At 30.6% G+C, this 69,038-nt stretch overlaps 4 protein-coding genes across 7 annotated transcripts; all 4 read left to right on the top strand.

The window, feature by feature from the left end:
* The first annotated feature begins 11,369 nt into the window (after positions 1 to 11,369).
* On the top strand, positions 11,370 to 19,659 carry LOC113869159 (WD40 repeat-containing protein HOS15-like). 3 transcript variants are annotated; one of them, XM_027505340.1, is made up of 14 exons: positions 11,370 to 11,566; positions 12,788 to 12,933; positions 13,054 to 13,387; positions 14,013 to 14,101; positions 14,214 to 14,260; positions 15,491 to 15,641; positions 16,112 to 16,175; positions 16,962 to 17,120; positions 17,239 to 17,360; positions 17,734 to 17,808; positions 17,993 to 18,046; positions 18,154 to 18,227; positions 18,738 to 18,812; positions 19,148 to 19,659. In XM_027505340.1, the coding sequence occupies exons 1-14, from the start codon at positions 11,506 to 11,508 to the stop codon at positions 19,365 to 19,367; spliced, it is 1,671 nt and encodes a 556-aa protein (XP_027361141.1). In that variant the 5' UTR covers positions 11,370 to 11,505; the 3' UTR covers positions 19,368 to 19,659. The 3 variants fall into 3 exon arrangements, with proteins under 3 accessions (XP_027361141.1, XP_027361140.1, XP_027361139.1); XM_027505339.1 differs by having other exon boundaries at positions 11,422 to 11,566; positions 14,007 to 14,101; positions 19,148 to 19,595; XM_027505338.1 differs by having other exon boundaries at positions 11,422 to 11,566; positions 13,054 to 13,412; positions 14,005 to 14,101; positions 19,148 to 19,595.
* A 1,816-nt stretch (positions 19,660 to 21,475) lies between these two features.
* Positions 21,476 to 23,210, top strand: LOC113869670. The gene is made up of 3 exons (XM_027506116.1): positions 21,476 to 21,774; positions 21,847 to 21,965; positions 22,186 to 23,210. The coding sequence occupies exons 1-3, from the start codon at positions 21,620 to 21,622 to the stop codon at positions 22,191 to 22,193; spliced, it is 282 nt and encodes a 93-aa protein (XP_027361917.1). The 5' UTR covers positions 21,476 to 21,619; the 3' UTR covers positions 22,194 to 23,210.
* A 12,329-nt stretch (positions 23,211 to 35,539) lies between these two features.
* On the top strand, positions 35,540 to 37,889 carry LOC113869311 (probable indole-3-acetic acid-amido synthetase GH3.1). Its single transcript, XM_027505576.1, has 3 exons — positions 35,540 to 35,895; positions 35,998 to 36,099; positions 36,185 to 37,889. Exons 1-3 carry the CDS (start codon positions 35,585 to 35,587, stop codon positions 37,560 to 37,562), a joined length of 1,791 nt encoding a protein of 596 aa, XP_027361377.1. The 5' UTR covers positions 35,540 to 35,584; the 3' UTR covers positions 37,563 to 37,889.
* A 26,309-nt stretch (positions 37,890 to 64,198) lies between these two features.
* On the top strand, positions 64,199 to 68,559 carry LOC113868552 (metal transporter Nramp3). Of its 2 annotated transcripts, XM_027504227.1 has the most exons (4): positions 64,199 to 65,075; positions 65,290 to 65,426; positions 65,547 to 66,199; positions 67,218 to 68,559. In XM_027504227.1, the coding sequence occupies exons 1-4, from the start codon at positions 64,543 to 64,545 to the stop codon at positions 67,437 to 67,439; spliced, it is 1,545 nt and encodes a 514-aa protein (XP_027360028.1). In that variant the 5' UTR covers positions 64,199 to 64,542; the 3' UTR covers positions 67,440 to 68,559. The 2 variants fall into 2 exon arrangements, with proteins under 2 accessions (XP_027360028.1, XP_027360029.1); XM_027504228.1 differs by lacking the exon at positions 65,290 to 65,426 and having other exon boundaries at positions 64,351 to 65,075; positions 65,659 to 66,199; positions 67,218 to 67,940.
* Positions 68,560 to 69,038: the final 479 nt, after the last annotated feature.

Here is a 69,038-nt window from a genome sequence, read left to right as displayed (position 1 = left end):
TGAAACAGAGTTTCTATTTGAAGAAGCAATTAATCCTTCCCCAACATCACTTGTGCCCTTCATTGATCCATGTACGGATGAGGAATGTATTGTTGAAAATGACCATGATAATGACACAAATGTTGATTTCAGGGGGGTGCTAATGAAGCAAGTAATGAATCCCAAAGGTTTGCTCCACCACCCGAAAAACAAAATTACAGAGATGCAGTATAGTGTAGTAGTGAATCCCAAAGGTCTGCACCACCACCTGAAAAATAGAATTGCACAGATGCAGTACAGTGTAGTAGTGAAGAACCAGAAACAAGAAGCGATATTACTCCCACCTCTCCACACGGGAAAGGTCATCGAGTAAAGCGACCATCTATGAAGTTAGCTGATTATGTGACCAACACTATGATCAAGTTGAGCCCATGTACCCGTTCTCTTGCTACATCACACGATTCAGGTGCGCGTTATCCTATAGCTCACTATGTAAATTGTGATCGATGTTCATATCAGCATCGTCAGTTTCTTGCAGCAGTAAGTGTAGATCAAGAACCAATGCATTTTTTGAAGGTCATACAAGATGTACGCTGGCAAGAAGCCATGGCAAATAAAATTGAGGCACTACAAAATAATGATACATGGACCATTACTACCCTGCCTCCAAGAAAGAGAGCTCTTGGTTGCAAGTGGATTTATAAAATCAAGTATCACTCAGACGGAACCATTGAGAGATCAAAGTAAGGCTAGTCATATTGGGAAATCACCAAGTCGAAGAGCTCGACTACACTGAAACTTTTGCCCCGGTGGCAAAAATGGTTATTGTATCTATAGTGTTGGCTGTGGCGGCTGCTAAAGCATGGAAACTTCACCAAATGGATGTTCACAACGCTTTCTTGCATGGTGACCTTCAAGAAGATGTGTACATGAAACTACCTCCCAGTTTCATGACAGAACACAAAGGAATGGTATGCAAACTTCGTAAATCACTCTATGGTTTGAGGCAAGCTCCACAGTGCTGGTTTGCTAAACTTTCGACTACTTTGAAGAATTATGGCTTCCATCAATCTTGCTCTGACTATTCTTTATTCACTTTACAGACTGCAACTGTACATCTTGTGGTGCTAGTTTATGTAGATGATCTTATTATTTCAGGTATTGATTCTGAAGCTGTTCAGCGGTTTAAGCTTTACCTTCATAGATGTTTTCATATGAAGGATTTGGGAAGATTAAAGTATTTTCTTAGAGTGAAAGTTGCTTACTTACCCAAAGGAATTTACTTGTGTCAAAGAAAATACGCCTTAGATATTATTCTTGAGTCTGGGATACTTGGAGCCAAACCAACGTCTCTTCCTCTTGAAGAAAATCATCAATTAGCAGTGGCTGAGGGTCCTTTGTTCTCCGAGCCCGCTCGCTATCGATGACTTGTTGGGTGCCTTATTTACCTGTGTTTCACTAGACCTGAACTCTCTTACAATGTCCATACTCTATCTCAATTTATGCAACAACCTCGTGAAGAACATTGGCATGCTACTTTAAGTATGATCGTTACTTGAAAGGGAACCCCGACCAAGGTATTCTCTTGCGCAGCGACAGTGATCTGAACTTGTATGGGTGGTGTGACTCAAATTGGGCAGGTTGTCCACTCACTCGCAGATCACTTATAGGATGGCACATCTCTCTTGGTCACTCGCCTATTTCGTGGAAAACCAAGAAGCAACACACGGTCTCCCGATCCTCTGCCGAAGCGGAATACCACTCCATGGCTAACACCAAATATGAATTGACGTGGCTGAAAGCTATCTTATTTAGTCTTGGTGTGCTTCACCCTCAACCAATCCAACTCTATTGCGATAGCCAAGGAGCTCTTCACATTGCTAAGAACCCAATTTTTCACGAACGAATAAAGCACATTGAGGTTGATTGTTACTTTGTTCGAGACGTGGTTCTTAAGAATACTATTCAGCCCTCTTATGTTCCTAGCTGTATTCAGCTTGCCGATATATTCACCAAAGCTCTTGGGACAAAGCAATTTTTGTTCTTGTTAAGCAAGTTGGGCATCCAAAACTTAATACACAGACAAATATAGCAACAATATATACACTAGAGCATATCCTCATATTACCTCACCTCAAGATAAGACATCCAAAACTTGCATGCTCCAACTTGAGGTGGGGTAATATGAGGATACGCTCTAGTATATATATTCTTACTATATTTATCTGTGTAGTATCCAATCATATCAACAAAGATTGAGATGTGATTTGGAAGTTATTTTAGGAAGGTTGTTTAGATGATTTGTAGATTAAGAAATAGGTGCTGTGATAGCGTGATTCTAAGAGAATTACGCAGGACTCCTTGTATATATATTGTATACAATAGTCTAATACAGGGTGACGAATTCAATATTTTGGCAAATTGATTTTTGTGTAAAAAAATATTAAAAATTTGAACAAAAGTCGATTACAATTGACTCTAATGTAAGCTCAAAATATGAAGAGTAGTCAATTTAAATTGACTTTTTTGTTAGCACAAATTTTTAAATGACAGATTCAAATCAATTTCTAGTTAAAATTTATGCAAAAGTTTAAAAAAGTTAGTAAAAGCAACTTTTATTATAATAAAATTAAAGATAAGAATAAAATGTAATATATTCAAACTTTGTAATATAAATTTTAAATTCTTTTATTTATATAAAAAATTCTCAATTTATAGTTGATAATTAAAAATTAATATTTTAAAATGTAAAAATTAAAGTAAATTCTATTTTTTAATATTTTGTACACATATAATCAATTTATTAATAGTAATACGAGTAAAAGATCAGGAAAACATATGGGCCTTTATTTTCTAAAGACTCATTCTTGGAGAAAAAGGGGCATCACAAAGCTTTATTAAGGTTCCTTCCCATCAAGCTCCAGCGTGTAGGCGCTGATCACGAAAACGTCATTAAGCCAAGCGCAGAGGCTTCTCGCTCAAGAAGCCTATATATCCAGTAGCTCCAAAAGGATGGAGCACTTTGAGGTGGAGAAGAGATCCATCGAGGAGCAAGATCAGGTGGATCGAAGCACGAAGAAAATACGGATTAAAGCGAAGGATGCATTGGAGGACAATTTTGTGGACATACGGGAAGATTTTCTTTTCGCTAGCCCTACAAAACAGGTGTTTTCTAAGAATAGCTCTCATTCTATTTCGTATAGGGATAAGGTGTTAGAAGCTAGGGACTTTTATATGTTTCTTGGCGATGATGACATTGTTAAAACTGTAATGGAAGAACTAAACATTCTCCCCCTTGAAACTAATGAACAAGAGGCAAACCCTAATGATAACCAGATATTGTGTCCATATATTAGAGTTCAATTAGATGACTATGAACAATAGTGCTCTTTATAGAAATTCATCTTAATAGTTAAACTGTTAGATAGATCTGTTAATTTTAATTACCTTAACAAAAAATTAACAAATATATGGGCGTAAGAATGGGTCTTTAAAGATTCTGGACCTGAATAATAAATTTTTTATAGTTCAATTTGAAAATAGTGAAGATTATAAATTGGCTCTCTTTAATGGACCTTGGCTCGTTTTAGACCATTATCTCTTAGTCCAGAGATGGAGGCCTCTGTTTAGGCCTCAGGATTAGGGTCTTAAGAAAATAGCAGCTTGGGTGAGAATCCCAGATCTTCCCCTTGAATTATATAATGAGAAATTTTTATGGCAAGTAGGAACTTGTCTGGGATCTATGCTTATGTTTAAGATAGATTCCCACACATCCTTACTGTCTAGGGGTAGATTTGCTAGGCTATGTGTAGAACTAGATTTGAGGAAAAAACTTATACCCTCCTTTAGGGTGTTAGGACAAGAATTTAAGGTGGAATATGAGGGACTGCACCTTATTTGCTTTTTGTGTGAAAAATATGGTCATAAGCAATAGCAATGTGTGACTAACATTCAACCTAGCTGGAGAAATACTGAATCTATGGAGGAATGTGAGGCTTCTGCTTCTCAATCCACTGAATATGTAGCTAATGGGGAGGATCCTTTAATAGCTAACATAAAGGAAAGTCAGAATAAATTTGGGTCATGGATGTTGGCCAAAAAATCTATGAGAAAGAATCTAGGACAACCTAAAATATTTAATAATACAAAATCTATGGAGAAAGGCAGGGAGGTTATTTTAGGGTCAACATTTGATGTCTTAGGTAGTAAGGAATCTCAGCTAGGGTTGGATAATGAAACTGACCTTAATCATAAGAGCAACAGGGGGTCCATACCTGAGAATCCCCTTCTTAATAATGATCAGAATAGAACTAATAATAAAAATTCAGTTAAGTCAAGTAGTCATCCCAAAAAGACTTTTAAGCCTAAAATAGTTCCAAAATAGGATAATATAGAAAGGGATAAAGTTTCTAAGTCTTAACCTGAGGCTAAAATTGAATGTGACTTTGGTAGGAAATCTAAGATAAAGCCTGATGACAAAGAAATTTTATTTTTAATGCATCACTTTCAGCAGGAAATAGCAAAGAACCAAGAAGGGAAGAGCTCTATTCAAGCTCTTCTTGGTACCAACCTTGGTCAACATTGGCAAACCTTAGGAAGAGATAATTCTAGTAAAGATCCCCCAGATATTGATAAAATTACTGGTTTAGATAGTTCTCAGGATGAAGGTTATAGCAAGCTTGTTAATTGTCAATCTATATAATGCATGCCTAGGTTATAGCATCTTTCATATGCTAATTAAATCTTAGACTGTTTCCTTATGAACTGCTTATTTTGGAATTGCAGAGGAGCTGGAGGAAGGTCTTTTTCTAGACTTATAAATGATCTTATGTCTATCTATAACCTGGATTTTATAGCCCTCTTTGAACCTAGAGTTAGTAAGGATAGAGTTGACAACATAATTAATAATATGAAATTAGATGGATCTACTAGGGTTGAGGCTATTGGTTTCTTAGGGGAAATTCGGTGTGTCTGGAATACTAGGAAGGTTAGTATCTCTGTTTTACACAAAACTAAATTCATCATTCATTTGAAAGTTAGGATACAAGGGCATGAGGATTGGGTGTTTTCCTCTATCTATGTCAGCCCTCAGGAAAATATGAGATCTGAGTGCTGGAAAGAACTAGTTGATTTTAGCCTAAACATTCAGTCTCCCTGGTGTATGTATGACTGAGGATTTCAATTCTGTATTATATGATAATGAAAAAAATAGGAGGAAGACCTGCTAACTCTAGCTTTACTAGAAAATTTGCTGAATGTCTTGATGAATGTATGTTACATGATTTGAGTTTTAAAGGAGCCTTTTTTACTTGGCAGAGAGGCCAACTTAAGGAGAGATTAGATAGGGCTGTTGCTAATGATAGTTGGCATACCATCTTTTATAATAGCTCTGTTCTTCATATCCTCATCCCTAAGTCTGACCATATGGGTCTTTGGATGAAAATTAGGAGAGAAAATACCTCCTCCAATAAGAATAAAAGTTTTAAATTCCTGGCTCCTTGGTTATCCCATAGTGACTTTCCCAATCAAGTCACGAAGTCGTGGATCAATTCTAGTTCTTAGACTGATAATGTATCCAGATTTAGGGATAATATTTTTTAGTGGAATCAGAATGTTTTTGGGAACATTTTTAAAAGAAAAAAACATATTTTCAGTAGGATAGAAGGTATATCTCGTAAGTTGGCCATTGGGGAGAATCCTTATTTGACCAATCTTAAGGTGTCCCTTTGTAAGGAATACCATTTGATATTAGATCAAGAAGAGCTGAGCCATCTAAGGTCTGTCTTCCCTACCATATCAGGTTTTCCCAGACGCGAGTCGAGTCATTCATCTTCTTCATCAGGCTTCCTTCTCGCAGTCGAAGCGGTAGCGGTACTGGAACGAGTTCCCTATTCGATATGGTTTCATTCCACCAGTCCCCTAACATAGATAGCACTGGGTCAAAGGGCCCCCTGGGATAAATAGAGTAATCCACCCCTCGTACCCTGTAAGCCTACTTTGTATCAATCTTGTGTTTTGTACCCTGCCTGCAAGTAAGCTAAGTGATGACGAACCGGTGCGTCAGTCTTTTTTCCATCTAGAGCTAGAGATTGTAAGTTGGAAGTGCGAGATGTTGAAAAGGCCATCAGTCTATCCCTGCCAGCAATGAGTAAGGAAGTTCAAAGTGCTAGATCTAGAGGGTGATTCAATGCCCTGCTATCCTCTTGTTGTAGGAGAACCAGTGTACCGGGATATTATGATATTCTATTGAATTAGAAGGTACGGAAGTGAAAGCAGACTAAGAATCCGGTTAGAAAGAGAAAGGTTCTAGAGCAAGGATATAAGACCAGTGATAGAGCTCTTTTAAGTAATTCTCCGGCGCTGTATGAGTAGGAGTCAGTCAATCCCAGGTTATATTTGTTAAAGTCCCCTGGGTAAAGAAGGATTTAGAGAATAAGGTGGGGATAGAATAGTGATAGTAAGCGCGCTCAGTCCACTCTTGTAGTAGTAAGCCTTGGAGCTGGTGATAGCGCTATAGTTAGCCTTTTGCCAACCCCTTATTCACTGATGACGAACGCGAAAACGAACTAGGGTTCAAACTAAAAGTCTTCCATTCCATTAACGTATCCCCTATGAGACATAATAAAGGTCTGGACTCAGAAATGTATGTGAGTCTGCCGAGCTTATCACTCTTCATCCATCATTCTTTCCCGCGGTTATAGTAACAAACCTTCTTGCTTGAACTGCTGGGTAGGTAGCTCAACTAGCGAACGATATTAGACTGTCAGCACAAAGACTGCTTATTTTATTCCGCTAAAACAGAAAAGAGACAGGACCTCTTATGCCGGAAAAGTCAGAAAGTCAAGTGCTAACGAGGTAGCTGCAGTGCAAGAACAAGGTCTTTTTTTAGGCCTAGGCTTACTTGTATATGATGATTGGTTTAGGTAGGGCGGCCGGCCTACTACGGGCACCTGTAGGGATTAGTGCGTGAGACCGCGATCCACAAAAGCATGGGACTCACCCTTTACTTGGGAATGAGGAGGGGAAAGATAGCATGTCACAAGAGCGAGGCGAGGTTTGGAACCCTACTGCGAGAGGGACGCCTCGCGAGCCGGGCTTCTAGAGATGAGGCCTTTTGGCGAAGCCAAGTAAATTTCGGGCCACCAAACCCTGCAACTGATGAGAAGGCCTATGGAGTGGAGTAAAGGGAAGCGTGTACGTTGTCACACTCCCTGCCTTCAAAAGGTGCCTAGAGGACGGGCCACGCAAGCGACGACCCGGGAGCGGATTCCCCACCGGCTGGGGGACAGGAGACGGCCATCTCGAGGCACATCACGACCTACAGGCAAGACCGGCGAGACCTGGGAAGGCTACCCGATTGGGAGTCAGAGGATCCATAGTACCTGCAGCCCCGCGGACTTCATCTTCATCATTTTTGAAAGCGAGGGGAAGGGATCTCCTTTCTGCAACGGAAAAAAACGGAGCTGATTTGACTCGGCACAACCTAACGGTGCATCCTGCACCTCTGCAATATCTGGCCCCATATTCTGGGTGTGCCATGGGGGAATATTTCCGCGATAATGGAATGCACGCATTAATAATCTATGATGATCTTAGTAAACAGGCCGTGGCATATCGACAAATGTCATTATTGTTACGCCGACCACCAGGCCGTGAGGCTTTCCCAGGCGATGTTTTCTATTTACATTCCCGTCTCTTAGAAAGAAACACTAAATTCCATCATAAAGCTGCCATGATCCGTAAACATAGAAATATTATAAAAGCTCTAAAAGAGAGTAATCATAGGTGGGAATATGATACTATTAAGCTTGGAACTCTAGTTACTCAACACTTTTAAATCCTTTACCATGATCCCATTCCATCTGATTTTATCTTGTCTAGTTCATCTTGCTTTCCTCCTCTTAGGGATATTGATAAAGATAGACTTCAGGCCCCTGTGACTATTAATAAAGTTAAAACAACCCTGTTTAGCATAGGAAATTTTAAGTCTCCAAGTCCTGATGGATTGCATGCTCTATTCTTTAAAAATCAATGGACTTTTCTAGCCAAGTTCATTTTTCTATTTGTGCTGGATATTTTTAATAATCCTAAAAATATTGCTAGTGTTAATCAAACTGCTATCACCCTGATTCATAAGATGCCCAACCTTGAAAATGCATCACATTTTAGACCAATTTTCCTTTGTAATGTTAGTTATAAAATCATTACTAAGTTAATTGCTAATAGAATTAGGGATTCCTTACTTACTCTGATTTCTGAAAACTAGACTAGTTTTATCCCTGGAAGGCAAGGAATTGATAACTCCCTTATTCTTCAAGAGCTTATTCATTTTTTCCATAAAATTAAGAGTAAATCAATCTTTATGATTATTAAAATAGATTTAGAGAAAGCTTATGATAAACTAAGATGGAAGTTTATCCTAGATTCCCTTTTAAAGGCTGGTATATATCCTTATCTCTCTAACCTTATCTATGAATGTATTTCATCTCTCTCCATGTTTCTGAACTAGAATAATAGTCCCTCAAAAACTTTCTGGCCCACTAAAGGATTCATCAAGGAGACCCCATTTCTCCATACTTGTTTGTTTTGTGTTTAGAGAGGTTTGCTCATTTAATTCAAGATAAAATTCTTAGTGGAGACTGAATTCCTTTCTCTTTCAGTAACTTTAGCCCTAAGTTGTCCCTTTTTTTTTTTGCTGATGATATTATCCTAGTTGCTAGAGCTAACTTACAACAAGCAAATATCATTAAATCAATTCTTTCATCTTTTTGTTCAGCATCTGGACTTGAAATTAATTTTAGTAAGTCTTCTATATATTTTTCCAAAAACACTAACTCTATCCTTTGTCAGTCTATTAGTGAAAATCTTAATATTAAAACCTTTGCTCAGTTTGGGAATTACCTTGGTATTCCTATCAGTCACCTTAAACTTAATAGATAGGATTTTAACCATATTGTTGATAAGATTAAGAAAAGATTAGCTACCTGGAAAATGAATAATCTTTCTATGGCTGTAAGGGTCTCTCTTGCTCAATCCTGCCTGTTGAGTATACCTGCCTACTCTATGCAATCTCTACTCCTCCCTACTTCTGTCTGTGATGATATTAACAAAATATGTAGAAACTTTATATGAGGATCTTTAGGAAAGAGAAAGTGTCATCTTATAGGTTGAGATACAATTTATAAATCCAAAAGTGATGGAGGTTTAGGTTTTAAGGATATTAAAGTCTTCAATAAAGCATATCTCCTAAAGCTCTATTGGAGATTGATTAACTCTCCTAATAATTTATGGACTCAGATTCTAAAGAACAAATATAAATTTATTTTGGGCCACACTCCTTCTATATATAATTATCCTAAGGTTTCTCACATGTGGAAAGGTTTTGTCTCAATTTGGCCTATTTTCTCTAAAGGTCTAGGCTAGGTTCTGGGGATGGTGCCACTATAAAATTCTAGATTGATTGCTGGCTCCCCCACACTCAATCTCTTTCTAGTCTTTCCTATTTTCCCTCTCTGGAATTTGATATGGATAAACTTGTGGCCTTATACTCTTCTCAAGGAGCCTAGCAGTTAGATGATACTGTTTCCTTACTCCCTAGTCAGCTTTGTGATTTAATAAAAGAGCTGCCCCCACCTTCTGGTTTTGGTGATCAGGATCTGTTCTATTGGAAGTTAACAAATAATGATAAATTTTCACTTAAATCTGCTTATGTTATGCTATCTAAATCTTTGTTGGATCCTTCCCCCTCTATTGAAATTTTCAAACTGATATGGAAATGGAGAGGTTTACCCAAAATTAGTTTATTTATGTGGAAAGTTGGGCATGGTAGACTGTTAACTAACTTGGAGAGATATAATAGGGGTATGACTGATATATCCACTTGTCCTACGTGTGGGGCCAATTGTGAATCTATAATTCATGTTCTTCGTGATGGTTTTTATGCACAAGATGTTTGGAAACATTTCATATTTTCTAATAACTGGTTTATTTTTTTTAGTTGCAATGTTGATAATTGGATGAAATTTAATCTGTCTAGAAAACATCATAACAAGTTCCTGTGTGGAATAGGCTATTTGGCTTTATTATCTAGTTCATTTGGAATGATAGAAATTTCTTTATTTTCCAGAATACCTCTATTTCTCCTGACCAGTTAGTTGGAAGGATTATGCATGAATTTAACTTCTTTAATTGCTAGTTTAATCATTCTTCTCACTCTGTTTCTGATTTACTAGTCCAACAGGCTCAAGTTAAATGGAACCCTCCTAGCCATGGGCATCTTAAACTTAATGTGGATGGATCAATCCAGCCTGATAAACAAATTGTTGGGTATAGCAGTCTTATTAGGGATGACCAGGGAAGTTTTATTGCTGGTTTCCATGGTAGCACCCACTATTGCCCTCCCTTAATTGCAGAGTTTATGGGCCCTTTATTGGGGTCTACATCTGGTCATACAAATGCAATTTCAATGCATCTAGATTGAAAGGGACTCTAAATCTGCTCTTCAACTTGTTTTGAATGTTCCATCTACCTATCATCCTCTCTTTTCCTTGCTTTCTGATATCATATTTTTATTGGGGATATTCAATTTGTTAGATTTAATTTTGTTTGTATGGAAGCCAATCAATTGGCTTGCTAAGTATGGAGCTGAGAGTTGTGCTCCTTGTGCTTGTATTAATTACCATCCTTTTCCTCTTTTTCCTTTTCTCTGTCTGGATACATCTTGCTCCAGAAATATTAAGCTTTAGGTTATTTGTTTTGTTGAGCGTTTAACCTCTTGTAATAGCAAAAAAAAAAAAAAAGATAAAAAAAATGTTGCCGACACAAAATCTACTCACACGAATCTATGACGATTTATTTTATATATAAAAGCTTTAAAACATTAAATAATAAAAATTAATATTTAATTAAAATAAATTAAAAAAGAAGAAGAAAGCAAATCTGCATAAACGGAAAGAAATGAAACACTTCTACATATAGGAGTTACATTTACCAAATACTAACGATTCTTCTCATAAGTCTCTTCCGATTTTTCCTACTAAAGTTAGAGTATGATTCGAAAGAAATTTTTGAAAAAAAAATAAAAAATAAAATAAAATATATATAATTTTAAATTTAAAAAATTATTTATTATTTATAATAGTTTTGTTAATTTTAATTTTAAAATTAAGTTTAAATATTTAAAAATATAATAAATATTTTTATTTTTAATAAAATTTCACTATTATTAATTATTTATTTTTTATAGTTGAAATTAATAAAATCCTATTTATAATAATAAATATATTATTAATATATTAAATTTTTATTAATATATTAATTTATATTTTCTTATTTTAAAAAGTATTAATTTTAAATATAAATATATGTCTCCTCCCTCTCCTCCAAAATCATCTTTTCAAACAATTCCTAAAATCTGCCCCACCCTTCACCGTCGCCGCAGTGGCTCTGCCTCTTTCTCACACGCGCGCATGCTGTTTGCAGAACCATTCCTTCTTGGAGGCCTCCAAAGCCATTTGCTCCCTCAACATGACTTTAATCACTTCTCTCGAGCTCAACTATCTCGTGTTTCGCTACTTTCAGGAATCAGGTTTCTTTCATTTTCTTCATCCTACTTTTTGTCTATTACCAAATTCCTTCCTATGCTTTTCGTCTTGCGCGCTTTCTCTTTTCTTGCGCTTTAGTGGTCTATGAAATATCAGGGGTTTAGGGTTTGGCCAATTTCGAGTTTCCGAATGCTGGCGGTTTTCAGCTGGTTTGACCCAGCGTTGAGAATATTGTTGCTACTAAATTAGGGTTATGGAAACTTACTTAACAGAGGATAATTTCTATGCTGCATTTGTCGTTCCGAAATTAGGTGTTTCAGTTTTTTGGCTGAAGGTAGAAGGAAGAGCGAAAGTTGTTAGATCTGTTTTAAAAGATGGGCGTTGGTGTCGAGAGTTTACTCAATGATATACATTAAGTTCGCAACTATTTGTTGTGATGTGCTTGATTTATTTTAATAGTGAATAATAGCGTATATTGTCAAAATTTTTGCTCAATTTGAAGGAGATTAAGAAAAGTTTATAAACTAACGATTCAAAGAATCCTAAAGCTAAACTGAACATATAATATATGCAGCAATGTTAACTAAACTTTCTGCAGAATTGTGTATTATTTTTTAAGTTAATTATGTGATGAATTGTGCCAATGTAGCGTACATGCCAACAGCTCAAGATTATACTTATTAGGTGTTTAATAGTTTCTTATTTGCTTTTAGGTGATTGCTTTTGAAATATGATTTTCGTTGTATTGACTATTAATGTAAGTTAGTAATTGTACTTAAAAACAACTAAAGTAATACTAATATTAATTGAAAGGAAAAGTAGATGAAAGGAAAATTGGGCTGGATCTCAGGCAACAGATGAAATGACCCTTAGCTGGTTTTAAGTGTAAAAACTTTACTTGTATTGTTAACATTTAAACATATTATTTAAATTGTAAAACTCATTAGAAGATTTGTCCTTTATATATGACTTTTTACATTTATATTCTTTTCACGAAAAAATGCCAATGCAAATTTCTCATTTATAAAATTGAATTTCTTAAACGATTTTGAAAAGATAACTATGAAGAATACTACATTGTTGTTGTTTTGTCAGCAGAATAGACTTGGGCATCCATTAATGTGAGAAAAGCTTCTTGATAGTGATTTTATAATTATATATATTTTTACTTAACAAGAAAAAGTGTGGCTTTCCATATTTATGAGAATGTCTGGATGTGCAAAACAACTGAATCCGTTTTTGCTTTACTGATGTTGTGACTGCAGGTTTCACGCATGCTGCTTTTGCATTTGGAAATGAGGCTGGTATTAACAAATGCCCCATTGATGGAAATTTGGTACCACCGGGTGCTCTTATTAAACTTGTTCAGAAGGGGCTACAGTACTTGGAGATGGAAGCCAACTTGAGCAATGTTAGCATTCTTTATATTTTGTACTCTAGTGTCTATTTTTTTTATAGCATCCATCTGTTTGAGTAGATTATTTAACCTTTTGTACCCTAGGGTTCATGTTGATCAATGTTAGCCTGCCAGTGTGATGCAGAAGTAGATGAAGATTTTTCGTTCTTACAACCTTTGGATCTTATCACAAAGGATGTGCATGGTCTTAGGAAAATGGTAAATGAAAGAAGGAAAAAACTATACAAGGATAGAAATAAGGAATCTGAAAAGGAGCATGAAGGTGGGCGAGGATGGGTAAGAGAAAAAGAAAGACATGAAAGGGAGAAAGATTGTGAAAAGGATGGAGAGAAGGTTGAAAATCATAAAGAGCAAGAACAGCAACATGAAAATCCGACTGGTAGAGAAATGGTCACAGATGAAGAAGATTGGGTGACTGTAGACCACGAAGAGAATGAAGCATTTAGAGGTAATCATCTGTTCAATGGAATTGGTTTACAATGTCTTTTATCAAAATGTTCTCTGTTGCATGTTTGACATTATTTTTGTTAATTATTTCCCTTAAATATCAATCTCTTATAATCCTACATTCCTCGGTTTTTAACCATTTTCTGTTTATGCATACAATTTTTTGCTTGTGTTAACTCCTTGTAAAATTTATAATATATTTTCTTGCATGTTGTGATTAATCAATTGCTTGATGAATGAGAGTGAGCCTTGGATCAACAGCTATCTTGCTGCTTTATGACCTGAAGGCAACAGCTTAAAAACTTAAAATCCTAGAAACTGCCCATCTGCTTGTGGGGCAGGGTTAATGCTGCATATATTTACCCTTGTTAGACCCCACATAGTGGGGAGCATCATGCTTTGAGAAGCTTTTTTTGTGATTAGTTGATGAATGGTGTAATGACTGATGAATACAATGACTCCCTGATATTGGGGATAGCTAATAAATCTGAGTTTATTTTCATTAAGTACTTGTTGTTTTCATCTGTTTTCTATCAAGAATTCATGATACTTGTAAAAATATTTCTTATTTGGCTTGCTTAATCAGTATGAATTCACTAAAATTTCATTAATTTTTATACGCCCAGAACCCATGGACATCTGTACCACATCCACATCCCAGCCATGTGAAATTCCTGGGTCAGATGTGACAGTTTTGGAAGGGCATACTTCAGAGGTAAAGTATTTCATCAATGTGTTTTTTGTTTGTAAACTTCCTTAGTTTTGCTTTCATCTACTGTTTCTTCTGTAAAACCCTTTATTAATGGGCCTCTTTACTGTTTACTTAGGTGTGTGCTTGCGCATGGAGTCCTACAGGATCTCTTCTAGCATCAGGGTAGGTATATTCTTCATGATTGATTTAATTTTTGCATTTTATACATATTCCTGTGCGTATTTTTATAGTTCTACACTATAATGTTCATTTTGCATTTCCACTTGCTATCCTTCCTTTTTGATGAAGAGGTGCTACCTGTATTCAAGATTTTGTGCTTGTTCATGTTTGATGATTTTGGCAAGAGTGATTGCTATTGGTCTAGTCAAAATTCCTTCACTCTTTAATTTGGCTTTGGCATTAGTTATATCACTGCTTATACTTTTGGGTATTAAGGACTACTATATTCTCTCAAAAGCAGGTTATACGGTTTTAAAAAATAAATAAAAATGTTTGAAAACATGTTCCTGGTTTTAAGTTTCTGCACATCAACTTGGATTTTTGTTTATAGAATTAGAGTTAAAACAAATTTAAAATGTTTCAGAATCTGAGGTTGTATGAGGAACTGATTTTGAAGTGCCATTATGGCGATTATACCATTAATAGCAATTTCATAGATAATATCCACAGACAATTTTTCTTCCTCATTTGCTGGACTTTGTTGAAGAACCTTTGAATGATTTGGGCTTTAATGATATCCAACATGTTTCAGCCATCTTCACTGGCATCTGAATTCCATGTTTCCATGGAGTTTAAAGTTTAAACTAACGAAGTTCTCCATCTTTCCACAATTTCTCATCTCTCTCTCTCACACACACACACATACACAAATTACAGATAGGTTATGTGTGGTATATATTGGATATGGTTGAGGAGTTAGTTGAATCATGACTCTTGGGTTTCCTGGGTAACATTAAGTATGCAATTTATTTTGTGATGGAACACTAATGTAAACTTACAAGAGACAGAGGCACATTGTTTTTTCCCCCTTTCTTGAATTCATTGCTTTATGATAATATAATGATATGCTTTTCACTTTACTGAGCTAATTGTGCCCCTCCATTTCTAAAACACTCAAAAATAATTTTATTCTCAAGATTTTTGTTTTGAAATATTGTTTGTTACTACCGTAATTAAAAACTGTTTTATTAAAACAAATGAACTAGAATGGGATCAAGAGGCCTTAAATTTTGTTGGCAAAAAATTTCTAAAGACGTGGTATTAGGAGCACATGACAGTTATCTTTATGACATTGAATTCTAATTCTACATATCCTTGTTATCTATTTCTTGTTTAGAAAATGACTAGGGAATATTTACATATGACATTAATCTTTTTCCTTTGTAACTTTAGGTCTGGGGATTCAACAGCTCGTATTTGGACAATAGCAGAAGGGAGATGCAAATCTGGTTCGCAGGATGGCCCTTTGAATGTATTGGTGTTGAAGCATGTTAGGGGTAAAACAAATGAAAAAAGTAATGATGTCACTACACTTGATTGGAATGTGAGTTTGATTTCATATTGTGATTTGAATCTAAGATGATTATTGATAGTGACTTCACCCTCCCTGCTGTTTTCTGATTTTCCACATACATCTCTATCTTTTTCAAACATATGCCAAGTTGCCAACCTCACTTAAGCAGGGGAAGTTTGTGACAAGGAAATTTTACATGGCTTTTAGTGCATATTTTATATTTTCCATTTTGAAGGGAGGTTTGTGTAGGTCTATTATGTGATAATCAAGAAAATTGATGGGAGGTTTCAGGTTTATCATTTTCTTCTCAAAAATACTTTTTCCGCCTGAACTTTTGACTTAAATCATTTAAGTATGATTCTCTCTCTGTCTGCATACCTGGGTATTATTTGTGTGACTAAAATATGTAAAATCATGGTTATTGTTTGTAGTATTGAATACGTTCATCATAAATATTTTTTCATATTTTGTAAACTTTATCTCTAGCTGCTGTTGTGCAGGGGGAGGGGACTCTACTTGCAACTGGTTCATATGATGGGCAAGCAAGAATTTGGACCACTAATGGTAGGCCCTTTTTTATATACCGACTTTTCAGTATTGGCTTTTGGAGTTATATGTAATTAGATGAAAGAGATCAAAGATGCTATGACCTGTGATCTTACTTTTTGGTATGATATTTCTGTTTGCTAGCTATGTTAGACTTCATTCTTGATAATGAGGTTGTCTGCTATTGTACTTTGTTCTCTTTATATATTTTTTAAATTTAATTTCTAACTTTTATATAACTTTAAAAATGTGTGTATTATACTGAAAAGTGAAAACTAGCTATTATGTTAAAGTTTGTCTATTTTTTGCCTCTCCTGAATTTTATTTCTGGATCTGTACCTCGATACTTCCTCAACTATTTTGGCTATAAAAAAGCGTAGTTGTTTCTGTAGCTTGTTAATCTGATAATAGGTTAGCCATATAACAGCCTGTGCAGACAACTGTGATTTCTTCAAACGAAAGAAGTTGTATAATTACTCTAATATAATGATTTTCTTCCATTAGAAACTTGATATGACGAGTCTCCAATTAATTGATTTGGGTAATAGAGAATATTATACTTAAACAATTTGCGTCACTTGAATGTTTGTGTCTGTCTGTCTGTCCATCTAATTTCTGTGAATACCCTCATTGTTTATCTTAATGTTTGATATTGTTAGTTACATTCATGCTATATGTAAAGTCTTAAGTGTATATTCTTGATTTCCTTTTTCGGTAATATGTGTATTTTGATTTTCTCTTGTGACTTCAATCAAATTCATTATTTTGATATTATCTTGATCATGAGCTGGTGTGTTTGATCAGGTAACTTGAGGAGTACATTAAGTAGACACAAGGGACCCATTTTCTCTCTGAAGTGGAATAAGAAAGGTGATTATCTTCTCACTGGAAGTTGTGATCAAACTGCAATTGTATGGGATGTGAAAGCTGAGGAATGGAAACAACAATTTGAATTTCATTCAGGTAAAATTTTGAATACGCTTTTCTTAGCAAGGAAAAGTTGTATAATATATAAAGCGCTCTTGGTGCGAGTAAACCATGTTTATGGATTATTTTTAAATTTTGGGCTTGACATGTTTAGGTCCAACACTTGATGTTGACTGGCGTAACAATGTGTCATTTGCAACAAGCTCCACTGACACCATGATACATGTTTGCAAGATCGGTGAAGACCACCCCATAAAAACTTTTGCTGGTCACCGGGTTTGTACACCTGACCTTGTTTTAAAGATTATGATATGCACTGTTACAATTCTGAGATTACACCTTTGTGTGTTTGGGGGTGGGGGGAAGAGAAATTAAAAATGATGGTTCTCTGAGGATGAGTCCATCCCCTACTTTAATGAAAACTAGTAAAAAATAGCAAGTTTGGTTACAACTCTTGGATTGTACTTTGAAGAGAAATCCTGACCAAGTTTTCTGATTACTTAGGTGGATTTATTATAATTGGATAGAAAAATCAGTAGTTAGCAACCTGCTTAACTACTTTATAGGTTCTGCATTAAACAAACATATTTCATTAAAAATGCAATATAGTGCTTGGACAGTCTTTACTGTGAACTTTCTGCAATTTCAGAATGAAGTTAATTGTATCAAATGGGATCCCACTGGTTCATTACTGGCCTCGTGTTCTGATGATAGCACTGCAAAGGTAATATTACTGACTGATCTGATTTAATTTATCATTCCATAATAGTTTTTTTTTTTTCTGTTGGTACTGGATTTTGCAATCAAACACTTATTTTATGAAATATTTTGTATCAAATGTCTCTTTTTGCTGAACTGCTTGTAAAACTGATCTGTTTGTACTATGTATGTTGTTTCTTGTTTTGTAGATATGGAGTATGAAGCAAGATAAATGTCTCCATGATTTTAGGGAGCATTCCAAGGTACTAATTTTGGATATTTCTCAATGTCAGATTTTCTATTTATGTTTTGTTTAGAATTTTGTACTTTTTATGCAGAGAGATGGAAGAACTAAATAATTGTTTTGTAGGACATATATACTATCAGATGGAGCCCAACTGGTCCTGGTACAAGTAATCCTAATAAAAAATTAGTGTTGGCTAGGTATGTAAATGTTAGTTGCTTGAAGTTAGATTCATTTCTCTTGATTTACTTTCATCCATTTATTAACGATGTCTTATGTTTTAGAATTAGTTTTCTCAGTGTATTTGTGACATCCAAATCTTAATTGCTAAATGACCACTGCATTTGTTCAACTGAAATTGGCAGTACTCTAAATGGCATTGCTTGGTGCTAACTATAGAATCATGTGCCACCTTTGCCATGTTACAGATTCCAGTTGATGCCTACATGTTTGTAGGAATTAGACTTCTTGATTGATTGCCCCTCTAGCTCTTAATTATTTTTCACATACTGTATATGCCTGAGTTTTCTATTAAATTAATGCTATTTACATTTTCTAAAATGCTGTTTCTTTTAGTTCAATTATGATGATGACCAATGCCCCTGTATGCAATTATACTAGCATTTTTATTTGTTTTATTTTATTTTTCCTAATACTACACAAAAAGCGTGTTTCATTTTTAAAGCTACCTAGTCATCTTTTTTGTGCAGTGCATCATTTGACTCAACGATAAAGCTATGGGACGTGGAACTTGGGAAACTTATCTACAGCTTGAATGGACACAGGTATATTTGCCTTTCTAGCTCTATTTATGTATGGAATGGAATGAAGCATAAAATTTGGGGTCCCAGCCTTTCCTTTTTGTTTCAAAGTGGTTGACATTGTAATAAAGGGGCTCGTCAACATGAAGCTTGTAATTTTTGTGTGTATTTCAGAGCTTTATTGAATTTTTTTATGTTCCAAACTTCTACTTTATGTGGTAATAATTATACCCCTGGTCCTATAAAATGTATTATTTTCGTTGAAAACATTTCAGACGTAGTAAAGCAGAATAATAGTTGGTTGTTTCTTTAAATATAGCCATTTCCTTTGATTGCAACTCTGTTATTTGGTCCTGCAGAGATCGTGTATATTCTGTTGCATTCAGTCCGAATGGTGAGTACTTAGCCAGTGGATCTCCTGACAAATCGATTCACATATGGTCCTTGAAGGAAGGCAAGATCATTAAAAACTACACTGGTGATGGAGGCATTTTTGAGGTCTGTTGGAATAAGGAGGGTGACAAGATTGCTGCCTGTTTTGCAAATAATACAGTTCGTGTTTTGGATTTCAGATTGTAATATCCTGAGAAGCACTAAGATATTTTGGTTAGTTAATTTATTCCCCTCTCCTTGCTTTTGATGAGATCGGTGGAACTGTAATACCCCTATTTTGGGTGGGTAGTTTCCCCTGTCAATCATAGTTGTAGGGCATAACTGATGGTTCTTGGATCCTTATGTGCCTTGCTATAAATCATAGTTGTAGGATTGCATTCTTGTCATTCTTGATTAGAAATTGTAAACATTTAGTTGGACTAAATCATGCATTTTCGTTTTACCCGCGTTTACGTAATTAAAACCCTGCTATTTGTAGCATCCCATTCAGCTGCCATATTGCCCCTGGGTATTCTCTTTAACCTTGGGTAGGATGTTTCCAAGAACTTTTTACATGTTGACCAAATAAAAAATAACTTTTACATTGATTTTTGAATTTATCTTATTATTTAAGTATTTAATTTGAAATTTGAAATTTAAAATTATTAGTTAAACTTGTGAAGGGAATTTATGACTTTCATATTAGCCCTTCTTGAAATAAATTTAATGGTAAAATTTATCAAAATAAACTTATAGGATTAACTTTTGACATAATTTCTTGTCTAGTAAGATCTTGTAAAACATATGCTTAATTAAGCTGTTTAACCAAGCACTTCCCCTCATTTTGTAATGCGGTCTCAGGCAAAACATACTGTTGGTTTAGTTTCACATCTGGCATTAGAGTAGCCAAGATCCTATTATACACGGCAGCTTCTAGGGTGCATCATGCCCTCATGAGTTTGGGTGTACTGGTACACAGATGAATTACCTGCTACAGTAGGAGTTACCGGTTATATATATTTATATAAAATTGCTAGAAGATCCTTTGATATTGTAGTAATGGCAACAAATTAAATGCAATGTGATTAGTTTCGTAATTAAATTTGAAAATAGAATAAAAATATAACAATTTTAAAAAAAAAATGTTCCTTATCAATTAAATTATTGGATTGAGAATTTACATAAAATAAATCAAATCTTCAAAATTTTATATAATTTATTTACTAATTTGTTTTAATGTATAATATGATGTAAAATATAATTATCTACAAGAAAATGGATCAAATTATACGTGTAAGTTAAACTTAATCTTACATTGTTTAATAATTTTTTTATCGATAATTTAATATAAAACTAACTGTTATATTAAAAGTTTCAATAGATTATGTTTGCAAAATTATAAATGAATCTAAAATCATTTGATACTTTATTCTTATACATTAAATTTATATACATTTGAAATATATAAAAATAAAGATCTTTTAATTGCATTTTCATAGTTCAATTTGAATAAATTTGACATAGATAATTAAGATAACATATAGCTATAATTCAATAATTGGTTCAATAAAAATCATATTTTATATAAAATTATTGACGGGGTAAGAGTCTTTTTGTTTAGTGTGGTGTAATTTGATTCCTCTTTTATTTATATATTATCTACATAATCATCAAAATAATAATGACATGATTAAGCATTTAGATTTGTTAATCTTATACTTTATACATCATTAAGTGGGGTAAGTATGTAATACTTACATTCAGCATCTATCAAACTTAATTTTCTTTTCAGTAACTCACGCGTTGTACCATCTAAACCAAGCTTAGACCTCGCTGCAACTTAATCACTAGTACAGGTTTCATGACTCATCCAAGCTCAAAACTTGAGTTGTATATCATTTGGATCGAGCTCCCCTCATCTTGGTATAAATTGCCACCGTTGTTTTAAAAAAAAGACATTGTGGACAAAAGGGTGTGTCTAAAATTGACCCTTAATTGCATGGGAGAGGAAGTTTAATCTGTGATTTCACTAAGACAGATAATGATAAACTTGGATCCACATGTAGCAAAGTTAATACTAATCGACATGGAGTCTACAATTCATGACACAAACACTTTTTATTATTAATTCTTTTATGTGAATTTCAATATACAATTTGAATTGACTCTTTGTTCAATTTTCTAACAATATCTACATAATTTTTATCTAATGATAAGAAAATACATTCCCAACATTTCTCTGATTGTAACTATTTTTGTCAACTAAGTTTGTCCTCTTAAATGAAAACTGTTCCCTCGTGTTCGATGCGGGCTAGGCTGCACTATCTCTTTGGGCCATAGTCCAGCCCAATATTGGCTTGGTTCACCCAAAGTCTGGGAACCACACTAGGGTTTAGCTTCTTGCCTAAACCCCTAATCGTGTCGTGGGTTCAAGTTGCGCAGTGAGCAAAGGCAAAGCAATGGCTTGGCGCTGTGGATCTCTCTCTCGGTCGTTGCTCTCCGCCGCGAGAACGGTGCCAAATCGTTCCTCTATCTCTCGCCTTCACCACCCTTCCTCTTCTTCCCTTCGTTCTCATCTTCTCCACTCTCGCCGCCCCCTCATTATAGTCCCTAGGTAAGGTAATTTTGCTTATTTCATTTCTTACCTATTTTTCATATTTTTCCAATTCAAATTTTATTTTACAAGGGCTATGGGATTTCTCGGGTGCACGCAATCGCTGATGCCACTGCACAGCGCTGACGCCGCCGCTCGTCTCACTTCTCACATTTCCGTCGAATCTCGCGCTTGCTGCGAATTGTCCCAGGGTACTTGTTCCTTCCTATTTCGCATTTCTTAAATTACCTTGTGCCATTGCATACCTGTTCTTCACAATATTATTAATTACGCTCTTATCTCATGTGTCATGATTTCTGTGTAACGTTTCTTCAAATTCTTCAGTTGGCTCATTTTTACTTGATATGTTTGAGTTACATTTATTTAAATTCTGCATTGTTTTCAATGTATATGCCTTCGTGCTTTCAACAGGTACTTGAATAGACTTTACAAACAGCACCAGTTGTGGTTATATGTATGACTCGACGTAAAATTGGTGGCTAATGCTGTGAAGCAGGAAGCCTGTTGATGTCTTGATGTCTCTTTTCAATACTTTTTGTGCCCTTGGTGGAGATTCGGGTAGTATATTCGAAAAACATTTCAAGTTTTCATTCTTATGAAAAATAAATAAGTATATCTATTCTTCTTTTAGAAACTTCTCAAGCTAATTGAAGAGCATCAACATTGTTTTTCTTTGTATCAGATAATAATAGCATGGTCTAAGATTCAAGTTATATTGAAATTAAGTTCATGTATAGATATTAGTTGGCCTTGTGGATGCTCGTTATTATGTGAGCAGTTGCTATGGTTTTCTTTTGCTCTTGCACAAAATCAAAAGGTTTTATAATGTTGGTTGAATCAGAGTTGCTGTTTGATATTATCAGGCCGTCGCCTACTTACAAGTCCTTTCTATCTATCTATATACAGTACATACCGTGTATCTTTGTCACACTATGCAGTATGCATGGCTAGTGGAGGTCGAACCTGTACTGTAACTCACTTGGCTTATCCAAGCAGGGGTTAATGCAATGTATATTAAACTAGTACAGTTTTATGCAAATGCCATTATTAAGAACTTGCTCAGCCTTCTTCCTTGACCTGGCTTCAGCCTCCGAGCAAGCCTCTAATTAGTTTTGCCTCCTTTTCTTCAAAACCTAGTTAAGGTGATGATGGGACTAATCTCAATTTGTACGTTGAGCAGTTACAAAGCAGATAGGCATTCTTTTATTTTGGGCAATTTGGATGCTTTCTTTAAATGATTGCATTTTTGAGTCACTTTGGGTTTAGGTGACTCCGTGCGTTAGCTATGCTTCCTCAACTTAGTTGAGTCTTGTGACACATCGTCAATTTGGTGTTGCCTCTTATTGAAGTTGATTGTGGTCATGAGTAACATTGATTGAATAATAGTGATGTTGATAATGCGTAGTTCATGAGAAATAAGTAGTGCTATTAGACTGGGTGGGTGTAACAACAGTACTTAATGTAATTCACTTAAGCTTGTCAAATACTTCTTCCGGTCCTTACGTCCATTTTATGAGTCACATTCTAGAAGCTTTTGGTGGTCTTTTTTATAAGACACTAGTTTTTATAAAGCATTTACTGTTTTTTCCTGTTACCCTTAATAAATAGAGTTGGTGGGAACCTAAATTGAAACTAAGAAGGGTGAATATTGATGATAATGGAGTTAGGTTTAAGAGTTCTAAACGAAGGTAAAATTGTTATAGTAATTTTAAGAAAATTAATTAACTTTTACTACTTTTATTGGCCTGTATAATTTAATTAAAAAGGGCCTTATAAAAAAGACCAACGGGAGTATATTTGACGACTAGTAGTAGGACTTACAATGCTTGTTTCTCTATACTACTTACCGAAGAAAACGGTGCACTTGCATATATTGTTCTTATGACTTATTGAAGTTGAATATATTATATAATATCAAAATAATTAGTTTAATTACTTTTGAATTAACAAAGTGCATCTTAGTTCAATGAATTGTGTGCTTTAATTAAAAGAATGGTGGGGCATATCGTAATATGGAATGCACGAGGATACCGTATATTCCTATAGTTTTTCTTTTCCCTTTTCACCTTTTTTATTTTCGTTATTCTAAAGTTTCAATGGTCTAAATCAAACGGACAGAAGCAAACCCTGGCCCACTTTGGAGATTCCTCATTACCTATTCAATACCCGTAATTGTTGCTCGCTTGCACATATTAGCTAACAGTTAGTCCTGACAACCTATTAGGTTGGCCGACAGTTTTGAATCTTTTAAGTTTGAACAAAATATAGAATAGCATGTTAATTTTGTTCGTTTGGAATCTTAAAAACATGGTTCGATCAAAATTTAACAGTAAACTAGCCTCAAACCATGAACTTTCCAAAATGAAAATCAATTAATCACACCCGATGGAAGATGTAGGGCTTTTTGACTTTGTATCAATCAATTAAAATTCTCACGCTTTCCCAAATGCTGTCCTCTTAACATTTCGATTGTGTCTAAATTGCTATACAGCAGCAGATTATATTTTAAAAGTAAATTTGCGTTTATTTACTTTTCAACTAATTTAATGATAAGTATATTTTTGGCTCATTAAAATATAATAATAAATATATTTTTACTACTCTAAAGATATTTTTTTTTCAAATAATTTTTCCATTTTATGAAATGTAGACAAACAAAAGGACGTGTTAAAAAATCTTTGGTATGCGCTTTTTAGTAGTTCTCCATTTATTTTTAGTAGTCAAGAAACTGAAGCCTGCGTAGGCGTTGGCATCTTGCCTCCATACTTCTTCAGCTTCTTTGGGTACTTGCCCAAAAAGAACATAATAATACCACCTGTAGCACAACGTGATGTGGTGCTCGAGGAATGTTAAAAATATGTATTTTTTAAATTCATATGAAACTTGGTAAATTGGTAGCAGAGCCTTATTAATTAGAGTATTTCACATGAATTTCAACTAACAGTGAAAAACATGTTTTCAAGTATTTAAGAGAAAGTATTGCTCGAATATATTTTTGGTACATCGCCATTCGTCTCATCTCACTGTTCTTTGGGCCCTATCACAATGTAAATTGCTCTTGATCTTAGGAACTTGCTTTTGTATTTGGATCAATATTCATATATACTTCAATAAGAGGAGGGCTTATGTACAACCATGTCCAACTGTCTAAAACCCGCTTTTCTCTCTAGCGTTTTTGTTTCCTGCTTCTGAAATTGGTTCATATAAAACTTTGTTTTTTTTTTTCTCTCCAGTTTTCACTGGAAGCTGCAAAACAGAAAAGAAAAACCCTAGCTTCCAGTAATCTCTCCCCTCCAGGGCTGTTTTCTCCTTTAAAGGGGAACCTTTTCTCTTTTTTATTATTATAGTTGGATTTTCTCTTTTTTTGGTAAGAGTTTTTTGTTCCTTCTCCTTCTTCCCTATATTTTTAATCTTTTTTGCCTTCATTTTCATCTCTTTTTTTTTTTTTACTCATTATTGTCCCTTTGAACTTTATGAGCTTTTTTTCTTCTACTTTAAGTCAATTAACAGCATCATCCTTTACTTCTAATGGCTAAAACTATCTCCAATATTTTTAATGGCCTTTTTACTATTCAAGTGAAGTATGGTTATAATACGGGTAGAGCTAGTTACACCAACATAGAGTAAAAAAGAAGAAAAGATAGCAAAAGAAAAAAAGTTAAAAAAAAATTATTACCATTCTATAAAATCTTATGTAATTAACTTTAAATCGATCATAATGAAATAGATAAAAATATTAATTCACAATTTATTGGCTAAATTATGGTTAAATCGATAATAAACATTTTTTTGGTAGTATATAATATATTGGTAAGCTAACATAAAATGATTAAAAAATGTTTTACTATGTAAAATTTATATTAATGAGTAAAAATTATGTTATATGTTTTAAAAGATTACAATTATTTCTAGCAAAAAAAAAAAAAACATAACAATTTATGATAAATAATTACAATTCATACATGAACCTCATTCTTTTGAATGAAAATGAACCCAAAAAAAAAATTCACTATTTTGAAAAGTGACGATTTAAACTGGCTTTCTACCATCAGTTTGTCCTAATTTGATAAGTTTTTTTTATCTTTATTTTTATATTTTACTTTGCTAACTTCTTGAGTTATTTAGATGGTGTCGTGATCTGTTCTCCAGTCTTCTTATTAATTCATTGGCAGCAAAGTAGGAATCCATTTAGGTTTCATGGCACAAACCGTTCCTTATCAATAAGCTTCTTTTGTCCGCCAAAATAAGTGTTTAACCAAAATTATTGAATAAATTAAAAAAATTGGAGATATCCAACGATCATAGAATACCAATTTAAAATTTTTTGATTATTTTATACTATCTTTATAATTATATATACTATTTTTTACATAATTTAAAGATTTATAGGTGTGTTATTCAAAATTTTGTTTTGATAAAATTTTATAAAGTTGAAAGATATTAAATATTATAAGTGCCTAAACTTAACACTCATCCATTCCAAAAAAAAAAATAGATATAAAAAAGATAAACTTAAAATGCTTACGATTTTTTACTGTATTATTACAAGCTTGCATGATGTACCTCCTAACTCTCGCACACAAATTACGCGCGCTTGTAATTACAAAAATTTTAAGCCAATGGAAGAGACTTTCAAACAAAAATAACTCATAAGATTAGGCAATAATTTTTTGTTTAATCTTATTTTACTTCTCCACATGATAGGATAGGTTACGAGAAAATGTTTTTGTATATTGCTATAAAGTTTTTAATTTTAAACGGCTTCTCATAATTAATTTTTATATTTGATTAAATTGTGATTCCGGATAAGCTCATATCCAATTCATATAAGATAAGAAAGTGCCATGTTGAAACGTATTCTACTAAATATTAAAAATTTTATACATGATTTAAATGAAAGTGACATGTAAGTATATATGTCCCCATATAGGACGTGTTTGTTATATATCCATGGCTTATATTCCTTTTCATTGTTTTCGACAAAAATTGACAATTTATTAGAGAAAATTTTGATGGGGACAAATTAAGTCACGCATCTTAAATCTTAGGGGCTAACAAGAATATTCATCCCTATTCTATATGTAAATTAATATAATCTGTCTTTGAAGGCTAAAAATTTGTGAAGCGACTCAATGGTATTTTAATGGATTAATAAACTCTTAATTACATGGATTTTATGAATATGCAATTAAATGTATATATTGTTGTTGTTGTGAGTTGGAACTTGGACACTATTGATCGTGGTACATATGATTAAAAAACAATAATACAAAGGTTCTGAGTGAAGTAAAATAGGATCCCGCATTCAACCGGTCTCTAATTTATATCTAATGACCCTTTTTTTACCATCAATTACCATAATTTCCCAACCAAAAATTAAAGTATAGTTTTTTAATGGTGAAATTAACATATCTTTACATAAAATCAAAATCAAGCTAACGGATGTTAGTTTGAGTAGAAATTAAGCTTCTAAATTCCTTTAAAACATTGTCTTAAACTCGATATTGAAAGTCATCTGTGTGAAAAAATAATATTATTTAAATTATTACTCTTATTTTAGTCACCGATCATAATTTAAATGTTTTGTCTTACGTTAACTAAGATGACATTTTAAGAAGAAAAGAAACAATGAAACAAAAATCAAAATATTATTTGAAAATAAAAGCTAAATCTAAAATTTATAACATATTAAAATTATATATTCAAACTACTATGAATAATTTAAAACTAAATAAATAAACAAAAAATAGCATCAAAATAAATGAAATTTGAGTACATGTTTAGTTTAAACTTAAGTAGTTTTTTTATAAAATTAATTTTAATTCATTAAATATGTTGATATACATGTATAAATTAATTAAAATTACATATTTTTATTCAAAAATAAATTTCTAACTTTGTTTATGAGAAACCCTTAACCGTTAAAATTATTAAATGGATCTCACAACTCCTATAGAAAGTAATCTCATCGGTTAATAAAAGCGGTAACTCTTAAATAAAGTAAAATGAATGAAGCTTAAATAGTTTGGACTCAGTTTTTACTATAGGTTTCTCTGAGTTTTTTATTTAATTTTAGAAAATATAAAATTTCAAATTTAAAAACTACAAGACAAATATCAAACAATATATTTTCCTATAATAATTTAGAGGAGGCAAGTAAAAAAGCTCATGGTCACGAGTATAACAAGTTTCACTCTGATTTCCTTATGGCGTGCACTATGCTGCATGTCATGTGGTAACAAGGAAATAATATAGTATACATTGCCTCATGATCTTAAATCAGTGAAAGTCATTCCCAGAATGGACCACTTTAGAAAGCATGAAATTATCATACGTACAATAAAGATAACTGCAGCTCCAATCAAGAACATAAATAATTCTATATAAAATGGTAATGATGACAAATTGACAATGAAAAAAAAGAGAGAGAAAGAGATAGACTCATGTTTTACACAGCTTATTTTTCAAAGTGATGATTATGTTCTCAAGACAATTCTCTGGCTCCAATTTTTAATTAGCACATGGATTTGATTCTTCACGGAATTTCTTATGGATATTTGACAAGGCCGAGGGCAATGAAAATTAAAATTCTTTCTTGAAAGTGACCTTAATTAGTTTTTCTCCTTTATTCAAAATTAATGATAATGACATTTAAAATTTTATTATAACCACACACAATTAATCATTTTACAAATTTTTTAAAAGTAGACAAATAAAAATAAACCACAAAAAGTTGTTGATAGCTTTTGAAAATTACTTTCTTTACCTTGCACCCAAGTCATATAAAAGGTAAAGAACATGACGGTGGGTGAGAGGGACTTCTCAAAGTAAGAGTGAAAGAGATATTTTGAGTATTAAATCTAATAATGAATGAGTTAGATTAAAATATTAAATCATGTAGTATTTTAAAATTAATTATTTAATTGTTAAATATATTTTTATTTTAATTATTTATATATAATTACATTATCTATATTTAATTTTATTTAATTATAATAAAAAATTCATATTTAATGCATTTACCTCTCATATTAAAAAAAGTCTATAAAAGTAACATTAAAATAAAAACATAAATCAGGAAATTTTAAAACATTATGAAAATTATGTTACAATAATTAAAAATTTTCTCTGTTTTATCATAAAATACATTAAATAACTATTTTATTTTTTTTAATTTTCTTATCTAAAATGGTTATTCAAAAGTGATACTGATATGCTCAATATGTGAATGGTTAAAATAAGCCATGCAAGGGAAGTAAAATGAGGTCAGTATATACCTCTGTCTTACTATGATCCAATCTAATATCTAAGCTACATTTTCAATCAACGTACACATCAAAGTTGTGAAAAGCCTATTTGTAGGATAAAGCTAATAATGCACCCACTATCATCACGCGTGATATCTGACTATATGGCCTTGATTCTGTTTTCTCCAAGTTGTATGCTTCGCTAATCAATTCAAAACCCTAGTCTTTTATCCTAGACGCAAGGCTTGAAAGATTGACAAATTTAGCAAAACATATGTACATTAGTTGTCACGGACGTAAAGATGTGCTGTTGGTTCCCAGGTCCCACCATTTTAGACGCAGGACCACCTCCCACTGTCATATTTACCTCTACGCAGAATGCCTCACCTTTGGCCCATTACGATACCATGTCTGAAGGGTCTAATTTTGTGAATTAATTGCATTAACTAATGCTTTGGACCAAAATTAAATGAACAATTTTATATTGAATCTTAACTATGTCTTTTTATGTAAAAATCTTTTATGAAGACAAAACTCTAGGTTCATATCATCACAGAGTCTGTGATATCATAATATTAATTAGCAAACTACTTAATATCGTTTAAGTTAGGTCAAAATTTTTACATTGTAGATTTAATATATTTATCCTCACACCCACAGGCTCTATCTTTTTATTTGTAAAAGGGCAATCTTTCTTTTTGTTTTTAAACTTATTTATATTTTTTCATCTGTTTAATTAATCCTGTGAAACTTCTAGTTTTCCATTAGGTGATGAACTACTGAGTATGGTGAAACTTCCATGCAAGAGCTACATGTATACTGTGCTTTCCTAATTGTTTGTTTGCTTGCAAAATTTCAAGCCTAAACTGAATAGGGTTTGCAACATGTGCATTTGTGCGAGGGAAGCTTGAATGAGCGTCACAACTCATAATGTGTCAAAGACAATCAGATCATGGAAATGGTCGCTTGGAAAAATTGGTCAAATTAAAATATTTTAGAACACAGAAATTTGTTTATTCAAATTGAGTTTCTAATCGGCACCACCCTATGTAGTCCTATGTAATGTTACACTTAAAAAAATCTAGTCAACATTAATATTCCAGTTTGACCACGTTTCTTAATAATGTTCACGTAAATTACGTGGCATTATATGACGTGAGAAAATTTTTTAGTTGAAGCTTAATAAATTAAATATTATTTTATGATGATAAAATTTATTTATATAATTTATTTATTTTATTATAATATATCATTTATCTCATTTTATTTTTCTCTCTTGTCAAAATATCAATGACTGAATGTATATATTTAGTAAGTATATAAATATTATTTGAGACAAGATTTTATTATATTAGTAAGAATTTAAAAATTCTTACACTTTATTTAAATTTTTTATTTAACGTATATTTAATATGTTATAATTTATTATTTTATTAGCTGTTATATGTAAGTTAAATAAAAGGCTTAGAGAATTTTTAAATTTATATTAATATTATAAAAAATTTACCTCCTATTATTTTTACTTTTATTTATCAGTTTTATTAATTTACATTTTAAAAATTATTTTGTTTCAATACGTACAACATTGCACAAAATAAAAGGTATATATAATAAATTTTTAATAAGAATTATAAAATTTAATGTAATTAAATATATATTTATTATTAATTTTTTATTTTTTAATAAAAATAATATTTTTTTTAAGAAAAATATATTTTAAAGTTTTTTTGCACCCTTAAATTCTTTGCTGTTTTTCTTCATTGAGACTGCAGACTGCTGCAACATGTGATTATCGAATGTGAATGCATTGGTATCTTATATATCTTATTCTTTTAGTGTATATATATCTTTGACAAATGTGAATCAATATTTTAGAAATTAGTTAAAAATTATAATACAATAATATATTTTCATAAATTTTAACATATTTTTAATACATTTTTTAATAAAAATTAATATTTATTAATTCTTACCCTAAGGTTGATGGTTACTAAATTTCTATATATTTTTATACTGCCTTTTCCCTTCTTCTTTTTTTTAACTTATTCTCACATATTGTAATTGATATTTTGCTTTTTAATCTTTTCTGAGTTCCAACTGATAAGGTGGAATGTGTTAATTTGTGGATCAAATCTAGCCCCTGTTATGTCGTCATGATTGACTGTGTCAAACCTTGGTGACTTCATGGAGTTTAGTTAGAGTTAAGATAAGATGGGGGTGATGGAAGCTGAACGAGTATTTCCATTCATCGAGCAACCGTTGTCGTCCATATGAAGAAAAGTTGTGCAGTCAATGTTCAAGAAATTTCATTTCTATTAATGCGTAATCATTATGACATATCCTGAGAGATTATTTTGAACAGGAACGTAGGTCATTCTTCTAATCTTGCATAGTTTCTGCACATTTTTCTTTGCTCTCGATATTGACGTTTCAGTGTGTTTGCTTAAAAAGACATTGGAAAAATCATGTTTGAAATAAATGCACAGCAAATCGTGAAAGACCACGGCAAGAACACTTTTATTCAAACTGGGGTTAAGTTTTATATATATTTTTAAATATTCTGTGATGTAATTTTTTATTAATTTTTTTTAAAAGAATCTTATTTTTTAATTCATGAAACATATTACAAATTTTTTTAGAGATATTTTATTTTTTAAAATGATATATATATATATATATATAATTTTTTAAAGAAAAAATAAAAATTCCAACAAAAATCACGTGAATCATTTGTGTTTTTCTCTGAAAAAAATAAATAGTGGGAATTGTACTTTTACACACTATACATTTGTAAAGTGGTCCAAACTTGTTATCATGACTTTAAAAAGCAAAAGTAAGACCTTATCTCAAGTCTTTGCAATGCACTGAGAAAGACTAGCTACTTGATACTATCTCATTTTCATAAAAAATTAAAAAAAATAATTACAACAAAAAAATTAGAGAATTTAATTATAAAATATTAATTATTAATTAGTTATTGAAAAATATTTAAATGTTGTTTACATAAAAAAAATTATTACGTTTTAATTGTAATCAAATTTAGATTTAACTTCTAAATTACATTAATAAGATTTAGCATGCATTTAAAATCCAAGGAGAAATTATATATAGAATTTGTAAATACAACTTTAATAATACAATTACGAAAATGATAAAATAAATTCAAATAGATTTTTTTTTCAAGTTAAACTTAAAATTTGGAAGTACTTATTTAAATGACTGTTATTCTAGAAAAAATTAAAATCATGACACTTTTAATAAATTACTCATTCTATTTTCTAATTGGGTACCATTGTACATTTTTCAAATGTAATCGATAAAAACTTAATTATTGGAAAAAAAATTAAATTTTGAATCATAAAAAAAAAACAGTGCTAATAAATTCTCTCACGTAATAATGACATTAAATCAATATTTTTCTCCAGTAATATAAAGATAATATATTCACTAAACTATTTCTTCTATAAGTAAAATAAGATGTTAGAAATGAGAGTTCGGTTCCTCTCTGCATGAGCACTTAATAAATGAATAAATTTAGAAATTTGTATGATATAATTTTGTTTGAATGAATGTATAAAGAAATTTTTTTAGAAGTAGAAAATAAATATAAAAATTAAATAATTTTTTATAAATTTTTTTATAAAATTTGTAACCATATATATAAGTTATTTTTAAAATTTTTTAATAAAATTATTTAATTTTTATATTAATATAAATGTCACTAATATTTAATAATTTATTTTGCATATTTATAATATATCAATATTAGTTGAAAATAATAAAAGTGCATTTGATTTAGAGAAGAAGAATCAGGTTATCTCTGGGTAATTTTGTTCGGCCGGGTGGCAACCCCACCTAGTTGTGTGGAGGCGCAGTTATAGCCGATTGGCCGTAAACGATAATGTACATAATTACTCAGACAGCATCACATCATGCAGTACATGACATGACTACTTACACACAGATATGTCCAATGCTGTTGACATTTTTCCAACTAAATTTTGCCTCAAAAGTTTTTTAAAGGTGTTATATTTAAAAAATTATACTAATAAAAAATATATATTATTATATTTATTATTTAAATATATATCTAAAATTATTAATTAATTTTTTTTATACGGTATCTCAAAAATTTTTATAAAATACTCCATAATTTATTAATTTTCTTTTAAAAGATTAGAAAAACATCTTCCTTATTATACTCAAATAGTTAATACATGTTCAATAAAAATAATTGATAAGTGAGATTTTAAAATATAATAGTAGATATAGTACGAAATCCAATAATATTTTTTACAAATTTTAGAATATAATATTTTTTAATTTTTGTATAAAATTTTTATGTTAAAACATAAAGGGATAATATAATTTATATATAAACACAATATAAATATAAATTAAATAATTTATAAATAAAAATTTTCAAATAAAAATTTGTTTTGTATACTGAAAGTATGCTTTTTGATTTGGAAACTAATACACTAAGATATATTTTTTTTTATTGCATGTAATGTAAATATTTAATTTTGCTAATTAATTAGTTTATCAATAGCTTGTGTATAAAGTTTTTATTATTTTGTGTGTATATTTTTATTTTACTGTTTTAAATATTAACATTATTTTTATTCTTTATACCGTAAGTATTTATCTTTTATATTTATAAACTGAATTATGTTTGAATTTATCTTATTTAAATAAATAAGTTAAATAATAATTATTTACTTTTTACAAATCAAGCCTTAACAATTTAAAGTGATGGCCTTGGCTGAGACTCATTTACACTTCAGCTGCCAGTATGGCTACTCCGTTCTGTTCTCAATAGCTTCGCAGGATTCCTTGGACAACATAGTGAAAAACAATATTGGATTGTCTTCATTTTATAATTCTTCTTCATTATAAATAATATATTATACTATGATAATTACATAACAATTCCCTAGAGATGATGTAGAAACCAACGTCATCATTATGTCATGACATTAAAAAAAACCACCATTTACTTAACCTCTATTTTCACTTTTCTATATATCTACATTTTCATTGTTACTATTCAACACGCATTGATGGTTATATTGAATTTTTTTTTTGTATTTGTTTAATTTTTAATTATGTAAGTTTAATTCTTTCATTTTAATTAAGAATTTTTTTAATTAAAAATATCATCTAATTTTTTAAAACAACGATATAATTTTTCTCTCTGCTCTCTATTTTTAGCTAGCAGAATTTGTCATTATCTTTTATTCTTCTTCCTCCCCTTCTTATGTCAACTATTTCCTTCCTTCTTCCTTTTAGTGTCTTCTATCCATTTCTTAAATCATGAAATTAGAAAGAAAACCAAAGTTAACAAGTAAATGGCATATTACAGTGAAACTAACTTCAAGCTCATTTTCATAATTTTTACCAAAAAAATATCTCTAGTAAAGAAGTTAAAGACACTAACTTTAAACCAAAGTTGTAGTTATTTGAAAACTCAAACCCATCAAATCTCCATCTTTTATCAAATGTCTTAATTCTCTTCCATTTGCAATTCCCCAGTTAAACTTGGTCTTGATTTCTTATTCTTTGTATTGAACCGTGTACATAAATTCCGCTTAAAAGCAACAAAATAATGAGAATAGGTTTAATCTGTTTTCAAACCAGTACAGTTAACAAAAAAAATCATAGAAAATTAATGTAATTATCCCATGTTAATGATTTCCATCATTTTGAATTTTTTTTATATGGTGATCTTTCCATCTATCATATGAAACATTTGACTTTTTAATAATAATATTCTAATGTAAATTGTAATTTGTTGAAGACTTGAAGTATGTGACAGTATATCATGTTATTCAAAGTATGACCCGTGTGATCCGTGCGGTCTTCCATTAGAACTGGATGGTTGGTATTATTCTAAAATATTCAGCCCACAAAACATACATTTTTCTAAAAAATAAATATATTATAACTTATATTTGAAAAAAAAGATAAATCGAACATTTCCCTGAAAAAAAGAAATAGTATTTAATAATTATAGTATATAGACATAGATTTATAAATAAAAATGTCAATGATTACTTAATGGAGAATAAGCAATTGTGATGATAGAACACTTGACTTTGAGAGTTAATTAAGTTAGGGGTGTCTCTTACAGAGGCAAATGGGCTGCGATGGGGCTGAGCCGGCAGCCATCGCTTTCGGAGAGGAACAAACCCTGCAAGGAAATGGCCGCGTGGTTAGGCTGACGAGAAGGCTTGGAGAACTAATGATGACGTGGCGATACATCGGGCCCACATGTCGGCCATAAAAGCCCCATCCCTACGTGTTTTGTGGCCCACATGTCGACTACCCAAGTTAACAACAAAAATTAGTTTCTTCTTTTGTCCCCCAGATCCAGCATCAAACCCTCAGCATCAGTCCAAAACTACTATTTGGTTCGGCTTGCCACGTGGCTACCCATGACCTGGATTCTGACATTTCACAAACCCTTTCCCCTCACATGCGCTATAAATACCCCCTCCCTCTCTCCTTCCCCTTTCACCCATCCATTTCCCTTTCCCTCGTTGCAATCCTAAGAACTCACCATGGCTGTTGAATCTGAGCTATCCTCTGCTCCTCTTGATGAGAAGAGCTTAAAGGCTCTTCAGTTCATCGAAGAAGTAACCCGAAACCCTGACTCTGTCCAAGTGAGGGTCCTCGCTGAAATTCTCGCCCAAAACGCCCAGACAGAGTACCTGAAACGGTTCCAACTCAACGGAGCCACCGACCGCAACACTTTCAAGTCCAAGATCCCCGTTGTCACTTACGAGGATCTTCAACCAGATATTCAACGCATTGCTAACGGCGACCGTTCCCCTATTTTATGCTCTCGCCCTATCTCCGAGTTTCTCACCAGGTATATGTGTGTGTGTTTGTGTCTTTATTTATTACCATAATTCAAGATGCATTAATATTATCGTACATAAATTATTTGGCTTAATAAATGTAAATATTGCAGCTCTGGAACATCTGCTGGCGAAAGAAAATTGATGCCAACCATTTCTGAAGAGATGGACCGTCGTCAGTCGCTGTACAGTCTCCTCATGCCTGTGATGAACCAGTGCGTTTTTGTTCATTTCATTATTTGCTAAGTTAAGCGTTTATTTTAATTTAATTGTAGTTAATGATGAAATTTAATGCCGCAGATTTGTGCCTGATTTGGACAAAGGGAAGGCACTTCATTTCTTGTTCATTAAAGCAGAGACTAAGACACCTGGTGGATTAGTGGCGCGTCCAGTGTTGACCAGCTACTACAAGAGCGACCAATTCAGAAAAAGACCATTTGACCCTTACAATGTTCTGACAAGCCCAAACGAAGCAATCCTTTGTCCCGATTCCTTCCAAAGCATGTATACTCAGATGCTTTGTGGTCTCATCATGCGCCACCAAGTGCTTCGTGTTGGAGCTGTTTTTGCCTCTGGCCTTCTCAGAGCCATTCGATTCCTTCAGCTCAATTGGTCACAACTAGCCCATGACATCTCCACCGGAACCCTAAACCCCAAGGTCACTGATCCTTCCATCAAGGAATGCATGGCTAAAATGTTGAAACCTGACCCTGAACTCGCACATTTCATCACCAAGGAATGTTCAGGTGAAAACTGGGAACGTATAATCACCAGGATTTGGCCCAACACAAAGTACCTTGACGTCATAGTCACGGGTGCTATGGCTCAGTATATTCCCACACTAGATTATTACAGTGGGGGGCTACCTAAGCCTTGTACCATGTACGCGTCTTCCGAGTGTTTTTTTGGCCTTAACCTCAAGCCTATGTCCGATCCATCCGAGGTTTCTTACACCATTTTGCCAAACATGGGTTACTTCGAGTTTTTACCCCACGATGACTCGATCCCTGTAACCCTCTCCAAGGACTCACCTCCACGTTTGGTTGACCTAGCCGACGTTGAACTTGATAAATACTACGAGCTCATTATCACAACTTATTCTGGTCTTTGCCGCTACAGAGTGGGTGATATCCTGCAAGTAACAGGGTTCCACAGCTTAGTCCCGCAGTTCCGCTTCGTGAGGAGAAAGAACGTCTTGTTGAGCATTGATTCCGACAAGACAGATGAAGCGGAACTGCAAAAGGCAATTGAGAATGCCTCTGAGTTGCTTAAGGAATTCAATACCAGCGTGGCGGAGTACACGAGCTTTGCTGATACTAAATCTATTCCGGGTCATTACGTGATTTATTGGGAACTGTTGATGAAGGATTCATCTTACCCACCCACAGATGAAGTGTTGAACAAGTGCTGCTTAGTGATGGAAGAGTCCTTGAACTCCGTGTACAGACAAGGAAGAGTTGCAGACAATTCTATTGGACCTTTGGAGATACGAGTGGTGAAGAATGGCACGTTTGAGGAGTTAATGGATTACGCTATCTCGCGAGGTGCGTCCATTAACCAATACAAAGTGCCAAGGTGTGTGAGCTTCACACCCATAATGGAACTACTCGACTCTAGGGTGGTCTCTGTTCATTTTAGCCCAGCTTTACCGCACTGGACCCCAGAACGTCGTCGTTAGTGGAACTGCAACGTACAACAATAACAACAACATGCAATCGTGCATAAGATCTGTAATAAGAGGTGGAAAGAAAAGGGTTGTTATTATCACCACCAAACCCAAAAGCATCTGTATTTGTTGATTCGATATTTCCAAAGTACTTGTTTTTAATCTTCTTTTCTTTTTTATTATGTTCCTTTTTTCCTTCTTTATGGCCGTGGCTTTGTTACACAGTTATGCGCTTTTAACTTTTTTTGTCTGGGAAATAAATTCAACTTCAAATGGGTGCGCCATGTAATTGTCATATCGATTATTGTTTATCCTTAGTATGGAAACCATGTTTATACTATCATTACTATGTATCTTGACAAATTGAAAAGACGTCGAAAGTGCACATGATGGAAACCGTTCATGTTTAGGGTGTCTAATTTTGGTAAGAATTGGACTCCTGATGTGATCAATGATCGAAGTTTGTAGTTATCTCTTTCAATAGGCACTATGCGGGTGTACTTTTGTGCACGTGCTAGATATTCTGTCTGGCACTAGGTTGGTTTACAATTTGCAGCACAGTAGATTGTGAAAGAGATAAAAAAAAGTGTAAAATAAGATAATAAAAATAATATTAAGATTTGTCGAGTGCGAACCATAGTTTTAACTTTTAATAAAATATTTCTTTGAGGCATTATGTTTTTGGAAGTATCTCACAAGACCTTTGTACCGCACAGATGCGGGCGGTTTAGTGCGTGGCTGCGTGAAGGAGCTTATTACTGTCACATTTGACAGCCTTAATATAATTTTTGAATCAATATTCAATTACTTTAGATTAAATTTTGTAGCCATTCCAACTAACATCTTTGACTCTCTTTACCCCATTTGATTTAAGAAGGAAAGATGCAAACACCCTCGAGGATGGTTTCTGTGTCCTTTGGAATTTGAAAGCCGCAAAATGGAATTGGAATCGGAATCGGAATCGAATACACTTTAAAATAGAAATCAAGAGCGTCAAATTCCATATTTAATGATTTTTTAAAAAAACTTTTTAGCTGGTTTAGTTAACATGTTTGACCGTCTTTAACATATTTGATCAGTTAGTAATAAACTCAACATGAACTGCAAACATTGCTCCGAAAGTGGCAGTTATGATGTAATCGTTGTACTTGAATGGCCATTAAGGCAACCCAAAAGAAAAACACGTCGAATTTGTTGGGCACGATAACTAGGACTAGAGATACCACATGTGCATGAGTTCACATATCACCATTGTATATACTCATGTCTTGTCTTATCTTGAAGTAGTGTAATGTTAATAATGCCGTTTCCTAAAATTTTATTTATTTTATGCTTACTTTATATGAAAAAATGTGAGAAAAATAGAATTTGAAATTTATATATATATATATATATATATTCAGAGAGAGAGACAGACAGAGAGAGAGAGAAACTTTATCTTATGTTGATAATGCTTACAAACATACGTACATAAATATATACGAGAATCATATATGAAGTTTAATTTGGAGTCGTCTTAGCGACTATAATTTCTCATTCAAACGTGATTGATCGTAAACGTTTGTCTCAATTTTGAAATCATTTATGGGAGTTTTTCATTACATATTTCCTTGCAAGCATAGGTGTGTGTGAACAGATGCATGCAGTAAAAGTATTGAATTTTCAAATGTCAGGCTAGTAACATAAAATTGGATTAAACAAAAGTAGTAAACATTAGAATCTGCTTTGTATACTATGACGCTTCTGTTATGTACTCTAGTTTTAAATGGGAGGGCTTCACAGGCAAGTCATGTTTAATTAAATAACGGCGGCGAAACACCCTATTGTAGAGAAGATCATGATGACCACTATATAATAGTTTCATTAACCTTCAAATTCCGGCCTACGCCGCGAGAGTAGTTGTTTTAAACTCCCTCGTCACGCCCATCGGGGAAATAACGCTGTTTCAAAGTGAGGCGAAAATATGTCACTAAATGATAGCTTTTCTAAGTTAATTGAATAGAACAGCAGGCAATACTAAATGTAGTTGGTGGTGGTCGGAATAAGATTTTAAAGTGGTAGGAAGCTGTTAAAAGTAAAATCTTTGAATGTCTTCCTGTCTGGTGAAGCCTCATCAATAATCTCTGGCCGTTTACAATCATAGGTTTGAACACAAAACCTGTAAAGTTTCATATAAAAGCGGGGAAAAACACACAAAAGTAAATAAAAGCGTAACATAAAGTCGATTAAAGCTAATAGTTATTGGAAAGTGTTTAATTTTGTCCAATTATCATCGCCTGTAAAATTTTTATATTACTAATTTAATGCTAAATTTTGAGTATGGATATGAAAACATTGATCGACAATATCAAATTAAATCATATTCCAATTTGCTTCAGTGTCCTTTCGGATTGATATTAAATAAGCATTAATATCCTTCTGGCCTTGTGGGATCACATGAATCGTAATGATGGTAAATTTCTCTTTTTTGCGACAGCAAGGTAGCTTAGATGCTTTGGAGTAAATACAAAGCCCAGAAAGGTCCGGGCTTGAATAATAGAGATGCCAAACGGGTTGGGCTAAAGCAAGATGATTAAATTCCAATTCAGGCATTGTACAGAGAACAAAAATGGACCACGTGTATTATTGTCCTTTACTAAAACTTTTAAACATCTCTGTGTGCTTTGCTTGTCTACTGGTTTGCCTGGGACAACGTCACTTCTTATTATTTCTTTTTCCTTTAAGGCTTTGTCCCTTCTTTAGATAAGTCAGCAGGCTCTCTCGATCTACAACCATAGAAAGAATGGAGGGCTTTATTATTCTCTTCTGCTGCTTTTGTAATTTTGTGATGCTGAAATGGTTGGACCACGACACATAAGCAAGTTTTTGGTAAACTTTTAATGTTATCTGTTAAAGTGCATTAAATTGTTGATATACTTGGGTTAGTGGAAATTTTCATTCCTTGCTCGGCACTATGGTCCTTCTCATCTTTTTTTTTTTTTTTTCCATTAAATGGGATTTGAAAAGTGAAAAAGAGGGAGAGAGAGAGAGAGAAGCTAAAGTACAATCAAAGTGGAAATGGGATTCGATATTAATTAATCTCGCAGAAAACTCAACACCATGAGTAACAGCTTTTCAATGCAGTTAGAAAATAAACTTAGCAGCTGCAAACAGGTTATTAAAGCTGCACATGATTTCTAGCCATAAAAAAATACACTAATAATAATTACCTTGAATTGTTAAAAATTGCAACTTGATAAGCTAAACACGGTGCAACAAAATAACAAGTTGTTTTGATATCATTTTAGTTAGATAATCATTCTGTGTTAGTTGTAAAAGATTAAGAATAGTTAGTAGTTATTAAGTTAAATTTATCAACACGGAGCTGATACTTCTGCTCAAAAGAAAGACTAGTTGGTACTATCACAAATTTACTAAGGTGTATATCGTTTAATTTTTAGAAAAATAGCAAATGTCAAAACAATTAAAGAAGCGTGAGACATTTTAAAATTATCATACAAAAGAATAGAGAAAGTTTAGAAATTCAAATTGTAATCCATGAGTTGAGAATATGAAAGATGTGAAATGTCCAGTTCAAAAACTGTAAAACAATATTTTTCATGGATAACAAATCTTGTCAATAAGATGAGAGTGTACAAAAAAGATATCCCTAAAAGTAAGATAGTGGAGAAAATTCTACACACTATGCCGATGAAGTTTGATCACGTGATGACTACAATAATTGAGTCTCATGACACATATATCATAACGGTTGCAGAACTACAAGAAAGTGTTGAAAGCCACGTAAGTAGAATATTGGAGAAAACAAAAAAATGAGCTGAAGAAGCAATGAAAAGTCAAGTGAATTTCAACAATGTTGCACGGTCCAGTTGAGATGCAGAAAATAAAGGTCGTGATAATTTCAATAATGAAGGAAATAGAAATTTCACTACAAGAAAAAACATATTTAGTTACAAACAATTTTCTAGCTAATTCGTAGTTAATCCCTAACTAATAAATTTAGCTACAAATTAGCTACAAAATTTTTCGTAGCGTAAAGCAGGTCACTAATTAGCTACGAATTAGCTACTGAATTATTCCATAGCTAAGCTATAGCTAATCCATAGCTTATCCATAGCTGATTATTCAATAAGCACAATAACAATTCTGTAGCTAATTAGCTAGAGATTATTTGTAACTTTGTTTGTAGCTATTCTGCTATTAATTTTTAGGTCCATAGCTAATTCATAACTAATCCCTAACTGATTTTCAATAAACAAAATAACAAGTTCGTAGGTAATTATTATTCGTAACTTATTTCATAGCAAAAGTCTCAAACTATTCTGTAGCTATTTCATAGATATTCCGTAGCAAAAGTCTCAAACTATTCTGTAGCTATTTCATAGCTAATCCGTAGCTAAAGTCTCTAACTATGTCGTAGCAAATCCGTTGCTAATCTGTACCTAATGTCATCATTTATTCTATAGCTATTTCATAGCAAATTTGCAGCTAAAGTTTTATTTTAGTCCGTAGCTATTCTATAGCTGATCTATAGCTAAAGTTTCTAACTTTTTCGTAACCAATCTGTAGCTAATGTCTTCATTATTCTATAGCTATTCTTTAGCAAATTTGCAGCTAAAATTCTATTTTAGTTCATATACAAAAATTCTATTATCTATTATCAATAATATCCAAAACTATTAATATTTTAATTTATAATCTTTTGCATTTAATATTTTAAATAATTTTTTGGTAAAATAATATTATTAATGTAATACATTAAATACTTCATATATAATGTCTTCTAATTCAAATAAAAATAAATAAATTTTTTATTCTTATAAATACTTTTTTAGTTTATATACAAACTAACTTTATATCTTTTTTCTAGTGAATTTTTTAAATAGAATAAGATTATTAAGTGTTAATATGATAATTTTATTTTTTTACATAAAGAATAGTGTTGGCAACATAATTTTTATTTATAAATATTAATTTACATGTAAAAAAAGAGAAATTTTCATTACTTTTGCAGTCAACACTCTTTATATTCGTTACGCTTACATAAAAATGACTTAAATGTCGTGTATGAGCCATATGAAGTCAACATTTTTCTTCATTTCATATGTATGACTTTTGTGTGTTTTGATTTTAACATCTTCAATTATGATTATCATCCCACCTTTCATTTTGTTAAAATCCATAAACTCCTTATTTTCCTCTTTGTTTAGGTTGACATTCTCAATTTTGAAAATATCTTAAATTTTAAATATTATTATATACTTTCAATATTTTTTTAAAGCTACTCACTCGAGAGCCCATATTTTTCACAAATTCATCATAATTACTTTTAATAAGTTAATTGACAACCTATCATTTCAATAAATTTCAACAAATTAAATTAGTTTTAAATTGAATATATAGTTTATAAGTAGTAATATTTATACTTGGGAGTAGAAACAATATAATGTATGGGCTTTTATAATTTGGTTTTTTTTGCACCCCTATTGTAGTTAATGAAATAATGTATTTGTCATAAAATATATTATATATTTTGCAAATACTTTAAAATTTAAATAAATTATAAATAAAAAAATATTAATAATAATTTTTTAAGAAAAAATTAAGAATAATATTTTTATTTAAATATATTAACAAATTATGCTTAAATATATTAAAAAATTTAGTTAATGTTAAGAGAAAAACTTTTAATTGAATTTAATGTAAGTTAATAAATTATTTAATTGGCTGAGCGTAGTTTGTCTTTTACTCTGTTATATCTATCTTTCCCAGTCATAAAGAAATAAATCCACTGGAGCAATATGCTAAAAAATTTAGCAAAAAATGTGTTCCACTTAATTTCAAGACAGAGAAAATTAAATTTAATCTCACAACTTATTAAATATAAAATATTATCTTATTATAATAATTTTATATTGTTATTTAACTCTAATTAGTCCTGTTTATTGTTTAAAATTAAAGTTTAACTTATTTTAATAAGAAGTTGTATTTACAATTATCATAAATAAAACTCTAGATTTAGTTAATAAATAATATCAATAAAAATAAAAATAACTTTTAAGGAGTTTTAATTTTATTTATTTATTTGATTTTTTTTAATAATGAATGCAGGTTATCTAATTTATATAAATTTTAGAGTGTTTTATATGTGTTAATAATTCAGATTATTTCATAATTCGTTAAATTTTTACCATTTATATTTTTATTAAAAATTATTCTAATATTAAAATTAATCATTATTGTTTAATTTAATATTAATTATTTTCATATATTATATTAAACTTTAATTGTTTAAATTTTTTTAATCAAATATTTTATTTTTCATATAAAAATATATTTAAATAAAAATACTAAAATTAAATATCAAATATATATTCATCTAATTTAAAATATTAAATAAAAAATAAAAAAATAAATATATTTTTTTAGTTTTTAAAACTTATTTTTTAAAACAAATATATCAAACAAATTTTTTTAATTTTCTCATCTTAAAATCAGTTTTGAAAATTAAAATACCAAACAAATTTTACTTTATTTTCTTCTTTAAATAATTTTATAAAACTGTTTTAAAATATTATTTTTAAAAACCATAAATCAAACAAGCTGTAAAATTAATTTGTAGTTAACTTAAGATTTTTTAAGTATAAATTTTGCTATTGAATCATTTTATAGCTATTTCGTAGCTACCTTAAGAATATTTTGTAGCTAACTTTTGCTATGAAAATTTTTTGTAGTTAATCCGTAGCTAAATTAAGAAATTTTTAGCTACGCAAAATTCTATAGTTAATCCGTAACTAATTTCAAGCAAATTTTTCTTGTCATATGACGCCACTTATTTTCACCATAAGTTTATTTTGCTAAAAAAAAACTTTTGTAGCTAATTCTAACTAAATTAAAAAAACTTTAGCTACGCAAAAGTCTGTAGCTAATCCATAAATAATCCCAAGCAAATTTTTCCCGTCATAAGGCGCCACTTATTCTCACCATAAGTTAATTTTACTACAAAAAATTTTTCTAGTTAATCCATAGCTAAATTAAAAAAAAATTTAGCTACACAAAAGTTTGTAGCTAATCCGTAGCTAATTCCAAGCAAATTTTTCTTGCCATATGGTGCCACTTATTCCCACCATAAGTTTATTTTGCTACAAAAAATTTTTGTAGCTAATTCGTAGCTAAATTAAAAATATTTTTGCTACGCAAAAGTTTGTAGCTAATATGTACCTAATTCCAAGCAAATTTTTTCTACCATAAGGCGCTACTTATTCCCACCATAAGTTAATTTTACTACAAAAATTTTTTCTAGCTAATCCGTAGCTAAATTAAAAATTTCTTAGCTACACAAAAGTTTGTAGCTAATATGTAGCTAAATTGAAGCAATTTTTTTCCGCCATAAGGTGCCACTTATTTTTGTGAATTTAGCTATGAAATTTTTATCCCTAGCTAATTAGCTAAAGATTTGCTACGGAATAATTTCATAGCTAATTTTCGTAGCTAAATTTATTTTTTCTTGTAGTGTTTTAGAGGTAGAAGTCGTGTGGAAATTTCAGAGATAAAGGTTATGATAATTTTAATTAGTGGTGAAACAACAATTTCAGACTAAACAATCAAGAAAGAGATAGAGATAATTACATATCTTCCAATTGAGGAAAAGGAAGAGGTAGCTATCAAGAAAGAAGTAATTTCAATTGCTTTCACTATGAAAAGTTTGGACACAAAGCTGCAAATTGTAGATTCAGATAACAGGCAAACATGGTAGAAAATCAGTATCAAAATGGTGATGAGAATTCTGATAATATATAAAATTTATTTTTGGCAACTAATAATTTTGTAAAAGATCAAAACATATGGTATTTAGATGCTAGGTGTAGCAACCATATGTGTAGCGAAAAGAAATTATTTTCTTTTTTGAATGAAACAGTTAAATCTACCATAAAATTTAGTAATAATACAAATATTCCTATATTTAGAAAGGCCAAGTTGCTATTAGATTAAAAGATGGCTTTCAGAACTTTATCTTTGATGTTTACTTTGCTTCTAGTCATCATCATAATTGTTAAGTATAAGGTAACTATCAAAGAAAGGTTATAAAATATAGATTTATCAAGGATATTACACGTTAATTGATAGAAATGAAAAATTTGTTGTTAAGGTACAAATGACACTAAATTGCCTATTCTCTTTGAAAATTCAACATGAAAAATACCAAATAAGAATTAGTTGTGGCATATGTATTTTGAACACTTTCATTTTTTCAAATTAAATTATTTATCAAAGAAATAATATATTTTTTGTTTACTTGTTGTAAATATTCGCAATAATATATGAGAGTTGCCAATTGAAAAAGAAACACAGAGAATCATTTTCTACAGGAAAGTCATAGAGAGCAAAGAATTTATTAGAGATTATTCACTCAAATTTGTGCATAGTTGAGATACCAACTCATAGTGGTCGTAAGTATTTTATTACCATTATTGATTATTTTAACCAAAAAAACTTGGGTGTATTTTTTGAAGCAAAAATCAAAAGCTTATGATACCTTTAAGTCATTTAAGGTATTTGTGGAGAAACAAAGTGACTACAATATTAAAAAATTGATAATAGACAGAAGTCTATAATACCTCAAATTTGCAATTTTTTTGTTAGCAACACAGAATTCATCAAGTGACAACCAAATACACTTGCCAATAGAATGAAATTACTTAAATGAAGAACAGGACAATCATGAGCATGGTGAAGTACATACTGAAGGCAAAATAAGTGCTTAGAGAATTTTGGGTAGAAGTTGTTACTACTACTATGTATATTTTGAACATGTGTCCAACAAAGAGTGTTTGTGACAAAACACCAGAAGAAGCATAGAGTGTATTGAGACCATCAATACATCACTTGAGAGTTTTTGGGTATATTGCTTATGCCTATGTACCAAACTAGCTAAGGAAGAAATTGGATGACAAAGGAGAAAAATGTGTTTTCATTGACTATTGCACCAACTCAAAAGCATATAGACTTTACAATTCAGAGACAAAGAAGGTGATTATTAATTGTGATGTGATGTTTGATGAAGAGGAATGTGGGATTGGACCACAAAGACTAAAAAGAAATCATTGGTGATTCCTGATAGTTATGAAGAAGAAGATAGGGGAGCAGATCCAGCACATGATGTACCAGAGTCTTCTAGCAGACCACAAAGGCATCTTAGTTACTAGCCATATTGTAGGATTATGTTATGGGAAATAATAATGACCCATTTGATGAGGAGATTATCAATTTTGCCCTATTTGCACATTGTGAGCCAATGACTTTTGAAGAAGTTTGTAATAATGGAGAAAAGCTATGAAATGAAACATGGGTGCTTACAGATTTACCTATAGAAGAAAAAAAAAAGACAATTGGAGTGAAACAAGTGTATAAAACAAAGTACAAGCTTAGTAGAGAGATTGATAGCTTAAAAGCGAGGTTAGTGGCAAAAAGATATAAGTAAAAATCAGGTATTCATTATTTTGAGGTATTTGCTCCCATTATGAGATTAAATACAATTCATATAGTTATTCCTTTTTGAATGGTACTTTGGAAGAAGAAGTGTATGTTGAGCAACCTACAAGTTGTGTGATTGAAGGAAAAGAAGGCAAGGTCTATAGATTGAAAAAAATATTATATGGCTTAAAACAGGTACCTAAAGTATGGTACAAGAAGATTGATTCTTACTTTATGTAAAATGGTTTTCAAAGATGCTCGTTTGAGCATACTCTATATATCAAGTTTGTCGAAGCTGGTGATATTCTTATTGTGTGCTTTTATGTTGATGATCTAATATTTATTAGTAATAATCCAAAATTGATTGCAGAATTTAGAGAGGCCATGATTAGATGCTTTGAGATGGCAATTTTAGGCCTAATGTCATACTTTCTTGGTATTGAGGTTGTTTAATAGGATGATGAAATTTTCATCTCTCAAAAGAAATATGCTGAAAACATTTTAAAGAAATTCAAGATGGAGAATTCAAAGCCAATATCTACACCTATTAAAGAGAAGTCAAAGTTGAAAAGAGATAGTGATAGAAAAAGGGTTGATTTAACATACTACAAGAGTTTGATTGGAAGACTCAGATATTTGACTGCTACTAGACTGGACATTGTGTTTGGAGTCAGATTGCTTAGTAGATTTATGGAAGAGCCACATGCATGTCATTTGCAAGGTGTAAATAGAATTCTAAGATACATTAAAGGTACTTTGACTGAAGAAATTTTTTATGCTAATAATAATTATGTAAAACTTGTTGGATATAGAAACAAGAAAAAACACATCTAGATATGCATTTCATCTTAGTATTTGAGAAGTATCATGGTTTTCAAAGAAATAACCAATAATTGCACTCTTAATAGCTAAGGCAGAATATATAGTTGTCATAAGTTATGTTGCATAAGCAATATGGATAAGAAGAATGCTTGAAACGATGCATCAAAAGTAAGATACTGTCACATCAATATTTTGTGATAATAAGTTTGCAATTTCAAGAAAAAATCTAGTCTTTTATGGGCGATCTGTAACGCCTTATTTTTTCTTTTCTCAAATACATAATATTTTCATAAAAGAATCAGGAAAATAAAATAAATTCCTTTGAACATTATTGAAGTGAAAAAGAAATGTGAAAATAATACAAAACATAGTGTAAAAATTTTATTAATTCATAAGTATTTTAGAGAACAAAGATTCTAAAATTTCATCTGCAATAAAAAAAAAAGTAGTTTTATAATTGTTTCAAAAGAATGTTATAGAATTAAAAATATCCATTATATAACTCAAAATAACCAAGTCCTATAACAATTATCATCCATCCATGTACTGCGAGCTTAGTACTACTCGTCTTGGTTTCTTGAAAATGTTATGTAAGGGTAAGTCTCTACCCTACCACTCATATATAAAACATATTCACCATAACACACATATCATTATAATTAAAGAAAACATCATGGTATTGCACATCACAATGTCACATAAAGCAAATTCTCATCTCAACACATAAACATATATTATAATCCATATATTCACAATTTCTTTTTATTATATGCGCTCATTGTGCCCTATAGCCACAGTTATCCAATGTCTCTATCTCGAGGTCTTACACATCTTTGTAAATAGTCGTTGGATGGCCCAATGCAATACGGTTACAACACATGCAATAGACAGCCCCTTAGAAAAGGTAATGATCAAGAGTTAAGTCAGAAAACGAGTGTGCGGCCATGTAGTACATTTGTAACGTCCCAAATTTTTGTAATAATATTTTGATATATTAATATAAGTGTATATATAGATTTTTATATGTTATATGTTTGATTTATGTACATGATGATATGTATATGTGTGTAATGATATGATTGTGAGAAGTCTGTATAGTGTGGTCGGAATGTAATGTGGATTGTGACTGGGCTAAAATAGATTGAATATATATATATATATGTGTGTGTGTGTGTGTGTGTATGTGTGTGTGTGTGTAAGCTAAGTGTAGATGTTGTTGCGGAGTGTTCTTGCTGTAGCGAAAAGACACTGAGAAAGAGGAGAGAAATTGTTGCGTTTTCGCTGTAGTGAGAAGGCGTCAGTGGAGGGTGCATTTCTGGGTGCAATTTCGCTATAGCGAGAGGGTCTTGCCGTAGCAAGATTCTATAAAAACCAGAGTGCTGTTTCATCTAAGATTTTCACTGTAGTGAGAAAGAGTGTTGTTGTAGCGAGCGTGTCACAACCCGAGGGGTATTTGAGGTGTTTAGGATTTTGAAAAATCCTTTTCCCACTTCTCTCTTCGAGCCTTCTCTCCTTTCTCTCAATTTTTAAGACATTTTTACCAATTAAATTGCCTCCAAAGACATTTGAAAGTAAGATTGAAGGTTGAAAATGAGTTTGGAGCATTTGGAGGTAAGTTTGTGAGTTAGGATTTTTGGGTTTAATCCCCTTTTCTTTGATTTCTTGGTTTTTCATGGGATTTTTTCTATATTTAGGATGAAATTTGTTTGGGGAGCACATCTATTGTTGAATTACATTGTGGATCTTAATTCGAGGTAAGGAGGGACTTTATCCTGTCTCAATTTACTTGAAAATTCGTTTATATTGTTATTTGTATAATTATGATTAAAATAACACATAGAAAACTGTGTATTTGGATGAAAATGACTTGATTGTAATAAGGTATAATGGAAACCTTGTATAGAACCTAGTGTTGTTGGCATTAAGAAATGTTGTGTGTGATGAAGTAAATAATTGAAGAGAAATTGTGATAAAACTGTATGATTGAACCTTGTGTGGTGGAATATGGCCATGTGTGCCGTGTGCTATGAATGAATGTGGGCCTGTGTGCCATATGCGAATATGAATACTGTATGTGACTTAAATTTGTGTGAAAGGACATATTAAATATGGTTATGAATATGCTATGAATGGTTTAGCGATACACTGGAGGTGTGGAAGATTAGGACAGTAAAAATACCTTCGGGAAGAGAGAGTGGTGGTGACACTAACAGTAAGCGTGAGTACATCACAAGCCACACACTCTTCTTCTAACTAGACCTCTGACCAACACCTTTGTCGAGTGACTTGTGACAGCACATGTTGTGTCTGTGAGGCGGAGGTAATCGGCAACCATCCATAGTGTGAAATTGTGACCACAGTACCACAATGAGCGTGGCTACGTGCAGTGAGCGCACATGTGTGAAATGTTGTTGGTGCAGTGAGCGCAACGATTGTAATTTGAAATGGAATGTATGATGAATATTGTTTGTGATACTTGAGTAGAATATATCAGAATACATGTGGGTGTGCAAAGTGAGTCTCTATATTTGTGTGTGTTGGATAGTGTAGAGTATTCACCTTTACATTTATTTTTCATGTGACCAAGACGATCAGTATCGGGTTCAATGAAAAGGGATGGATGAAATTACTATAAGACTATAAATTTATTTGAGATCTGATGTAGTTGAATTAGTCCTGTAGAAATGATTTGATGCAAGTTGTAATTCATCCTTATTTAGAAATATTTTAATGAATTATGCACGGGACAAATTACTTTGAATGAAATTTTATTTCTCCTATTTTATGAAATTTGAAATTGAAATTAAATTTAAGGTGTTATAGTATTCGTACACAATATTTCATGCACAAAATTTAAGGTGTTACCACCCTATATTTTCTCAAGATATCCCATATTGTCTCCATCTTTTATCCCCCAGTGTATCTCTGTAATTATTTACATATCAACATCTTTCTCTTGGTATATTTTATATCACAAAATCATATCAACATCATCAATATACCTTGTCATGAACTATTTGAACATAATAACACATTTTCACCATATATTCATCATAAAATTACATAAACAACTAATTATTCTCACTTTTCACTGGTTATTTTTCACAAAATAAGGATTATTCCACATATAATCACATATATGACAAGATCTATGAGAATACAAGTAATAAACATAACAAAATGATAAAGTAGAGCTCCTCTTACCCTAAGATAAGAATTTCTCAAAGATTTAACTAAAGATTTTCTCTAAAATTAAAAGTTTATCCTAAAAACTATAAGATACCTATAAGAAATTTGAGATGAAGAGAAATAAATGATAAATCTATATTCAAACTTAAAGAAACTTTGAATCGCTTAGAATGAATGTACGATCCCATAGCTGAAGAGAAATCAAAGTTTAGGAAGTTTAGGATGAAAGAAAATGGTAGTATATGGCCTTAGATCTCTCTAGAACCTTTGAAAAGTGTGAAGAATGAAGATTTTATGCAGGATCCCCTATTTATAGGCAAAATCTCGAAGAAAAAATAAATTTTGGGTATTGTTCACCTGGAAATCACTGTTCATTGCCGAAATTACTATTTATGACTGATTTATTGTTTATTTTTTTAATAAATTTCAAACTCCATCTAAATCTATTTTAATCACACTTAATATCACATAATTCTTTAATTAATACTTAAAAATATTGAGTGTTACACGATCCAAGCACAATGATATTAGATTTCACAAGATTTAAGAACTAATAGCTGAAAAGAAAATGAAAATTAATTATTGTCCCACTAAAGAAAATATTGAATATATTTTTAGAAAGTTACTAAAAGCTAAGTTATTTTATAAGTGAAAGAAAATGTTTTGAATTATTAAGTTTAAGAGAGAATGTTAAAAAACAAACTTAATAGCTAATGCAACAAGTTTTCAAATTGATAAATTAATTGACTGGTTATTAAAGTTACACATAATTTTTAAATATAAAAAATACACTAATTCATCATTGCCTTAAATTGTCAAAAATTGCAACTTGACAAACTAAACATGGTGCAACAAAAGTTATTTTCATATATTTTAGTTTGATAATCATTCAGTGTTAGTTGAAAAAAATTAAAAATAATTAGTAGTTGTTAAGTCAAATTTATTAAATTTTTTTTATTCATTAACTATAATTATGTCATATTTTGCTTATAAAAAACTTATATCATTCAAATGACAAAGTTGTGAGTTGATAAATAAAAATTCAAAAAATAAAAACTCTTCTTATGTGAATTTTTCTTCATGAGCTTGTTAGAATTATGTTCCTGACAAACAGATGCTACCTGGTTAGTATTTATTTATATCAAATTATTAATTTTGAAAGTACCACTAAAGACAACTCTTGGAAAACAAATGAAAAAACGACTTAGCTTATGGTACGCTAAATTCTTGTTGGGCCTGACTTATGAAATATTATCTTCCGGTTTCGTAGTTCATTGTACGGGCTCGTGTCCGATCCGGTATCAATTGAAAGCCCGTTTGCAGGGTGTAAACTGTATTTGTTGTTTGGGTGGCTTTTTAAATACTAATAATCAATTCTTAGTGTATATAATTTGATTTTGATATAAGTGAAATTTTAGCTCCTCTCTTGCATAGCATTATTCTGGGCATGTGACTTCTGGTTATATCTCATTTATACTACTGATTCTAGAAACAGTTTTATTAATTTTATCAACCAAACAATTACTTGTTTACCGTTAACCTTCAAATAATTACACTCAATCACAAATCAAAATTTTTAATGTCTCTTCTAAAATTAATTCTACGAAAATTTTAATAAAAAAATAGGCTTTGAGATCCAAGGGACGGAGGATGGACATCAGATCATAGACCACCAAGGCTTGTTATCCGCAAAGAAAGAACAACAGCTTAGAGGTACACAAATAGTTTTGGACTGAAAAAATGCACACCATAGTTTTCATCATATGGGTGAAAAGAATAGAAAAAATATTTTAAATTAATATCATGTTGAAAAATATAATTTAAAATATTTTATTTTAAAAAAAATTAATTAATTGACAATAAATATATAAATATATGATATTTAGTTTAAATGTTATATTAATAAAATATTATATATTTTTGAATTTAGTTTAACACAAATTATTTAGTTATAGAAACTAGTTTACAGAATAATTTTAAGAAGTTAAAAACTCAGCTTTTGATTTCATCAAAACATAAGCGCCAAAGTTGTCACCAGGCTCACGGGTCACATGAGCTGCTGCGCAGGACAAGATATTTTAAAAATATTTGACGGGTAGACCCGTCTCGAAGCCCTCAACGGTTCATCGTCTCTTATGGATATGTCGTCATTGTGTTGGCAACTATGACACAAAAAACAAAACGTAATCCATGGTTCCTTGCTAGTAGAGTAGGGGAACATTAACAGGGTTATCGTACAGTAGCAATCAATTTTCTGGGATTTGTTATTTACAGAAAAATGTTAATCCTACGGTTTTCTTTTTTATACGAGAAAAAATTAAAGAAAATTATCAAAATACAGTGTTTTAAAAAATTATAAAAATATAATTATTTTAAATTACCATTTATTATTTTTTAAAATTATCAATAGTATTTTTTATTTTATAATTTTTATTATTTTTCAGTGATGTTCAAAAAATTATCGGTAGCAATTTTTAAAATTTATCATCTTTTTGTATCTACACAAAAATTATCAATTTTATAATTTCTTAAAATTATCATTTTTATAATTATTATAATCATTGTCAATAATTTAACTAAATTTTAAATAATTATATTTTACTAATGTTTAACATAAATAACATATTAAATAATATATTTAAAATATTAAGTGAAATGATATATGTAATAGTTTTTGGTAATTAAGTAACAATTAGTGAGAAATAAACATTTTTTGTATTTTTTATAATTAAAAAAATATAATTTAAAAAAATTCTAATTTTAACTTAAATAAATTTTTTAATTTAAAACGGAAATTACTTTTTTATCAAAGTCATTTAAATAAAAATGTAGAGTTAAAGAAAAATTATCTTTTTTACTAAATTTTTTTAAATAAATTTATATTATAAGCTGAAATTTTTACCTATAAAGAATTTAGATTCATAAATATAAAGATACTTTTAAAAACCCAACAAACCACACAATCAACATTAATTTTTTTTTACTTTAAAAGTTAAAATTTATTTATCTTAAATTTAAGTTTACTTAACTAAAATTTTTTCTTAAAATAATGAGAAAAAAAAAACAGACACTTGGGTTTAGCGTGCACAGCAATTCTATAGATAAGTGTCATTCCCCATCTAATTTAGACCCTCTTTGTTTAGAATATGAAACCAAATTTACACAAATTCCCATGCACATTTCTCTGCTTGAAATCAATTTATGTGAGAGGAAAATTTTCAATTGTGAAGAATCTATTTTCTAATGAATTCGGATCCTTTCATGTTTTGGCGCGAACATGAGCATCATGTCCAAATTCGTTTAAGTGAGTACTTATCTTGAAATACATGGCTCTCTGTTCTAAATTTGCTTAATATGAAACAAGATTCGTTTGAGCAAAATGGAGCGATTCCATATTCGCTTAAGCGGATATTCGCGACCTCTCGCTTGGCCTCGTTTTAAAGTCAGGATTCCATAAATGAGTTGTTTAAGCTAAAAACTTTGGCTTAAGCGAAAATTCACTTAAAATTCGCTTAAACCGCTCCAAATTCACTTAAACGAATTTAGACAGGACGCTCATGTTTGCGCCAGAACATGAGAGGATCTGGATCCTTTTCTAACAGAGGTACAGGCGAGCTCTTGATGATTCTGATGACGTTCTCACATATTTTTTTTTCTTAGTAATTTGATGAAGCTCTCGCTATGTAGAAGGAAGGATTCCCAAAAAGTGTACTTGGGCTTTTTGGTTGCTCATTAGTTGTTTTTCGATTGTTTGATTTTCCTCCTTTTATTTCGCACTCACCATAAAATATTATGTATGTTAATAATATGTTTTGAACCTATAAACTCTTATGAGTCTTTGTCCATCTCGAAGAGAAAAGAAAAATAGACAATAATGTGTCATTGTCCAATTCTGATTAAGGATAACAAGTTCTGACCAATCTTGGATTACTCAAATTAGTCTGTATGCTTTATATTTATACTTTTGTTCAGCATATATTCAGCCTCTCTACATATACTTGTATTGATGAAGGTATAATTTAAAGTAATTAACGGTAAAATATAACTCTTTTTACATTAAAAATGCCCAATGATAAAGGTGTAGTTGAACAAATAATTTAATTACATGTCTATTCATTAAAAAAAAAACTATATTAAGATTCATATAATAATTTTAATGATACAAAATATTAAAATAAATTATGAGTAAGTGTTTGTATAAGTAACATCCAAAAAACAATTTAAAATATGGTGTTCTTGAAAATATAGTTTAATTAATTATACAGTTATTTAATATTTTTTATTATATACAAATTAATAACATAATTTTTTATTAAAAAAATAAGAAAAAAGATAAATTATAAATACATGAGAGAATTTTTGCATGAATTAATGAATGTTTTACAAAATATAACACACTTTGAGATAAATCAAATTCTAAAATTATCATGGGATAACTTTTGAATCTTATCAAGTAAATTTTTTTAAAAATTACTTTCAAATCATTACAGAAAGCAAATTCATGAAATAAACTCTATAAACAATTTATCATAATATCATATGACACTATCATAACTCATACAGTCTATATTTATATTAATTTTATAGTATTGGAAAGATAATAAAATTTATGACATTTTAAAAAAATATTAATTTGAGGATTAACTTGTTTAAAAATAGTAGAAATCAATCTTTTTAAATTAACTAATATAATTTAAATTCTGATAAATATTATATTTATTCTCATTAAATATCACATTACTTCAACATCACAAAGTCACTAAATAATTAATAAATACAAAATACAATCCATTATAACAATCAAAGTTGTAGCGTAGAGATGGAAATAACAATAAAAAAATACACTATCAAACAAAACTAAATTTCTGAGTTAGAGTTAACCTATTTAGATCACAAGAATACATAGGTTAAGAGTTATAGGAAGTAAACTCACAATAACAACTTAAAATATTAATAAGTAAAAATTTATATTAAATAAGTCAAATAAAAAATATAACATTCTCTATTATTAACAATTTTCAAACTTAATCAATATTTGAAATTGATAAAAGGATGATTATCAAATTGTTAAATCATATTTAAATTACTTTTGCAGAATAAATATCTTTATCTGTCTTCGATAAATTTGATCATTAAACTTGTTAAAATAATTTTTTAAAAGTTGATAAATTATATTAACAAACTCATTGTTTATTAAACTAAACTAAAAATAACTTGTATTTTTGTTCTCAATAAACCCTTCCATACCTTTCTCAAGTTAAAAAGAAAATACAAATATTTTAAATTTCTCATTACTTCTTTCAAACACCACTTGGCTAGTTTTGAATAACTAATTCAAATTAAATATTATAATTGATTAGTTATATAAGTTAAAAAAATAAATCATTACATTTATAATTAACAATAAATATATAAATTTATCTTAATTAACTTCGAATATTTCAATATTTTTAATCTATACATGCATGGGGTGAACTAATAAAAAAACAAGCCAACAAAAATTATCATTACACATCTGCTTAATAAATGTAAATGTATAATATAATATAATATATAGAAAAAAGTAATACATATGTATATATACACATATATATAATTATAATAATTAACATTTATATATAATTGATGAGTATATTTTTAAAAATGATATTATTTAAAAATGTTCTCAAATAAAAATGTTTTTAGAAGTTAGTTACATTTTTCATCGTGTTAAATGATTTTTTAACATGAATTTATATTTTAAATATTTTTTATTTAAAAATATATCTTTATTTTAATAATTTAATGTAACAAAATATTTATTGATAATTATGAATTTGAATCTTGAAAAATCACTGTTTATAAAAGAAACGTAACCAAGGAAATAACTCGACCAGTTGTGGCAACTAGCTGGTATCGGAACCAACGACATAACGGATTTTAAAAAGAAGTTAAAAAAATGTTGTAAATATAGAAATAGAACAAGGAACGGGTCGCCATTTTGGACTTTCGGTGCTCCTTTTGCGTGTTGGATACGCGATTGGGATTGATTTTCAGCGTTTCTTTTAAGGATATAAATAGGAGTCAGATTGAACGAGTGATCAACAAAATTTTCCGTAATGAGTTAATCCGCATCCATTACCATCTAGCCACGCTACAACAACCAAAATATCTAAGTTGATAAATCACAATATATAATTCTGATCCAAGAAAATAATTTGCAAAATCAGTTGATTTGATGTTAAGACTCATTTGACTAATTTTTTTATTAATAAGTTTTTTTTAATAGTTGAGTGAATATATTTCCCAATTTAATTCCGGACTTAGTTGGATAGTAATCAAACCTCCGTTTGCAGCATAATTACAAATTATATTTTATTCACGTAATTAGCATTGAAATGCATGTAATGAATATATAACATTAAATATATAGATACTTGTTGAATGTAAATATATGATAATGTTAAAAAATGTTTTAGTTCAAATTTTTTTTTATTCAAACACAATTATTTCGATGCTTTATCTAAATAGTGCCCAATTCACATTGTTGACTTTAATTTCCATATGCATTTAAAAAAAAAAACAAAAAAGAGGCTTAAACTTAAAGAAAGTAATTTAACATCAAATAGAGCGAGAAATAAAATCTCAATATACATCAACAAAAAGTACTTAAAACATTCTCAAAAGAATGACATTGTAAATTATTAAGTTCGGTCTGTAAGTCAAACCGGTGTTAGTAATAAATAAATAAATATTAGTTTCTCTGAAAATGTGATTGATATTAGCTTTTTATTTTTTTTAAATAAATTTTTTATTTTTTTAAACCAGTAATCTTTTCGTATGGCTTCCTACAATTGATCGTATGATATTTTGCACACCTGTAGCTAAGTCAAAGTGAAGCTCAATTTTTATGAATCCTAGTTGCCAAGCTAGCTTTATTCCTTCAAAGTCCCCGTACCATAGTTCAGCAGCGCATGCATCTGATTAAATGACTTAAATCTAAAAAAATTATTGTGCTTGGAATAAAATAATTGGATTTTTGGTAGAATTGAGTTTTAAAAATGTGCACTGAACGAACTCAGTCTAAGAAAATATATAATTTGGCAATAATATTTTTAAGATGAAAATTTTAAAAAATAGATAATAAATTAAAATTACTTTTAAAATACAAATATAAAAAAATAATGAACTCTTCACATAATTAATTCATGTAAAGAAAAATGTTTTTTTTTTCACATTCAATTTATTAGTTGAGAAATGCTTAGCACAATACACTTTTTGTGACATGTTTTTATTATTAACAGAAATTTATTGAAAATAAAAAAATATTAATTTACAAGTAAGAAAGAGTGAGACTCCTGTAATTTTTATAATTTTTAATATATTTCAATTGATAGCAAGAGGTGTAGTATGAATAATATTTTAAAAAGTATGTTAGTTGCATTAATACTTTTTATTCATTTTATGATAGGTTTATTTTTACTTTTTATATTCCAATCGGCAACGTTTTTTATTGTATTATTTTTTCACTAAAGCTATGGTTTTGAAGCTAATCAAATAAGTTAATAACCATTAAATACGTATATTATTTGGCAAAAATACTAGACAAGTTAACCAAAGAAAATACACTCATCATCTATTATTTTATAACAAGAAATTGAGAAGAAAATGCTCAAATTTCCAAACAACATGCATTAAAAAAAAAAGAAAAATACAATATAGGGAAAGAGAGATGGAAAAAACTTCATTCACTCTTGAATACAAAAGAAACGAAAAATTGTCAAATAATGTTTCTAAACAATGAGAAATTGGGGGAGGGAGTTTTTGCGTGAGAACTCACAATGGAAATGTCTTGACGCTGAGATGAAGGAAAGAGTCAATTACACAGATGTGAAGAGAAGCGAGTAACACACCCAGTACACTTAAAAAAAGTCTCATAAGAATGCAAAAGAGAGGTTGTGAATCATTTTTTAGAGTGGAGAAATATGTTATTAATTTTTTTTTTCTATCTTTGAAGGAGAGAGCATCCAAAGGCAAAAGATAAAGTGAAATTTCACTTATATTTTGTGTCTAGTATTCATTATAAGGAAGGGTAACTTAAGCCTGTTGCTAAAGAAAGTGAAAGTATTATGACTCATCATAAAAAAAAAATAACATGGAATAAGAGAGAAAAAACTTTATATATCAATTATTAAAAAGTAAAAATCACACATTACAAAATTACACGAGTTATCTATATGGTAAATAAGCTTTTACAAAAAAATTGTTATCAACTACTCCTTCATATTAACTAAAACATTGTCATTACTTCGTATTTAAAAAACATTTGAAGGTTTGAATTATAATAATAAACAAAGTCATTTTTAACTTTTAGTCACCACTCAAAAAGTTAAAAGTAAAAAGTAGCCGTTGATTTATTAAGTTTGTAAATAAAGATTATAAAACAATTTATTTAACTCATATTTGAGATACTCTAGTAAAAATAACAATCTTTATATTTAGGCTTTAAATTTAAATTTTAAACTTAAATTTATCTCATATTTTATATTTAAATAGATCAAATTAATTTAACTTTAATGCAAAAATTTGAATGAGTAAAAAGATTAAAATTAATTTAAATATAAAATTAAATTTTAAAATATTATAATTAACAAATCAATCAAACAATGTATCTTTTCAACTATATTCACACGCTTTCTGGTTATAACATAAACGGAACATTTAATTCACTTAAATAAAAATATAAAAAAAATATATATATACAAAAGTTAATGAGAGTGGATGTACGGAAAGATGTACGGAAAGAGGGGTTGAGAGATGAGGAGAATGAATAGGTATAAGTGTTAGATGAGAGTGTGGGAAGGGAAGAGGGAGTGGGGTGGGAGAGAAAAAGGAGAGAGAGGTCAATGAAGAGGGTGGTTGGAGAAAAAGAATTAAATATACGAAAAAAGTAAAATTGGAAAAAAGAACACGAGAATGGAGATGTAAAAATTTTAAATTTATTTTAAACGAATTTTGTATAAATTTTTTATATTTTTGTATTTTAAATAAAATAAAACATCCAATTCTGATGAGAGAATTTAAATTCTTTTCTAAACTTAGTAACAATACAGAGTAATAATTTTTAAAAAATAACTCAAATCAACCCTTTTAATTTATTTAGTTTTGTGGTCAAATTTGCTTGGACTAAACAATTTTATTACTATGTAAATAAATTTTTAACGTGAGATCTATACTTAATTATATTTTCAAATTACACGTCCTACGTTTTAACAATAAACTTAACATTGATTTTAGAATTCCAATTTCACAGCTTATTTTTTACATAATTCAAAAACAAAACAAACATGTCCCCTTAACTTCACAATTGACATTAACAGAAACAGTATTGCCACAGGGATATAAAAGAGTTGAAGTTAGGTTTTATAACGGTTGAATTTAGTTTGTTTCTTAGTCGCAATTTCACCTGCAACAAATGCAACCCTGTAGCCATATCCATGATTCCATATAGCTAGACTTCATCAAATCGAAAACGACACGCAAGAGTTACTATTAAAGAAATAAAAATTAAAATAAAATCTTCCATAATTTTATAATTTGGTTTCTTCTTTTATACATAAAATGATCGTTGTAGATAATTTTATAATAAAGTAAGTGGTTTAATTAAAAAATATTAATACTCTTTAATATTTAAAATATTAAAAATATTATAACAGTTAATTTAAAAAATATATATAATATTTTCTTGAATTTTTAAATAACGCAACAAATAAAAAAAACATGCAATACATTATTTAATATCCTTTATAAAATATTTTTAACTATCAGTTGAAAATTATAAAATTCTACTTTTTTAATTTAATAATTTTTCTTGTATTGTTAGTATATTTTAAAAATTAATTAAGAAATATGTTATTAATATTTCTATTAAAGAGATGACAATACACATATCCAAAAAAAAAATTCGAGATATCAAATTAGTATAAAATTACACGTCTCTCCATCACCCTTCGTATGGGCAGAGACTTTTTTGTGAACGAAATGGAAGAGCAGATTTGCGAGTAAAGTGACGGTTCATAACAGGTGCTAGGAGATAAAAGAAAAAAGAAAAAAAGAGCGAGAAATTGAAAATTCAAAATTTTAATTAAATATAAAACATTATTAGTCACCAATTAAAGTTTTTAGACAAAATTATTGTAGAGTGAAATTTTAGTAACAAATTACTAACCTGTAGAGATATGTAACTCCCTCCCCCAACACACACGAGCGCAAAAGCCCGCTGACATTGGACCGTAACAGCATTTAATTTTAAGGTTAAATTGCACTTCCAATATTTTTATTACTGTGTCTTATTTTTAGTTATGCAATTTGAGTTTTTGTATTTGTTTAATTTAATATTTTGCTTTTTTAAAGTGTCCATTCATTTTTAATTAGAGTTTTATGATCTTTTTACTTATACTTTTGACCTTTCAATTATTGTATTTGCTATTTTAGTTTTTAATTTTTAATTACACAAATTTTATTGGGATCTTCTTGTTCTCTCCTATAATTGAAGTTAATGTCTATGTTAAGAAATTTCACTCCCAAAAAATAGTTTGTAGGAGAAAGACTGTCATTAACCCCTATTTCTAATCAATATAAGATACTTTAACGGTTTACAATTTTTTTTCTTTTTTTTTTCAACAGAATTTTCTCTCTCTTCTTCTTCTTTATTCTCTTTCTTTCGTTAAAGTTATGTCATATTTTCATTTCAAACTTATATAAATAGATGCCTTCTTCTTAAAATAAAGAAAATGTTCAAATTTATAATTAAAGTTTGTCTTTAAAAAAAAATAAAAGATAAATAAAAATGATGTAGAAGCGAACAAAATAATGGTGAGAAATATAAGTGATACAACAGAAAAGGAGTAAAGGAAAATGTTAAAAAACTAACAGAAAAAAAAGGAGGTGAAGTGCAAGTATCAAGTCTTAAAGGGCAAGAAAAAAAAAGTAATTAGAAGATTAAATTTATTAAATTAAAATATTTATGAAACTAAAATCAAATAAATATAATAGTTTAAAAACTAAAAGTGTAAGAAAATTTTTCAATTTTTTTAAGACAATTCAACTATAATTTAATAAAAGGACAAGTTTGTTAAATTGAAAAATTAAAAAGACTAAAATTACATAATTAAAAGAAATGAGATTAAAATCGAATAAATATGATAAATTGAACTAAAAAGTATAATTTTTTTAATATATTATTAATTATTAATTTTATTTTTAAATATAAATAAAATATATTAAATTATAAATATGAATCATATTCTATATACTTTTAATAAATAAACATATTAAAGAAGAAAGGTCCAAATGTCGTATAAAGAAATTAATAAAACACGATATAACAAGTCCAAAGGAAGAATAATTGTTTAGAGTTAAACGGTGAAGCCATGCGAAGCTCGTGGGTGTGTCCAGGACGGCTGCTGGCATTGGCTATATATATATACACAGATTTATTTATTTATTTATGTGCACTTTCAATTTTTATTTGCTTAAAGTTAAACAATTTTTAAAACTAAGAGAAAAAATAGATGACAAGTCAATAATATGACAAATGAAAGAAGTATAAACTGAATATTCTCAAAATAAATGAAACAATAGATTTAAAAATGCCACGTGATAATTATAGTGGAAGTACTTACAATTATATAGACTAATAAAATAAGAACGGATGAATTTTACAAAAAATATGAATATGTTTTTCGTCAAATGGCTTAAAAACAAAGACAAAGTAAAAATAGTTGTTACATTCTGCTAGTTGTTCATTGATTTTAAAATTGTTATTTATTTAATAAATTTTTTATTAATCTCAACTATTGCATTCTTTAATTAGAGGGGAGATAAGAAGAATAAAGAAATTTTTATAATATTTTTACGTTTACTTCAATATTTTAAATAAAAAAGGGAGAAGGTAAAAATTGTTGCCCATTTAACTTTTTTTAAAAAATGAAAGATGATTTTTTTAATAAATTAACTGGTCAATTTAATTTAATACTATATTTAATTAATTTAAAAGTGTGTTTAAACATATAATTTATTTAAGTGTTTATTTAATATATTTTACAATATTAATTTATGTCATAAATTTTATTAAAAATAAAGATATTTTAATATGTTATACTAATAAAATTAATGAAGTTAAATAAAATTTTAAGTATATTTTAATAAATTTATTTATTTTACCTTCTTTCTTTTTGCAAATCAAATAAAATATATCGCATTTTTAATTAAAACTCTATTTTTTATTTTAAACTAAACAGTGCATTAAAATTTATTTTAAAAATATATTATTATTTTTATTAAATATTTATTACTAGTTCTCAATGAAACAAACATATTTTTAATAAAAAATGAATTATTTATAATTTTTTATCTTCACTTTTAAAGGCTAAAATTAACATTTATTTTATTTTAAAAGTTATAAAATAGTTACAAAAGATGAAATGATTTAAAATATTTTTTAAATAATATTTTTTAAAATTAAGATGTCTACGTGCTAATATTAATAATTTTTTTTATTTTACATACTAATAAAGATATCGTAATGATATATTTTTTTATTCCATATACACGTAATTATAGTATGTGAGTCGATCTAACTGTATAAGTCCCATTTATGCTAGTCTAACGTTATATGAGCAGGACTGTGTTGATCGGATAAACAAATCGGCACACAAAAATTCGTGGCCTGTGAATTTTCAAGCAGACTCGTTAATTAATAAAATGCACAAAAATAAGTTTTGTTTATAAATACTTTAAGAATATTAATTTAAAAATAATTTTTTGATAAAACTTACAAAAATGGTTGTATTATTATACTTTTTTAATCACTGTTTACCGAATCTAAAGATACTAATTAATATTTGTTATTTTTAATTCAGCAAACAGTTCGTGCGCTTAATTCATTTATAACGGATGTTTTAAACAGTTTATATTTCTAGTCATGAATCATATTATCACGGGGTGTATATGAACCAATCCGCAAGTTGAGCCGCACGTACACACGAGTGAAGTCATACGTACTCTCACGCGAGAATGTAAGAAGCATTATTTTATTAGAATTTAGAAAATAAAGAGGATTTTTAATAGCTATTTTAAGAATATCAATTAAAAATATGATCACTAAATTCTACATAAAGAATGAAGACAAACATATACTGAAGATTACTGTAGAAATAACACATTAATACTATTTTTTTTTATTAACATGATGAAGACACTTATATATTCTCTCAATAATTAAAGGGATGGGGGGAAAATAGGGTGCAACTGAATTACTAATCATTTTCATTCTTATTTCTTTTAATCATAAACAAGAAAGCAGATTATTATTATATTTTAATGCCATCACACTGACACTTTACCAAAACGCTAAAACTAGTCTGAAACAGTGACTGGTTTCCACTTTCTAACCTTCAACTGTTGGAAACGCCGGCGTGTCCACAACGCCACTCCTCCCCCCCCCCCTCCCACTCCGTCTGACACTATGCCTCCTCAAGAACACCAACAACCTCTGTTATCGGACTCTGGCGAAGACCAAGAAGAAACCGCTTATGATTCCTCGGAGAAGGTGGTCGTGGTCGGAGTCGACGAACACGAGGCTGACGTTGACGAGTGGGCTCAGGCGCCGCCGTTCTCATGGAAGAAGCTCTGGCTCTTCACTGGCCCTGGTTTTCTTATGAGCATCGCTTTCCTGGACCCTGGGAACCTGGAGGGTGATCTTCAGTCGGGTGCCATTGCTGGGTACTCTCTCTTGTGGCTCCTCATGTGGGCTACAGCTATGGGGCTTGTTATTCAGCTTCTTTCAGCGCGGCTCGGCGTGGCTACTGGGAGACACTTGGCTGAACTTTGCAGAGAGGAGTATCCCACGTGGGCTAGGATTGTGCTTTGGTTGATGACTGAGGTGGCTCTTATTGGCTCTGACATACAAGAGGTTATTGGGAGCGCTATTGCTATCAGAATTCTAAGTAACAATGTTGTGCCCCTCTGGGCTGGAGTCGTCATTACAGCTTTAGATTGGTAATTAAAATTTCCCCTTTTTTTTTCTCCGTTTTTTTTAGTAAAAAAATTAATTATGACAATTTCGTATTTAGTTTAAAATCAGAGAAGTATTGATGAATCCATGATATAAGGCCTTTTTCTGTTCTATCATTGAGTCACATTTTCACTTGTTAAACTATGTATAGTATTCCGAATTAAAAAATTAACTTCTCTTTAAGCTGCCTTGTTACAGTTTTATTTTTCTCTTCCTTGAGAACTATGGTGTGAGGAAATTGGAAGCGTTTTTTGCCGTTCTGATTGGTATAATGGCTCTCTCATTTGCGTGGATGTTTGGGGAAGCAAAGCCCGATGGTGTTGATGTTCTTCTTGGTAAGGAGTTTGTTTTGTTGATTTTGACGTGTGCAAATTTTGCTTGTTCATGAGTAAATTCTTTGGTGTGACCTTGCGTTATATCTGATTAGTACTCTGATTCCGATTTTATCTTTGTAGGTATTTTGGTTCCTAAACTTAGCTCCAGAACTATACAGCAAGCTGTTGGGGTTGTCGGCTGTATTATTATGCCTCATAATGTATTCTTACATTCGGCACTTGTTCAATCAAGGCAGATTGACCCCAGCAAGAAAGGCCGTGTTCAAGAAGCTCTTAATTACTACTCTATAGAGTCCACCATTGCCCTTGTAGTCTCCTTTGTCATTAATATATTTGTCACAACTGTGTTTGCTAAGGGCTTTTATGGTACTGAAATAGCAAATAGCATTGGTCTTGTAAATGCAGGGCAGTACCTTCAGGAGAAGTATGGGGGTGGACTATTTCCAATTCTATATATATGGGGTATCGGGTTATTAGCAGCGGGCCAGAGTAGTACTATTACTGGTACTTATGCTGGACAATTTATCATGGGGGGTTTTCTGAATTTAAAGTTGAAAAAATGGATAAGGGCACTAATTACGCGGAGTTTTGCAATCATCCCAACCATGATAGTTGCTCTTATATTCGATACCTCAGAAGAATCATTAGATGTTTTGAATGAATGGCTTAATGTCCTCCAGTCAGTTCAAATCCCCTTTGCGCTCATTCCCTTGCTTTGCTTGGTGTCCAAAGAACAAATAATGGGCAGTTTCAAAATTGGCCCTGTCCTCAAGGTATGTTATTCCTTTATCTGCATTTTGGTCACACTACCCACTTAGCAATTGCCCGTCTCAATTTATATATTTGATAAAAGACTTTGAAACGCTAGATCATTTTGTTTGATATGAAATTGCTATCTGCATATTCCTATATGGCTTATCAATTAAGAAAACCTTGGAAGAGATAATTCAAAAATGTCCCGATGTAGACCTTTTATGGCTTGCTATTTAGGCAGGAGATAATTCAAACAGACCTAAGTTATACCTGATTTTTCATACAATTTGGAGTTATAATTTAAGAAGATAAATTTGTGGCTTAATTTTACTGTCCTGTCTTGAGAATTGAAAGGAGTTGAGATGGTGAAGTGTCTATTGAACTGGTTTCACTATGTTTTTTTCCTTAGGACCTTTATCTTCTAAACAACTATTTCCTAAGTTATTAGTAGTTAAAATAAAGCTACAGATTCTTCTATCGTTTTTGGTATTTATTGTTATTCATGTAATGTGTGACAAAAATAGAAAGTTTGTATTGAAAAAGAAAATATTTAATATGTTAAAATCACAACAAAAGTCATTTAATGCTTGCTTTTTTAAGTAATTAGAAATATTTAAGACATGTTTAGTTTAGAAAAATAGTTTTTTATTTTTGTCACTTCTTTATGGAGTTTTTGTAAAATAAGCAACTACTTCAAATTTAATCTTTACAAAGCATTTTATTAGTGTGGTGTATTTAATGCTTTGTAACATGTGCTTTCTGAAGTCAGTAGTTTCAAGGCTTCCTTTCTTGTTCCCCCACCCCCCTGCACACACATTTTGTTTGTTTGGGTGCATTGGTGCTACTTGTTACTTTATATGATGAACATGCTTAGATAATGTTGTTTATTTGATGCTTTACTTATAGGTAAGTGTTCTTAAACCATAGCTTCTCTGGACATTGGATGTATTTATGCTAACGCCCTTTTGCTCAATATTCTGCTCAGTTTGTTTGGATTAATTGTATAATACTCATGATTGTCTTATGATATGGATACAGATTATTTCCTGGCTTGTGGCTGCGCTGGTCATAGTGATAAATGGCTATCTTTTGCTGGAGTTTTTCTCCGCTGAAGTGACTGGAGCGGTGTTCACCACTATAGTGTGTGCAATAACAGCTGCATATGTTGCATTTGTACTTTACCTAATTGCAAGGGCCATTACCTTTTCACCGTGGCAAAGTTTAACTCGATCAAAGACTGTTGCCTGCACCGAGGATTGAGCAGTCAATTCTTATTCCTTAAAACCATGGATTAGGAAATGCTATATCGCTGAGGGCCACAAATACTTTTGCCACGATTTTTCTAGGCATACTCATGCTAGTTCTTTGTGTAACACCTTATAATTTGATGCAGGGGGCAGTGGCACATTATTAGTTGTCGTACTCTATGAAACCACTCACAGTAGATGTTTCTGTATTACTGTCAAAACTTTCGATGTATAATGGAGCTGTAAGCATATGCATTGGATATTCCGACACAATGTGGTTGAGACACATTTTAAGACTACGAAGTTTAGACAAGTAGTTCCCGTTATTGTTGTGTCTGACCCGCTCTATGCTTTCTATTTGGGATTCTTTTTTAGGTTGTGGATGGAACCTGCTACTTGCTTCCAAATTTTGGCATCGAAGATTGTGGAATAGAGTGGTAAGAATGCATTCCTGTTAATTTGTTGTAAGGATTGTGTGCCTTGGAAGACAAGAACTGTTGTTTGCATTTTGCTGATTATAATTTGTGCATAATTCGTTATTTTTTTTTTGTTATATCAAGGATGTAACCTACAAATGCATTGTATGAGTCATTCAGAAACAAAGTGCATTATCAATTAAACGTAAGAATAAAACTAATTTATACTGACTATTGGCTAATATTAAAAATAATTTTCGAAAGTCTTGGTGTGATAATTCTATAAAAAAGTAATAACAAAGATGCTGATTTTTTAAGATAAAATATTATGTGCATATAATTAACTATAAAAAAACCAAGTTAATGAAAAAAATGAATTATGAGTTTAAAAAACAAACCTCGACTCCTGAAAATTTAAGTGTCGATGATGTGAAAATTCAGTACTGTTTTTGCCGAAGTCTGTGTGCCATTGTGCTTACCCGTTTATTCGTTAATGTAGGCACCGGATCTTTGTTTAGAGGCATTTGTGAATAGTGATTCTCAGATTTTATGGTCGAAAATTTTTAATTTATTTTGCCCAATGATGCCAATGCACGATACTGGGTTCCGCTGAAAACTGTAAACCATTGTATTCTCGTTTGTCAGTACCTAACTTTTAACATATCTGCTCTTTTTTTCTTCTTCTTGTCATTCCCTTCTTTGAACCTAGTATTCCTTGACAAAAAAAAAAAAAAACCCTAGTATTCATCTCCATTTTTAATGTATAAGTGGAGCAACCCAAATACTCTGTCACCAAATTTATATAATGTTTTAATTTGTTATCGTTAATTTTTCAGATTAAATAATAATGTGCATGTTTCTTAACATTAAATATTATTTAATAATTTAATGACAATAATATGTAAAATCTTGATATAAATTTTATTCTTGTTTTAGTAATAAGATTGGAACCAAACACCTTGTTTCAAAATTCTGAACTCTAAAAATTATAGAACTTAACTAGTATTTTTAGTCCTTAAAAAAAACACTCTAAGAAATGCATTGGATGAAGTTAACTTGCTTAAGATCGAAGTCTTTGGGCTTTCTTGGTTTTCCTTTGTCTGAAGAAACAATGGTTGTTGATAAAAAAAAAATTATGATTTATTTTTAACGGTACTTTAAGATGATTTTTTAAAAATTTATTTGTTTAGATATTT

Source organism: Abrus precatorius, unplaced genomic scaffold, assembly GCF_003935025.1.
Source record: "Abrus precatorius isolate BTA unplaced genomic scaffold, Abrus_2018 Scaffold6, whole genome shotgun sequence".
Taxonomy (NCBI): domain Eukaryota; kingdom Viridiplantae; phylum Streptophyta; class Magnoliopsida; order Fabales; family Fabaceae; genus Abrus; species Abrus precatorius.
The sequence above is the reverse complement of the archived record's forward strand: the minus strand, read 5'-3'. Positions and strand labels throughout refer to the sequence as shown.

Coding starts and splice junctions, on each gene's coding strand:
- LOC113869159 (XM_027505338.1), top strand. CDS start 11,506: ATGACTTTAATCACTTCTCTCGAGCTCAACTATCTCGTGTTTCGCTAC. Junction 17,121..17,238: donor ACAATTTGAATTTCATTCAG/GTAAAATTTTGA, acceptor TGACATGTTTAG/GTCCAACACTTGATGTTGAC. Junction 18,047..18,153: donor ATTTTAGGGAGCATTCCAAG/GTACTAATTTTG, acceptor ATTGTTTTGTAG/GACATATATACTATCAGATG.
- LOC113869670 (XM_027506116.1), top strand. CDS start 21,620: ATGGCTTGGCGCTGTGGATCTCTCTCTCGGTCGTTGCTCTCCGCCGCG. Junction 21,775..21,846: donor CCCCTCATTATAGTCCCTAG/GTAAGGTAATTT, acceptor TTATTTTACAAG/GGCTATGGGATTTCTCGGGT.
- LOC113869311 (XM_027505576.1), top strand. CDS start 35,585: ATGGCTGTTGAATCTGAGCTATCCTCTGCTCCTCTTGATGAGAAGAGC. Junction 35,896..35,997: donor ATCTCCGAGTTTCTCACCAG/GTATATGTGTGT, acceptor TAAATATTGCAG/CTCTGGAACATCTGCTGGCG. Junction 36,100..36,184: donor CTCATGCCTGTGATGAACCA/GTGCGTTTTTGT, acceptor TTAATGCCGCAG/ATTTGTGCCTGATTTGGACA.
- LOC113868552 (XM_027504227.1), top strand. CDS start 64,543: ATGCCTCCTCAAGAACACCAACAACCTCTGTTATCGGACTCTGGCGAA. Junction 65,076..65,289: donor GTCATTACAGCTTTAGATTG/GTAATTAAAATT, acceptor GCCTTGTTACAG/TTTTATTTTTCTCTTCCTTG. Junction 66,200..67,217: donor AAATTGGCCCTGTCCTCAAG/GTATGTTATTCC, acceptor ATATGGATACAG/ATTATTTCCTGGCTTGTGGC.